Raw genomic sequence first — 72,089 nt, forward strand, 5'->3', positions numbered from 1 at the left:
AAGCACTTTGTATGTGTGTAGGAAGGCGATATGAACTACTATCTCTGGCACACAGTATAAGCATAATTAACAAAATATAAAAAGTTGTACCACACTGTCCCTCTCCGTAGGTGAGCAGAATCTTAACACTCTAACCACAAGTGTATTTTCCTGTTTATCTATGAAAATAGTGGGGCTTTATTTCAGTAATTAGAATAGTTGGCCTTTACAAATGTCTGCTTGTGTCTGTATATGTGGGGATGGATATATGTGTGTGTGTGTGTGTGTGTGTGTGTGTGTGTGTGTGTGTGTGTGTGCGCGCGCGAGTGTATACCTGTCCTTTTTTCCCTAAGTTAAGTCTTTCCGCTCCCGGGATTGGAATGACTCCTTACCCTCTCCCTTAAAACCCACATCCTTTCGTCTTTCCCTCTCCTTCCCTCTTTCCTGATGAAGCAACCGTGAGTGGCGAAAGCTTTAATTTTGTGTGTGTGTTTCTTTGTGTATCTATCAACATACCAAAGCTTCGTTTGGTAAGTTACATCATCTTTGTTTTTAGAATAGTTATAAGGATATAATTATATGAATATAACAAGATGACCAAATCTTATTTTTGAGATGATTTTAAATTGACCTTTAACATAAATAATCAGAAAAATTTGAATATTCCATTTAGTATTATAAAAACTGAGTAAACTTACTGGTAAGTTTTCTGTGTCGTTCATTTCTTAAAGGAAGGTTCTATGCAAAGCTCAGGAATATGAATACAAAATTGCTTCCACCAGAAGGTACATGTGTAAGTATATGTATGAGACTAGAGAACATTAAAAACATGAATCCCAATATTATAGATAGGAAAACAGTGACCTAAAATGTCTCAGAGAGAGAGAGAGAAAAATATATATATATTTCACGTGAAAATAGCAGCCTATGATGTTTCAGAATAAAAGAAAAATATTTGATGGGAAAATAGCAGCCTATTATGTTCCAGAGCAACAGAAAAGTAACTGACAGAAAGATCATGATTTGTGAGGTGCAGACAGAGTAGAAAACAGATCTGACACCATAATAATGGGCCCTGTAAAACTGTCTGGAGAGAGCTAAGTGCACCCGTCACATTGCCCATGGATGGAGGGTTAAGGTATTAATATTTCTGCTAAATTATTTATTAATGACTGCTAAGATTAAATTGTATGATTTCTGGAAACATCCCATCAAAACTGATCGAAGTTCAGAATATCTGTTACAAATTCTTTTAAATGTTCATAAATGTAAAATTCATATAAATTTTCATCAGGGTGATTACTCAAACATGGAAAAAAATTCCCAGAAAGTTTCAGGTGCAATGGGTAACAGGGTGTCAAGAAACTCCTGATAAATTAATAGAAATTAATGGTGAGTGGGAGCATGGTGTACAGGCAGCATTTCTCAATGTCTTTTCCTACCTCTCACCTGAGTTATAGTAAGACACTATTCTTTATTGCTAGCTTGTCAAAGGTTAAGCAATTAGTAATTTTTCTTCTACTCATTAGCAGTTAGTGCTACTGGGGATTAGCTTCCCCATTTGGGCTAATTCTGAGATGGGAAAGTAGGCGCAACTGTGGGCAAAGTTAGATCAGTCTTGGTTCATAATAAAGTACACTGCTGGCCACCGTAAATGCAACACCCTGAAGGAAGCATCCGAATCAAGTGAAATTTACACCATGAGTTTGCAGCGATGAGATATGCAACTGATTAGAATTTCAGCGCAGACGCACATCACGCGCGCCTGTGGCGCCACCTCATAGCGCCATTTAAGGCTTGGCGATTTCGATGAGTGTACGTTCGGCACGTGTGTTTACCTTGTGGTTGTTTCACAAGACGATCAGTTATGCCTCGTAGACAACAGCGAACATCTTTTGATCAAGTATCCGAGTTCGACAGAGGAAGGATAGTGGCTTACCGAGATTGTGGATTATCATACAGAGAAATCGCTAGTCGTGTTGGACGAAACCAAACAACTGTAAAGCGGATATGTGACCGTTGGATGCAGGAGAGTACGACGGACCGACGTGGTCGATCGCATTCACCTCGGTGCACCACTGCATGTGCTGATTGGCAAATTGTGCGCATGGCAGTGACGGATCGCTCAGTGACATCCCGAACCATGGCACAGCACATTGCGTCTGTAACGCATCATCCAGTGTCTGCGCGTACCATTCGACGCCGTTTACAGCAGAGTGGTCTGTCCGCAAGACGTCCATTGCTTCGTCTACCATTGATGCAGAACCACAGACGTCTCCATCACCAATGGTGTGATGACAGACGGATGTGGACGGCAGAATAGAATGACGTTGTCTTTACTGACGAGGCACGCTTCTGTCTGCAGCACCACGATGGTCGGATTCGAGTGTGGAGACACCGTGGAGAGAGGATGCTGGACAGCTGCATTATGCACCGCCACACTGGTCTTGCACCGGGTATTATGGTATGGGGCGGTATTGGATATTACTCTTGCATGCCTCTAGTACGCATTGCCGGTACTTTAAATAGCCGGCGCTACATATCGGAGGTGCTGGAGCCAGTTGTCCTTCCTTACCTTCAGGGCTCGGCCACAGCCATATTTCAACAGGATAATGTGCGACCATACGTGGCACGCATTGTCCAAAGGTTGTTCGTCAATAACCAGATTGAATTGCTTCCCTGGCCGGCTCGCTCTCCGGATCTTTCGCCGATAGAAAACATGTGGTCCATGGTTGCTCAACGAGTGACCCAGATTACATCCCCAGCTGCCACACCAGATGATCTTTGGCAACGTGTGGAAGCTACTTGGGCTGCTGTACCCCAGGAACACATCCAACGTCTCTTTGACTCAATGCCGAGACGTGTGGCAGCGGTGATCTCCAACAATGGCGGCTACTCTGGCTACTGATTCTGGCAGGAACCACATGTCACAGACGTCTGTAAACGTAATCATTTGATACTTGGTCAACATGTTATCTACAAAATAAATTTTGTTGTGCTACCTCTTGTCTTTCTTGGTGTTGCATTTACGGTGGCCAGCAGTGTATTTGCAAAATCATAATGACAGTACTATAAAAATGATAGATTTCTACTCTCCAGATATTAGAGATGTTGTGTCCCAGACAGGCATAACGAAAATACTGCCAAACATGTAACCTCTTGAGCCAAAGGGTCTTCTTCTGAAGTCAACACGCCCCCCCCCCCCCCCAATCCCCTCTCTCTCTCTCTCTCTCTCTCACACACACACACACACACACACACACACACGACCATTATGTCTGGCTGCAGAGGCAAACTTCGAATAACTGTGCATGATGGGAGATGAAATCTGGTTAATATGATTAAGGAGGGGGCTGTGGTGTCTTTCTTCACATACTTAGGCTGATCTCAGAACCTCTCCACTGAGTCTCTCTCTCTCTCTCTGCCTCTATCTGCCCTCAGACCTACCACTGCATGCACTCCTACCTTCTACATGCTTCATAAAGTCCATATGCCCCACCATCCATTGTTTCCAGTATTGTACGCACACTGAGAGAATCTCTGCTTCGTAGACCAACACCATCTGCCTATCATCTGCAGCCTTCCCTCCTACATAAAAGACACTGACCATTTCCCCCACTGACTCTCCATAGTTACCATTCCTTAACCACACGGTGCCTGGTTTATCACTACTGATGCCACCTCCCTTTATACTAACACCCCTAATGCCAATGGTATTCCTGCTATTGAACACTTCCTTTCCTAAGGCCCAAAGGATGCCAAACCTGCAACTTACTTCCTGGTCACAATAACGAAGTATATCCTAACTCATAATTACTTCACCTTTGAAGGCATCACCTACACACAAATCTGAGGTAGGGCAATGGACACCTGCATGGCACCCATCCCATGCCAAGCTATTCATGGGCCGTCTAGAGGAATCCTTCCTAACAGCCCAGAATCCCAAAACCTTGACCTGGTTCAGATTCACTGATGATATTATTGTAATTGGGATCCAGGGTGAGGGCATCCTACCTCACATTCCCCCAGACTCTCAACAAATTCTTCCCCATTTGCTTCACCTGGTTCTCCTCAACCCAACAGGCCACCTTCCTGTACGTTGATCTCCATCTCAGAGATGGCTACATCAGTAACTCCATCCATATCAAACCTACCAACCACCAGGAATACCACCATTTTGACAGCTCTTACCTATTCCCTTGCAAACATCCTAACCACTTATGCCTTTTTGCTTCTGTAGTGAGAAGCAGTCCCTCCCAAAATGAAACAACCATCTCGCTGAGGCCTTCACAGACCTAACAGTCTTGTACTGAAATAGATGTTCCATGACTTATCTCTACAGTCACCCATCACCACGCAACGTACCACCATCCAACCACAGAGGAGCATTCCCATCATAAATTGGTACCACACAGGACAGGAGTTACTGAACCACATTCTCCATCAGGGTTTTCACTATCTCTCGTTGTGCCCTGAAAGGAAGAGCATCCTATTCACTATCCTTGCCACCCCTCCCACAGTGCTGTTCCAATGGCAAACAAACCTATATAGCATCTTCTTGCATGCCTACTCCACCCCTGCTCCCATTCACTTGCCTCATGTTTCATATCTCTGTATTAGACCTACTTGCAAGACCTGTGCCATACATCATCCCGAGACCACCTACTCCAGTCCAGTCCAAACATCACATGTCCCAATTAAAGCAGGACTACCTGTGAAAGCAATCATATGATCAACAAGCTAAGCTGCAACTACTACGCTGCATTTTACATGGGAATGACAACTAACAAGCTGTCTGTCCGAATGAATGGACTCTGACCTACATACAGTTGGTCCACACAGTTGCTGAGCACACTAACCGACACAAAATTCTTCACTTCCGTAACTGCTTCACAGTCTGTACCATCTGGATTCTTACTACCAACACCAGTTTTTCTGAACTGAAAATGTAGGAACTCTCCCTGCAGATAAACCCTACACTCCTATCCCCCTAGACTCAACCTTCATCAGTCGCAGTCCTTCACCCACCTGTCCCTTTCCCTGTTCCCACTTGAGTACTACACAGCCTTCTCTTCCACCAATGCACCCATGTATTTTCCTTCTCGTTTTTTTTTACTTCTCTCTTTTTTGCGCACTCCCCCCCCCCCCCCCCCTCTGCCCCACAAATCATCTGTCTACCTCCTGACTGTGCCTTACTGCCCAACCCTCTTCACACCAGGCAGGTCCCTGTCTACTCCTAGAGCCAGTACTTGATTATGCCCATCCCTACCCTACTATGCTTTGATGTCCAAATACTTATAATCTAGGTTACATAAAGCTATTCAATCTGTACATTTTGCAAATGTTTCTTGGATGAAGATTTAGGTACCACACCAATATTTCAATGAAAATGGAAACATATTAATCAGATGTAATAACATCAATATGATGTCCCTAAGAAAACTGAAGGGAAGGTGGTGATGAATTTAGTGTGCGGGACAGTGAAGCCCTTCTTGATTTCATCCATGATGTGAGATGGACAGGAAATAGGGTTGATCCAAGGAATGGTAGAATGATGGTGGTCTGACCGACATTATGCCATGTCACACTGATGGCATGTGAATATACAACATAGTTGAACATAAAAGAGCAAAACTTTATTGATATGAATAACTTTAAAGGAATTTACTAGTTTATCAATGACAATTTGTGCAGAGTAATTTGTTTTCATTTATTTATTTATTTATCCATCCATAGACAATCAGGATTGTATGGATGTTGTCAAATGAGTATATACAATAGGTAAACAAATTTATAATTATCACAATTGGAATTCATGAATATTGTAACATAAAGATACAGTGCTAAATCATTTAATAACACAATTGATAATTTTTACATGTAGCTGTATACTGACATCTTCCAAGTAATCCTTGACAGTATAAAAACACTTTTCCAAGAGATATATTTTTAGCGATTTCCTGAAGATATCTATTTCGCTTATGTCTTTGATTTCTCATGGAAGATTTTTGTACAATTTCATTACATTGTGTAACATGCTATTTTGAGTTTTTGATTTGTTTTTCCTATAGAGGTGAAAGTGTTGCCTGTGTCTTGTTTCATGTGCATGTATGGAACTGTTTATTAGAAACTGGTCAATGTGTTTTTTATGTATATCACTGTCTGAAAAATGATATTCACAAAGAACTGTCAATATACCCAAAGATTTGAATAACTCTGTCCAATGGGATCTATTGCTACTTTTTGGTATGATTTGTACAGCCGTTTTTTGCAACTTAAATATTGTTTGTCTGTTCTGCTCATTTGCTCCCCCCAGAAGGATATGCCATAACTATTTATAGAGTCGACACATGCAAAAAATGCATTTCTAGTAGTTGAGCTACTACACATTGAATTCATTATCCTAAGTGCATAGCATTCTGAAGCTATTCGTTTTCCAAGTACTGCAGTCATGTGACTAGGGCCTCCCATCGGGTTGACTGTTTGCCGGGTGCAAGTCTTTCGATTTGACACCACTTCAGTGACTTCTGCATCAATGGGGATGACATGATGATGATTGAGAGTCAACATGCATTCCTAAAAATTTTGTTGTTGGTACACATTCTATGTGCTTGTCATTAACTTTCAGTGTGGTACTGTTTAGTTTTCTGTTTAAGTGGAAACTAATACTGTTGGTTTTTTTTTTTTTTACATTTAGGGTTAATTTATTAGCCTCTATCCACTGGCATACATGCTTAATTGTTCCCTCCACATGATACAGATTGAGAACTTTAGTTTAGCTACTCATTACTGTAGATCTGTTATGGAAAAAGGTGGTGTTGCAACATTTATAAGAAATAATATAGTGTATAAATCCCTAGATTTAAGCAAATACTGCGATGAACAACATTTTGAGGAGTGTGGCATTGAGTTAACAGCAGACAGTGCAACTGTTATTGTTCTGGTTGTTTACAGGGCACCTGCTGGAAATCTAAATGTATTTCTAAGACAAACTGAATCACCTCTGGCCCACCTATGTAGGAAAACTAAATCTCTCATTGTTATACGTGACTTCAATGTGGACCTTTTAACAGAAAATAGAGACAAGACAGATTTTGAACATTTAATGTACTGTTACAATTTAGTACCATTAGTGGACACTCCAACTAGAGTAACTGCCAGCTCTAGCACTTTAATAGATAATGTATTTGTAGATAAGGATGTTGTTGCTGTTGTGGTGAAGTCACCCATTGTTGTTGTGGTCTTCAGTCCTGAGACTGGTTTGATGCAGCTCTCCATGCTAATCTATCCTGTTCAAGCTCCTTCATCTCCCAGTACCTACTGCAGCCTACATCCTTCTGAATCTACTTAGTGTATTCATCTCTTGGTCTCCCTCGATGATTTATACCCTCCACACTGCCCTCCAATGCTAAATTTGTGATTCCTTGATGGCTCAGGACATGTCCTACCACCCGATCCCTTCTTCTAATCAAGTTGTGCCACAAACTTCTCCCCAATCCTATTCAATACCTCCTCATTAGTTAGGTGATCTACCCACCTAATCTTCAACATTCTTCTGTAGCACCACATTTTGAAAGCTTCTATTCTCTTCATGTCCAAACTATTTATCATCCATGTTTCACTTCCATACATGGCTACACTCAATACAAATACTTTCAGAAATGACTTCCTGACACTTAAATCTATACTCCATGTTAACAAGTTTCTCTTCTTCAGAAACGCTTTCCTTGCCATTGCCAGTCTACATTTTATATCCTCTCTACTTCGACCATCATCAGTTATTTTGCTCCCCAAATAGCAAAACTCCTTTACTACTTTAAGTGTCTCATTTCCTAATCTAATTCCCTCAGCATCACCCGACTTAATTCGAATACATTCCATTATCCTCGTTTTGCATTTGTTGATGTTCATCTTATATCCTCCTTTCAAGACACTGTCCATTCCGTTCAACTGCTCTTCCAAGTCCTTTGCTGTCTCTGACAGAGTTACAATGTCATCAGCGAACCTCAAAGTTTTTATTTCTTCTCCCTGGATTTTAATACCTACTCCGAATTTTTCATTTGTTTCCTTTACTGCTTGCTCAATATACAGATTGAATAACATCAGGGAGAGGCTACAACCCTGTCTCACTCCCTTCCCAACCACTGCTTCCCTTTCATGTCCCTTGACTCTTAACTGCCATCTGGTTTCTGTACAAATTGTAAATACAATTTCGCTCCCTGTATTTTACCCCTGCCACCTTTAGAATTTGAAAGAGAGTATTCCAGTCAACATTGTCAAAAGCTTTCTCTAAGTCTGCAAATGCTAGAAACGTAGGTTTGCCTTTCCTTAATCTTTCTTCTAAGATAAGTCGTAAGGTCAGTATTGCCTCACGTGTTCCAATATTTCTACGGAATCCAAACTGATCTTCCCCGAGGTCGGCTTCTACCAGTTTTTCCATTCATCTGTAAATAATTCGTGTTAGTATTTTGCAGCTGTGACTTATTAAACTGATTGTTGGGTAATTTTCACATCTGTCAACACCTGCTTTCTTTGGGATTTGAATTATTATATTCTTCTTGAAGTCTGAGGGAATTTCACCTGTCTCATACATCTTGCTCACCAGATGGTTGAGTTTTGTCAGGACTGGATCTCCCAAGGCAGTCAGTAGTTCTAATGGAATGTTGTCTACTCCCGGCGCCTTGTTTCGAGTCGGGTCTTTCAGTGATCTGTCAAACTCTTCACGCAGTATCGTATCTCCCATTTCATCTTCATCTACATCCTCTTCCATTTCCATAATATTGTCCTCAAGTACATAGCCCTTGCATAGACCCTTCATATACTCCTTCCACCTTTCTGCTTTCCCCTCTTTGCTTAGAACTGGGTTTCCATCTGAGTTCTTGATATTCATACAAGTGGCTCTCCTTTCTCCAAAGGTCTCTTTAATTTTCCTGTAGGCTGTATCTATCTTACCCCTAGTGAGATAAGCCTCTACACCCTTACATTTGTCCTGTAGCCATGCCTGCTTGGCCATTTTGCATTTCCTGTCGATCTCATTTTTGAGACGTTTGTATTCCTTTTTGCCTGCTTCATTTACTTCATTTTTATATTTTCTCCTTTCATCAATTAAATTCAATATTTCTTCTGTTACCCAAGGGTTTCTACTAGCCCTCGTCTTTTTACCTACTTAATCCTCTGCTGCCTTCACTACTTTATCCCTCAGAGCTACCCATTTGTCTTCTACTGTATTTCTTCCCCCACTCCTGTCAATTGTTCCCTTATACTGTCCCTGAAACTCTGTACAACCTCTGGTTTAGTCAGTTTATCCAGGTCACATCTCAAATTCCCACCTTTTTGCAATTTCTTCAGTTTTAATCTACAGTTCATAACCAATAGATTGTGGTCAGAGTCCACATCTGCCCCTGGAAATGTCCTACAATTTAAAACCTGGTTCCTAAATCTATGTCTTACCATTATATGATCTATCTGATACCTTTTAGTATCTCCAGGATTCTTCCATGTATACAACCTTCTTTCATGATTCTTGAACCAAGTGTTAGCTTTGATTAAGTTATGCTCTGTGCAAAATTCTACCAGACGGCTTCCTCTTTCATTTCTTAGCCCCAATCCATATTCACCTACTATGTTTCCTTCTCTCCCTTTTCCTACTGTCGAATTCCAGTCACCCATGACTATTAAATTTTCGTCTCCCTTGTCTACCTGAATAATTTCTTTTATCTTATCATACATTTCTTGAATTTCTTCGTTATCTGCAGAGATAGTTGGCATATAAACTTGTACTACTGTAGTAGGCTGGGCTTCGTGTCTATCTTGGCCACTATAATACATTCACTGTGCTGTTTGTAGTAGTGAGTAGTCCCCACCCGGAGATCCAAATGAGGGACTATTTTACCTCCGGAATATTTTACCCAAGAGGACGCCATCATCATTTAACCATACAGTAAAGCTGCATGCCCTCGGGAAAAATTACGGCTGTAGTTTCCCCTTGCATTCAGCCGTTCGCAGTACCACAACAGCAAGGCAGTTTTGGTTAGTGTTACAAGGCCAGATTAGTCAATCATCCCGACTGTTGCCCCTGCAACTACTGAAAAGGCTGCTGCCCCTCTTCAGGAACCACATGTTTGTCTGGCCTCTCAACAGATACCCCTCCGTTGTGGTTGCACCTACGGTACGGCTATCTGTATCGTTGAGGCATGCAAGCCTCCCCACCAACGGCAAGGTCCATGGTTCATGGGGGGAGGTAGATAAGGATATTTGCAATAATTTAACAATGAAAAATATTATAAATGGGCTCTCTGATCATGAAGGGCAATTCCTCACTCTAAACCAAATGAATGTACAAAGAAAAGAAAATTTCATTTGGAAAACATTTAGGATTATAAACAGACACACCACTGAAACCTTTAATCAGCAATTATGGCTTGTGAATGGTCTCCTGTATATGCTACAGTTGATGTTAATTCAAAATTTAATATATTTATCAATGAAGTTACAAGCCTTTTTGAAGAAGCATTTCCTAAAAAATCAGTGAGAGAAAACCTGTTCAAATCTGGAAACAAGCCTTGGATTACTAAAGGCATCAGAATCTCTTGTAAAACAAGAAGGGAACTATATGCTGAAGCCAGGAGTTCAAATGATAACAGTAGGATTACACACTATAAAATCTACAATAAAGTTCTGAATAAGACCATTCAGGTAGCAAAGAACATGTGCTTGAAGGCAGAAATTGACAACTCGAGCAATAAAGTAAAAACTATCTGGAAATTTGTAAAGAAAGAAATGGGGAAAAATGCAGTTTGTAGTGAAAATATCCAAATCAAAAGTGAGGGTAAACTTGTTAGCAATCCAAAACCAGTTGCAGACACATTCAACAACAATTTTTTAACAGTGACAGAAAAAATAGCTTTACAAGGGTCCATGAAGCAAGCCATCAATCTTTTGAAAGCTAGAGTACCTGGTTCAGTACAGCACATGAAGGTAAAAACAGTCACTGTTCAAGAAATTGAAAGAGTTATTAAATCCCTGAAAAGTAAAAACTCTGCTGGAATTGACAACATTTCTAACAAATTATTAAAATACTGCTCCAGCCATGTAAGTAAAGTCCTTTGCCACATTTTTGATGCGTCACTTAAGCAAGGAATAGTTCCTGAGAGGCTTAAGTATGCAGTTGTAAAACCACTGTATAAGAAGGGGGATAAGACGGATACTGCTAACTATAGGCCAATATCAGTACTGACAAGATTTTCAAAAGTTTTAGAGAAACTAATGCATGCCCGGATAGTTAAGCATCTCAGTGAACACAATAGCTTCAGCAAAAGTCAGTTTGGATTTCAGAAAGGTTTGTCAACAGAAGATGCAATATTTGCATTTACTGGCAAACTCTTGGAATCTATCAACAAAAAACTGAAAGTGATTGGCATATTTTGTGACCTAACAAAAGCATTTGACTGTGTAAATCACCAAATTCTTTTCTGCACATCTCGGTATAAGTGGCGCAGCAGGGAAATGGCTCGACTCATATCTGTCAAACAGAAAACAAAAAGTTGTAGTAGATAGTCAAGATGGTGTCCCAATATCTTCGGAATGGGGTACCATTACATGTGGAGTGCCGCAGGGCTCTGTTCTGGGACCCTTACTTTTTATTATATTTATAAATGATCTTCCTCTCTCTACAGAATATTGTAGATTCACCATTTTCGCGAATGACACTACACTACTTATTGATAATTCGGAAGATAAGCTTGAGGTAACGGCAAATAAGGTTTTAAATGAAACGGTGAACTGGTTCAACATTAATGGTCTTATTTTAAATTACTGTAAAACAAACTACATTCAGTTCCATAAAACATCCAAAGATGAGGAAATATTTGTAAAGGTAGGTGAACAGACAATAACCAGGGTAGATTCCTCAAAATATCTAGGCTTGCATATTGATAGCAAACTGAATTGGTCCAACCACATCATGAATCTGTGCAAAAGACTAAGTTCAGCAACATATGCATTGCGCATTGTTTCTTCTTATAGGAATATGGAAACCATGAAGTCAGCGTATTATGGTTACTTTCATGCAATTATGGCATTTGGAATTATGTTTTGGGGAAATCAGCCACTGGCGTGTACAGAAAAGAGCCATAAGGATCATGTGTGGAGTCCATCCTAGAGCCACATGCAGGAATCTTTTTAAGAAGCTTGAAATACTTACATCCACTGCGCAATATATATTCTCATTGATGTGCTGCATAAGGAAAGAAAAATCCATCTTTAAGCTGAATAGTGCATATCACAGTCACAATACTAGAAGGAAACATGATATCCACTATGAACAGCCAAATGCAAGTATGGTGCAGAAAGGAGTCCATTTCAGTGGCTGTAAGATTTTTAATGCCCTCCCTTCAAGAATTAAGTGTTTGGTAGATGATGATCTCCTGTTTAAAAAAACCTTAAGGCAGTTCCTATTGCAAGGATCATTTTATACATTAGAAGAGTTCCTGAACTACAGTGTTTAACATCTCTTGTATTGTAAGTTGCAAATGTATGCCCAAATTTGTATTTGTAATAACGAATATTTTTATTGTAAACATATATTTTGCAATATTTATTTCTCTGTAACACCTATTATTTTGTAATCTTTATCTCTCTCTAAAATGTATTTTTGTAGTGGGACCTAAGTTACTGTTTACTGTTTTTTGTTTCGTAATCTCTATCTATTTCTAAAATGTATTTTTTTTTTTTTTTTTTTTTTTTTTTTTTTGTAGTGGGACCTAAGTTACTGTTTTTGTTTTGTTTTATGTATTACCATAAATTCTGGCCAAAAGCTTGTAAAACTGACACGTTCCATATCCTGTGATACTGTCACAACATGGATCACTGGAACAAGAGATAAATAAATAAATAATAAATAAAACAAATAAAAACCAAACGATATAAAAATATGAGCTTATGTTATGAAGGACAAATGATTTCTTGCCCAACAGAAATTGCAGGGACCTTCAACAAATACTTTGCAAACATAAGTGAACAGTTGGTGAGTGGACTGGAAGAGCACAGCAAAATATCACCTCCATCATGCAATAGTGTGAGAAATGTGTCTACATCTTTGTTCCTTTCATCCACAAATACTGAAGAAATTTTATCAGTTATAAAAACCTTGAAAACAGGGTACTCATGTGGAATTGATGGAATACCAGATCCAATTATTAAAAAATGCTGTCTTGCCTTAGCTGAACCCTTGACACACTTGTGCAACAGCTCACTGGCATCAGGAACCTTCCCTTCATGCCTAAAAACATGAAACTGAAACCACTGATCAAAAAAGGAAATCCCGAATGTGTTTCAAATTATAGACCAATAGCCCTACTGCCTGTATTTTCAAAAATTTTAGAAAAAGTTTTTTATAACAGATTGATTTCCTAAATAAAAATGAAATTCTCTCTCCCTCACAGCATGGCTTCAGGAAAGGCTATTCAACTGAAAGTGCAATATTTGAATTTCTTAATGCAATCTATACTAAACTGGATGCAAGTGAGTTTGTGACAGGCATATGTCTTGATTTATCTACAGCTTTTGACTTCATTGACCATAATGCCCTACTGCAGAAGCTTCACCAATTAGGAATTACAGGTATATCCAATGAGTGGCTCAAGACATACCTATGTGCTCGCAAACAGGTGGTTGAAGTGCAATATACTGACCATAACAAAATCAGCTACTACTATTCAGGATATGAAAATCTGAAATATGGCGTCCCTCAAGGATCAGTATTAGGACCCATTCTGTTTCTCCTCTATGTCAATGATCTTATGTACAACAAGTATTGCTAAACTACCCTCCAATTTGCAGACGATACAAGCTTCCTTATTAGTGGTAAAACAGAAGAAAAACATAAAGACTCTGCTATCCAAACAATGAACACTGTAGAACAGTGGTTCAGCTACAACAAGCTAATTACAAACAAAGAAAAGACAGTAGCACTGCACTTCTATAATGCAAAAGGAAGACACCACCCAAACATAGAAATAGAACTTAGGGACAGAGTTCTTGAAAGTGTTAACAGCACTAAATTTCTGGGACTCTGACTCCAGAACAACACAAAATGGGAGGTACACATTGAATATTTGCAAAGAAAACTAAGCAAAACCTGTTACATGATACGGATCTTAAAAACTTGTTGCAGCAAAGCCAGCCTCTTAAATGTATACTACTCTTATGTGCATTCTGTAATTAAATATGGCACAATCCTCTGGGGCAATACAACAACAAATATTAAACTTTTCAGGATGCAAATGAGAATACTAAGAATTATTGAAGGGGTAAACAGTACGAAATCATGCAGACCCATATTCAAAAAACTGTCAGTTCTTCCTCTTCCTTTCATTTTTATCTATGAAACTTCAGTCAAACAATGTATTGATAGACACCCAGATATCTTATTAAAAAATGAAAATATGCATGCACACAATACAAGGCAAAAATCTGACCTTCATATGAAACAGGTGAGAACATCATTCTGCCAAAAAGGCCTACTACATACTGGGATAAAGATTTTCAATAATCTACTTAACCATATTAAATCAATAGGTAAACTCTGTAGTTTTAAGGCTGAAGTAAAGGCATATTTAATTGATCACTGCTTTTACAGTCAGGCAGAATATATAAAAGCCAAACAACAAAACTAAAGATGCATTATTAATATTATACTTTGTATATTGCCTGTAATGTTTGTTGTATGTATGAATCTTTGCTAAATTACTTCAATATCTAGTCCTCAGGATTGCAATACAAACTGTATTTTATCTTTTAAATACCTAACCATGTCCAGTATCCTTGTATATATTCTATACATATAGGATTTGAAGGACTAAATAAATAAAATAAATAAATAGTTATGAAATGCTGAATTGTTATGGTAGTTTTTCATTTAGCTAACGTGCTTGAGGGTTTCAGAGGATTTCCTTATCCCATTGGTTACCCAGTTGTTATTGTTGCATGATTTAGTGATTCTTAGAACTTTAGGAATCATTTCTTCAAATCTGTATTTAAAATTGAAATAAACTTTGAAAACTTCCCATTTATAGTAGTTCCTCTGTACACTTCCACCCATGTTTCACTGTTAATTAGTGAGGCAAATAGAGATCTTTTTGTCTCAGAGAAAACCCTACTGTACTTGTGTATTTTAGTGTTATTATTTAATTCTATGCCTAATTTTAATAACTGAATTGAATGTTCTGAGATACCAAGGTCATCTACGACAATGTCACACCTATCTTTCTCTATGTCTGTTAGCATATGGTCAGTACTTGATGCTAAATGTATGGTCATCCTAGTGACACGTGTAGCTTAATGGTAATACATCATAGGAGCACATAATGTTCAGAGAACTGTTGCCCCACATATCTGGGTCCATCATGTGAATGGATCTCCAAAAATGATGAGTTTGCTTTTGAGGCTACAGACCATATCTACTGCTTTGGTTAATTGAACTGGAAGACTCTTGAAGGTAGATGTATACAAGATGGCATCAGTTGTGGAAGTATTGAATATAGAAGTTCGCAAAAATAGTGTTATACAGTGTCAATCTTGCAAAAAGTGCACGAAACCTGTTAAAAGTGGCTTCATCTGTGTCCAGTGTAACCATAAATTTCATTTTCGTTGCAGAAAGGTTGATCCTTCCCTGAGAAGGGACGATAATTGTGCAACTATGTGGACTGTGCGGATTGTACACAAAATGCTGCATAATGATCAAGAAACGTGTACGTGTGATGCAGCAAGGAAGACCAACAGTATCAAAAAGGAAAACCTATCATATATTACGATTATTGGACTCTTACAGGACGAATTAAAAAAATTGTACGAGAAATATGAATTAAATCCACACAAGTCGGAGCAATGGCGTGGTAAAACAAAAACCAAAGATGTGAAAATCGGTGCTTCATCCTCCGAAAATGATCTGTTGTTAATTATTGCTAAGCTACGAGAGGACACAAAAATTCTGAGTGATGAAAACAGAAGACTCAAGCTTAAATTGGAAGAGAGTGGTCATCAGGTATGTCTTAATATCCCCAAACCTATGGAAGGTTTGCCAGAAAGTGAAGCTATGACTAAAACAGCTCACAATAGGCCTAGCAGTAATTAGGTAACTGTAAAATCAAAGGGGAGCGCTTACAAACATATTAACAATAAACATAGGCAGGACTTTGTGTTACCATTAAATAACAAATATAATTCGCTTCAAAACACAGATGACATAGAAACTGTATCAGCACACTCATCTGATAAGGTGGTGCAGGACTCTCAAAACTTGGGGACAGCCAACTAAGGTATAAGAAAAAACGTAAAATCAAGATTTATTCAGATAGTTACGCCAGAGGATTAGCAGCTATGTTAACGGAAAGCGGACCTCGTGTGATTGACAAGTTTGAAATAGAAGGTACGTTAAATCAGGAGCTGGTTTACGAGGTGTTTCAACATCAATCAAGAAAGAAAGCACAGTCCTCGCGGACAGAGACTTTGTATTGGTAATGGCCGGAGCAAACGACATCAGCAGAAACGAAAGGAAGATTGCTACTTCGACACTGAAGAAGACTCTCGGAATGTTAACCCACACCAACGTGATTGTTGTTAATGTGCCACATCGACACGATTTGCCCCAGTGGTCATGTGTGAATAAGGAAGTGGAGCAGACAAACAAGGAGTACAAATTTATCTGTAAGCACTTTAAGAATGTTTCCTTAACTAACACCAGTAGTTGTAGCAGAGAATGGCATACCAAGCATGGTCAACATTTCAGTTATCTAGGTAAACGTCTTTTAAGTGATACAATTATCGGAATAGTACTGGATAACCAACAGAAGGGAAAAAGACCAGTAATGTGTTTGGATTATGTTTCAACTGAGATGACAAAAAACTTGTATGCATAGACCACGTTGGGTGTTCTAGTAACATAAGGACACAACCTGGTCAACTTTCATGGAGTAACGGTAGGTCATGTCAACTAATAGAATATGCAAAGAAAGAAATGCCTAAAGTAGAGTTTAAAATATGCTACCGTATTATTCAGGGCATGGTAGATAAAAACTGAATTGTCAACAAATTTTCAAATGAAAACGTGATGGATATTCTATGTTTAAGTGAACATTGGTGTAAAGAGGATGAGCTTGGGTACAAAGTATTGGATGATTACACACTACATAGTTGCTATTGCAGAAAACAACACTTACGTGGTGGGGTAGCAATATATGCAAAAACACCTCTTGCACCAAACTTTGGCAGGATAGATCTCAGTACACTTTGTGATGAAATGCATTTTGAAATGTCAGGTCTAGTAATTGAGAGCCTTAAGCTAATGGTAGTAGTAGTGTACAGGCCACCGAGTGGTGACCCCCATATCTTTCTGGAGAAACTTGAGGAACTCTTAATGTACATATGTATACCGAAATGGAAAAAATACAATGTTGCCATTGGAGGGGATATCAATTCAAGTTTTGATGTCCTGCAGGACAGAAAAACTGTGACAGAGCTCAAAAATGTGCTTCGACAATTTAACCTGTACTATGTTAACTGCAAACCTACCAGAGGCTCATCCTGTCTAGACAATATATTTACAAATATTAAGAGAACTTGTATGTCCACTGATGTAATTAGTTTCCCTTTCTCAGACCATGATGTAGTATATCTTAGTCTTAATAATGTAACTTCAGACTGCACCAAACCAGAATCTAAAACTGTGATTACTAGACCAGTGAGCAGAGAGAGGGTGGGTAGGTTTAGACATGCCCTCACTTATTTCAGTTGGGACACATGCTTTATTAGGCTTCAACACTGTTCAGCTGATATTGTATTCACAAAGCTTTTGTCCGTCTTTTTAAATGTATTTGAAAATAACATCCCTCTGAAAAAATGTACAGTAAATATTAGTAGTAATTACAAGAAAAGGAAAATGAAGGAATGGTGTACTCCACAGTTAGGGCAACTGAAAAATACTGTTATGCTGTATTCTAGTCTGTACAAAACCAGTAAATCAGAACTGTATAAAGACCTGTATGCTAAAGCTAAATGCAAGTATAGGAAGGCAATAAATGAAGCCAAGAAACTGCATAACATAGTAAACATTGAAAAATCTAACAATAAATGCAAGAAGGCCTGGAGTGTAATAAACTCCATTTTACACACTAAACACAAAGACGAAATTGCCATTACCCCAGAAGAATTTAATAAATATTGCATTCAGTCCATTGAAGAAATTAGTAGTTCAATAATCAAACCACCTGAAAATGCACTTAGTATTATGGACAGCTGCTTTGAAAAGCTTCCCCAAAGCACCTTCACTTTCACAGAAGTGAGCCCAAATAATATCCTAAAAATAGTGAAAAATTTCAAAACTTCAGTTAGTGTTGATTACTATGATATGTCATGTAATTTGTTGAAAGATGTTATTGATTGTGTGATTTATCCTTTAACCTTTTGTGTTAACAAATGCCTAGTTGAAAGTAAGTTCCCCGACATACTAAAAATTTCTAGAGTTGTGCCCATATACAAAAAAGGGGAAAAGAACTGTCCCGCTAGTTACAGACCTATATCCATAACCCCAGTTTTTTCAAAAATTTTAGAAACCAACTATAATTAGTGATAAACAGTTTGGATTTAGGAAAGGTAAATCCACAACGGATGCAATGGACTCCCTCGTAAAATTAGTCCTAGATGTGTTCGGGGCTAGGGACTATGCCCAGGCTACATTTTGTGACCTGAGCAGAGCCTTTGACTGTGTAGGGCATGACACTGTGCTGAATAAGCTAGTTTACTATGGTTTTGATGACAACAGTATAAATATGTTCAGGTCTTTTCTAGAGAACAGTCAACAAGTTGTGTGCATTGGTAGGGAGAAATCAAATTTGGTTAATGTTAGGTACAGAGTGCCTCAAGGGTCGGTGCTTTGACCTTTACTGTTTATACTAATTATTAATGACCTGCCCTTATTCATAAATTCTCATACAATATTGTATGCTGATGACACAACTTTTCTACATAAAAGCTCTGATCTAGGTACACTGAAAACACTGACCGAAAATACCCTTGCTCAGTCCTCATTATGGTTCAAAGCTAATGGCTTCTTGATAAATGAAAATAAAACCCACACACTTTACTTTAGCCTCAAAGAGATTCCTAACTACCAGGAATTAGAAACTATTAAATTTTTAGGTGTTACTATTGACAATAAATTGACGTGGGAACCACACATTAAAAATATATTGGCTAGGCTTTCAAGAGTTATTTATCTAATTAGCAATTTAAAAAGACATGTTCCCAATGACTATGTGAGATCAGCATATTTTACATTCTTCCAAATCATCATCTCTTATGGAATTTTACTGTGGGGTAGTAGCTGTCATGTAAATGACATTTTACTTTTACAGAAGAAAGTAATAAGAATAATAACAGATTCTGATGAAACATAACATTGTAAACCTCTGTTTATTAAATTGCAGTGTCTTACAGTAGTGAACTTATTCATCTACAATGTTTTAATGTACATTAGAAACAATGTGTCTAATTTTGTGTTGAGAAGTGATTTTCATAGCCATAATACTAGAAACAGAACATCTGTAGACGTACCGTATCATAGATTATCAAAATCGCATAACTCTTACCTAGTTCTTGGACTAAGGATATTTAATAGACTAAGTGCTGACTTTAAAGAACTGCCTGTAAATATCTTTAAAGCTAAATTATACAAGCTACTAGTGAACAATTCGTTTTACACCATTGATGAATTCTTTGAAGATGAAAATACTGTATTCTAACGTGTACCTATTTTATGTAAACCAATTTACATCGATTAGTAGTTTATGTAGAAATATATGCTATTGACTTTGTCTATTGCTGTAATCAACTGCACGACAATAAAATTATTATTATTATTATCATCATCTTCTTTCCTTTCTCAGACCTTAGGTCTGGTTAAAAATGGAAAGTGACGCGGACCTTGATCAAGTGTGGCTTCCTTTTAACTGTACGGTATATGTTACATTACATTTAGGAACTTTCGGGTAATTGAATATGTATCAATAATTACAGATTTCTGTAGTTGTATATATAAGTTTGGCTGTAGCTGTATTGCATTGATGTACTGGTGGATATTGCGTGGTATGACTCCTGTAGTTGAAAATATAATTGGTATAATGTCAACTTTATCCTGATGCCACATGTCCTCGACTTCCTCAGCCAGTTGGATGTATTTTTCAATTTTTTCACCTGTTTTCTTCTGTATAGTTGCTGTATTGGGTATGGATATTTCAATTAGTTGTGTTAATTTCTTCTTTTTATTGGTGAGTATGATGTCAGGTTTGTTATGTGGTGTTGTTTTATCAGTTATAATGGCTCTGTTCCAGCATAATTTGTATTCATCATTCTCCAGTACATTTTGTGGTGCATACTTGCATGTGGGAACGTATTGTTTTATTAGTTTATGTTGTATGGCAAGTTGTTGGTGTATTACTTTTGCTACATTGTCATGTCTTCTGGGGTATTCTGTATTTGCTAGTATTGTACATCCACTTGTGATGTGATCTACTGTTTCTATTTGTTGTTTGCAAAGTCTGCATTTATCTGTTGTGGTATTGGGATCTTTAATAATATGCTTGCTGTAATATCTGGTGTTTATTGTTTGATCCTGTATTCCAACCATGAATCCTTCCGTCTCACTGTATATATTGCCTTTTCTTAGCCAAATGTTGGATGCGTCTTGATCGATGTGTGGCTGTGTTAGATGATATGGGTGCTTGCCATGTAGTGTTTTCTTTTTCCAATTTACTTTCTTCGTATCTGTTGACGTTATGTGATCTAAAGGGTTGTAGAAGTGGTTATGAAATTGCAGTGGTGTAGCCGATGTATTTATATGACTGATTGCTTTGTGTATTTTGCTAGTTTCTGCTCGTTCTATAAAGAATTTTCTTAAATTGTCTACCTGTCCATAATGCAGGTTTTTTATGTCGATAAATTCCCTTCCTCCTTCCTTTCTGCTAAATGTGAATCTTTCTGTTGCTGAATGTATGTGATGTATTCTATGTTTGTGGCATTGTGATCGTGTAAGTGTATTGAGTGCTTCTAGGTCTGTGTTACTCCATTTCAATACGCCAAATGAGTAGGTCAATATTGGTATAGCATAAGTATTTATAGCTTTTGTCTTGTTTCTTGCTGTCAATTCTGTTTACAGTATTTTTGTTAGTCTTTATCTATATTTTTCGTTTAGTTCTTCTTTAATATTTGTATTATCAATTCCTATTTTTGTCTGTATCCTAGATATTTATAGGCATCTGTTTTTTCCATCGCTTCTATGCAGTCGCTGTGGTTATCCAATATGTAATCTTGTTTAGTGTGTTTTCCCTTGACTATGCTATTTTTCTTACATTTGTCTGTTCCAAAAGCCATTTTTATATCATTGCTGAATACTTCTGTCATCTTTAGAAATTGGTTGAGTTGTTGATTTGATGCTGCCAGTAGTTTTAGATCATCCATGTATAGCAAATGTGTGATTTTGTGTGGGTATGTTCCAGTAATATGATATCCATAATTTGTATTATTTAGCATGTTGGATAGTGGGTTCAGAGCAAGGCAGAACCAGAAAGGACTTAATGAGTCTCCTTGGTATATTCCACACTTAATCTGTACTGGCTGTGATGTGATATTATTTGAATTTGTTTGGATATTAAGTGTGGTTTTCCAATTTTTCATTACTATGTTTAGGAACTGTATCAATTTAGGATCTACTTTGTATATTTCCAATATTTGTAGTAACCATGAATGGGGTACACTATCAAAAGCTTTTTGGTAATCAATGTATGCGTAGTGTAGCAACCTTTGTTTAGTTTTAGCTTGATATGTCACCTCTGCATCTATTATCAGTTGCTCTTTACATCCTCATGCTCCTTTGCAGCAGCCTTTTTGTTCTTCATTTATAATTTTGTTCTGTGTTTTATGTGTCATTAATTTCTGTGTAATGACTGAAGTTAATATTTTGTATATTGTTGGTAGGCATGTTATGGGGTGATATTTTGCTGGGTTTGCTGTGTCTGCTTGCTCTTTAGATTTCAGATAAGTTATTCCTTGTGTAAGTGTATCAGGGAATGTGTATGGGTCTGCAATGTAACTGTTAAATAATTTAGTTAGATGTGGATGTGGATGTGTTGAGGTGAACTTCTTTAGCCAGAAATTTTGATATTTTATCTTTTCCAGGGGCTTTCCAATTGTGCGTAGAATTAATTGCTTGGGTGACTTCATGTTGCAAAATTATCACTTCAGGCATTTGTGGTATCGTCTTGTATGTGTCTGTTTCTACTTGTATCCACTGTGCATGTCTGTTATGTTGTATTGGGTTTGACCATATGCTGCTCCAGAAGTGTTCCATGTCTGTTATGTTTGGTGGGTTGTCTATTTTAATGTGTGTGTTATCTATTGTCTGGTAAAATTTCTTTTGGTTTGTGTTGAATGTTTGGTTTTGTTTCCTTCTACTTTCACTTTTTTTTATCTTCTAAGTCGTTTGGCCAATGCTTGTAATTTCTGCTTCTTTTCATCTAACTGCTCTATCGCTTCTTGTTGTGAGATGTTACCTAACCTTTTTCGTTTTTTGTCTGATATTTCATTTCTTATAAATTGTGTTAGCTGTCCGATGTCTTTTCTCAGTTTTTCTATTCTGATCTGTAGCCTGTGTTGCCATGCTGGTTTTGTGGGTTTCTTCTGTGTGTTGGTTGGTTCTGATCTCTGCCTAGTGTGTATATTTAGTGTAGTGAGTGCTCCTATATAAACCAGTAGCTGTAACTCTTCCATAGTTGTATTTTCATTTATTTTGTTGTGTATGATTGTGTTGATAGTTGTTATTGTTGTTTCGACTTGTGGGTTATTTGGTGGTCTATGCAAGAATGGTCTAATGTCTGTACTTGTGTCTTTGTATTCTATATATGTCAGCTGAAATTTTTCTTCTATATCTAACATGTGTGTCACTTCGCGTTCTATTTGTGCTTGTTCTGGTGGCTGTCTTAAGATTTCGTTTTCCTCTGATTGTTTAATTGATGTGTGTTGTTCTTTGTTTGTTTGCTCTGGGATGTTTGTGTCCATTACTGTATTTTCTTCTTCTTCTTCTTCTGATTGCACATTATTTTGTTCCAGTATTTGTTGTACTTGTTGTTTGATGTTTTCTAATTCTGACTGGGGTATCCTGTTATTTTTGATTATTACACGGATCTGATCAGCTAGTCTTTGTTCTGTTAAAAATTTTAATTCTGGGTATCTGGTAATAAATTGTGTGTATACTCATGATATGTATCCAGTTGTGTTCATTCCTAAGTTTGTTGCTTGGTAATAACAGAACATGAGGTGTCGGTTAACTTCATCTGACCATCTCATCCACTGTCTTTGTTTTCCTTCTAGGGTGGTTGCAGGAAGCATATCCTGCAAAACACCTCTATTTGGATTTAAATCATTTTCCGAGTGGCTAGCAGTGTCGTTTCCACTGTGGGCGGGCACAGGGTTCAAGCGCCATCCCCGAACATGACAGCGCTTGTCCGAGGCTTCATTAGTTCTGTCCTGAACCAACTAATCACACTAAAAGGGGGATTAGCCCTATTAGTGATTTGTTCTTTTTGTTGCCTTTTACGACTGGCAGAACATACCGAAGGCCTATTCTTTTCCCGAGCCTCTACGGGGTTTATTATATTATTATTATTATTATTATTATCACTTTGTAGTGAATGTGTCCATGTCACCACTGGGAGCACGATAAATACACAGTACAGTTCGTCTTTGGAATAATCTAGGTTTTCTTATCTCTAAAGCTTCACTTAATGCCAAAACATCATTTCTTATTTTATATATAATCCCCTCCTTCACATATATGCATGATCCACCACATTTCAAAGTGCTTCTACTGTAATGACAGGCTTGACTGCATGAATTTAGTGCTACATTTGTTAATTCTGAATTATTACACCAACGTTCTGTTATGCAAACAAGTGAGCTGTCAATAGACACTTCTAATTGTTGCACTTTGTTTCTTATGCATTGCATAGTTTGGTGGAAGATTGAGAAGCACTGAGCACTGCTTACCGTGAAAACTTTATGTTTCTCGTGCCTTGGTCTAAACATGCATTTGGTGATGAGGTGTTACAGTTATCCTACTGATTGATGCACTGACCACTGTTTGTTCTGTTGGACCCTCACATTTTCTTGCTGTTTTTGCTGAAAAGGATTCTGGCACTGCCTCTTTTTGTTCAAATGATGATCCTGGTTGCACTGATACTGTGGCTGTGACTGACTTTCTTGTTATGCAGCTGTTATGGTGATTTCATATTTCCTTTCCTTGACTGTGCACTTCATTGGACATTTTGTTACTGATTTTGGTTCATCTGTGTTTGCTGTTTTATTACAGAACCAAGTATTTATTTGATAGCGGTGTCAGCAGAGCTGCACTTACTGTTTGTTTTCATGCTTTAGTCGGCACTAGCATAGAAAGGCCATTTGCAGCAACATCTTGTGCTACGTGATGATTTTACTCTAATCCTTGCTATTTAATTTCTAGTTCTTGAAATTTCTTCTGGAGTTCATGGTATTACATGGTTATAGTCACTAAATTGTATGTAAGAACCATTATTATCGTTTCTTTTGATTTTAGTGTGATAAATATTTGGTTTTTCAAGGGACTCATAAAGCATTGATGGCATATCCAGTCATGATCAACTTTTATATACACTCCTGGAAATGGAAAAAAGAACACATTGACACCGGTGTGTCAGACCCACCATACTTGCTCCGGACACTGCGAGAGGGCTGTACAAGCAATGATCACACGCACGGCACAGCGAACACACCAGGAACCGCGGTGTTGGCCGTCGAATGGCGCTAGCTGCGCAGCATTTGTGCACCGCCGCCGTCAGTGTCAGCCAGTTTCCCTTGGCATACGGAGCTCCATCGCAGTCTTTAACACTGGTAGCATGCCGCGACAGCATGGACGTGAACCGTATGTGCAGTTGATGGACTTTGAGCGAGGGCGTATAGTGGGCATGCGGGAGGCCGGGTGGACGTACCGCCGAATTGCTCAACACGTGGGGCGTGAGGTCTCCACATTACATCGATGTTGTTGCCAGTGGTCGGCGGAAGGTGCACGTGCCCGTCGACCTGGGACCGGACCGCAGCGACGCACGGATGCACGCCAAGACCGTAGGATCCTACGCAGTGCCGTAGGGGACCGCACCGCCACTTCCCAGCAAATTAGGGACACTGTTGCACCTGGGGTATCGGCGAGGACCATTCGCAACCGTCTCCATGAAGCTGGGCTACGGTCCCGCACACCGTTAGGCCGTCTTCCGCTCACGCCCCAACATCGTGCAGCCCGCCTCCAGTGGTGTCGCGACAGGCGTGAATGGAGGGACAAATGGAGACGTGTCGTCTTCAGCGATGAGAGTCGCTTCTGCCTTGGTGCCAATGATGATCGTATGCGTGTTTGGCGCCGTGCAGGTGAGCGCCACAATCAGGACTGCATACGACCGAGGCACACAGGGCCAACACCCGGCATCATGGTGTTGGGAGCGATCTCCTACACTGGCCGTACACCACTGGTGATCGTCGAGGGGACACTGAATAGTGCACCACGGTACATCCAAACCGTCATCGAACCCATCGTTCTACCATTCCTAGACCGGCAAGGGAACTTGCTGTTCCAACAGGACAATTCACGTCCGCATGTATCCCGTGCCACCCAACGTGCTCTAGAAGGTGTAAGTCAACTACCCCGGCCAGCAAGATCTCCGGATCTGTCCCCCATTGAGCATGTTTGGGACTGGATGAAGCGTCGTCTCACGCGGTCTGCACGTCCAGCACGAACGCTGGTCCAACTGAGGCGCCAGGTGGAAATGGCATGGCAAGCCGTTCCACAGGACTACATCCAGCATCTCTATGATCGTCTCCATGGGAGAATAGCAGCCTGCATTGCTGCGAAAGGTGGATATACACTGTACTAGTGCCGACATTGTGCATGCTCTGTTGCCTGTGTCTATGTGCCTGTGGTTCTGTCAGTGTGATCATGTGATGTATCTGACCCCAGGAATGTGTCAATAAAGTTTCCCCTTCCTGGGACAATGAATTCATGGTGTTCTTATTTCAATTTCCAGGAGTGTACTTCAGATTCACTTTTACACATTTATCATGGTACCACAACTTGCACTCAATACACCCTGGGTAACTCACATAACCTTTTTTAAACAAACTTTTCACACATCACTATCACATTTTATAGTAACTGAGACATCATTACATGAGGAGGTTTCACCTGACACCATACTGATCAATAATTTTAAATTATCAGCTGTGCTGAATTTGTTGGATTTGGGAGAAGTTTAATTACAAGGTTAATTATTATGCAATCGTAAATGTTCCTTAGATTATCATTAGACCATCACTTGAAACCCTAGTTTCAGTGGCAAACTGGTTAATGCCAATACAGCACAGTCACAGAATGTCTGTGGTACATTTCACAAATACTTCAAATAAAACAGCATCCTTATACCCATTAGCTTTGCTTCAGTGGCAACGCTGCAGACTTTATGGGCCAATTGTCATACCACATTCATGAGTGATCATTTGTCATTTGATACACTATGTGCACACTGAATGTGTTCACTTCTTCAAAACACTGTACGCACATATGTTCATGATTCTATGCCCATTTTATTGTCAAAATATCAACAACATTTTTTCTTGATGTTTATTGTTCCACATATTTATATAAACCCCTCTCATAAAAGTTCCATAAATCATGACAACTATAGTAATTGAACAGCACCACCTCATATTTTCATGAATTCATTTAATTAAGCTGATATGTGGAGCAAGTAGCTTAGTCTCAGACAATGGAAAATAAATTATGCCAAACACCCAAGTTCAATATTCAGAAATCAAGCATGTATCTCTGAAGAAGGATGAAACTTAAGAGTCTAGAAGACATCCCACCAAATTGTATGACATATCCTACCTGTATGAATGTTGGTGCAGCTTTAGTCACAAGCTAGACCAACTTCTAAATGAATGACTATCATGTCATCTCGTAGAACTGAGTGAACTGCTGGTGGACCACATCTTCCCAACACGATATTTCGACGTTGTAACTCGGCGTCCTCATCAGGTGTTCCCTGAGACTGGTTGACGAGCTGACCTTGTCCCATATTTACGCCTGGGTGGTGTGTGGCGCTCCCTATGCCATCCGCACCCACTGTGGCCATTTCTGGCGGTGGTATCAGTCTCTAGGCATTCCATCTTCGGTCCGCAACTGTTGTGGATCTCTTCTGAAGTAGTGGACATCCCAAGGTGTTCCCTATTGGGTCCGCACCCGATAGGCGTAATCTTATCACTATCATGCCTCTGTTGAAGTTCCTTATGCTGTTGGCGACCGCAACGAGTTTCTCTCCAAGGAGCCTGCTGCTGCCTGGTATCATGTATGCCATTCTGTTACTTACACCCTTGGACGTCTGTAGTTCATTCCTGTCGGAGGGAACTTTCTTCCATTGTTTCTGTAGTAGTTCCAAAGCAGGATTCCATGCAGTACTAAGCTGATATCCTGCTTCCCGGTTGATAAAGTTCTCCGCCATCTTGTTTCCTTAAGATGAGAGCGGGATTTACTGTCATACTGCTGAAGACTGACTATGACCAAAAGATCTGCCAACTTTTGGAGAAGGTTGTCAAACAACTAAAAGCTAAGGCACCAGTACCACCCAGACTGTATGGATGAGCCAATATCCATATACAGGGTGTTCCAACTCCGCCAGATCGTCAGTAATATTTGCCCAGCCACCTACACCACAACCTCCTACCTTAAGAAAATGATGTCACCATATGTGTGAAAGTGTGTCCACCACATCCGCAACTCCTTGGACTTTCTGGAACGTCTCAACAACCTACGGATCTTGGACACAGACATCATGGTCAGTTTTGATGTGGTGTCTCTATTCACCAGGGTACCACTTCAGGACACACTCAATATAATTAGTGGGATATTTGATGGAGCATTGCTGGATCTTTTCAAGCATATTTTGACATTGACGTACTTCCTTTGTGAAGTCCAGTTCTATGAGGAGACTGAAGGAGTGGCCAGGGTAGCTCCCTATCTTCAGTAGTGGCGAATCTGTTTATGGAGAAATTCGAGGATGAGGTACTTACAACTGCTGCCTAACAGCTGATGTGTTTCTTCAGATACGTTGATGACACATTCATCATCTGGCCACATGGCAAGAGAAGACTAGACGTGTTCCTGGACCATCTGAACACAAGACACCCCAACATCAAGTTCACTATGGAACTAGAGAGTGATGGTCAGCTCTCATTCCTCGATGTCCTGGTAAAGAGGAAGGCAGATGGCACCTTACGCCACAGCGTGTACAGGAAACCAACACACACTGACTTATATCTACAGGCTGACGGCTGCCATCACCCAGCACAGAAGCAAGGAGTGCTGAGAACACTCGTACACCAAGACAAAACACTTTCTGACTCAGGCAGCCTGACAGAAGAATTAGAACATCTACAGATTGTTCACAGACAACGGATACTCCACCAGGGACATCCGCAAAGCCCTCCAACCCACTATACGGCCTGAGGCAACAGGAGAGGAGCAGGAAGAAGAGACCAGGAAAGTAGCCTTTCTACCATATGCTGGACCTATATCTGCCAAGATCAGCAGAATCTTGAAGAAACAAAGTATCAAGAGTGTGTTCTGCCCACCTATAAAGATAAGGACGCTCCTTGGAACTGTCAAGAATGATTTGGGGTTAAGGAAACCTGGTGTCTACCATACACCCTACGAAAGTGGGATGCCTTACATTGGTCAGACTACCAGAATAATTGAAATAAGATGTAAAAAACACAAGAGACACACCATGCTATGACAGGTAACTAAATCTGCAATAGCAGAACATTGCCTGGACCTCGAGCACACCACGGATTATGACAAAACCAGGATCCTGCCTCAGTGCCCCCACTTCTGGGCTAGTTGCATTAATGAATCGATTGAAATCAAGATGGCAGAGAACTTGATCCACCGGGAAACAGGATATCAGCTTCGTACTGCGTGGAATCCTGCTTTGGAGCTACTACAGAAACAACGGAAGAAAGTTCCCTCCTACAGTAATGAAGTACAGACATCCAAGGGCATAAAGAACAGAACAGATTTGGGTATCACGGTGATGTCAACCTCGTCCTGTCTGTCCCCAGATCGGTCTGCCGCTGTGGTTTCCCCAGTTGCTGCCCGCAGTGGGGCTGAGCCCCCGCCTGTGGTTGATTGGGAGATCGTTCCAAGGCGTGGCAGGCAGTGAAAGACGTCCCTGAAGGTTGATCAGAAAACCTCCCCGGTGCACCTGACAAACAGGTTTCAGGCACTGTCTCTGGCTCAGCCTGTTGCAGCTGCCTGCCCTGTTTCAGAGGATGATTCTCAGTCTTCAAGGTCCGGGCAATCACAGAGGGTGGGCTTATTGGTAGTTGGGAGCTCCAATGTTAGGCACGTAATGGGGACCATTAGGGATATGCGGCTAAGGAGGGGAAGAAATGCAGTGTGCACTCTGTGTGCATTCCGAGTGGAGTCATTCCTGATGTGGAAAGGGTCCTTCCGGATGCCATGAAGAGCACAGGGTGCAGCCAGCTGCAGGTGGTGGCACATGTCAGCACTAATGATGTGTGTCGCTTTGGATCTGAGGAAATTCTCTCTGGATTCCAGCGGCTATCTGATTTGGTGAAGGCTGCCGGTCTTGCTTACGAGATGAAGGCAGAGCTCACCATCTGCAGCATTGTTGACAGAACCGACTGCGGACCTTTGGTGCAGAGCCGGGTGGAGGGTCTGAATCAGAGGCTCAGACGGTTTTTTGACCGTGTTGGCTGTAGATTCCTTAACTTGCACCATAGGGTGGTGGGGTTTCGGGTTCCGCTGAATAGGTCAGGAGTTCACTACACTCAGCTGGCGGCTACACAGGTAGCGGAGGCTGTGTGGCATGGACTGGACAGTTTTTTAGGTTAGAAGGCCTCGGGAAACTACGGGGTGGGCTGCAATCTCAAAGGGTGCATGGCAAATACAGGACGTGCTTGGATCAAGGAACAGTCGGAATTGTAGTTTTAAATTGTTGTAGTTGTGCTGGGAAAGTCCCTGAGCTTCAATAGAAAGCACAGAAGCTGAAATCGTTATAGGTACAGAAAGCTGGCTAAAGCATGAAATAAGTTCTGCAGAAATTTTTGCGAAGTCTCAGACGGTGTTCAGGAAAGATAGAGATAGATTAGGCAGAATTGGTGGTAGAGTGTATGTGTCTGTCAGTAGTGGTTTAGCTTGTAGTGAAGTCGAAGTAGATACTCCGTGTGAATTAGTATGGGTGGAGGTTATACTTAACAGCCGAACTAAGTTAATAACTGGCTACTTCTACCGAACCCCAGGCTCCGATGATATAGTTGCTGAACAGTTCAGAGAAAATTTGAGTCTCGTAACAAATAAATACCCCACTCATACGTTTATAGTTGGTGGGGACTTCAACCTTCCCTCGTTATGTTGGCAAAAGTACTTGTTCAAAACCAGTGGTAGGCAGAAAACATCTTTCGAGATTGTCCTAAATGCTTTCTCCGAAAATTATTTCGAGCAGTTAGTCCACGAACCCACGCGAATTGTAAATGGTTGCAAAAACACACTTGACCTCTTAGCCACAAACAATCCAGAGCTGATAGAGAGCATCATGACTGATACAGGGATTAGGGATCACAAGGTCGTTGTAGCTAGGCTCAATACCGTTTCTTCCAAATCCACCAGAAACAAACACAAAATAATTTTATTTATAAAAGCGGATAAAGTGTCACTAGAAGCCTTCCTAAGAGACAATCTCCATTCCTTCCGAACTGACTATGCAAATATAGACGAGATGTGGCTCAAATTCAAAGATATAGTAGCAACAGCAATTGAGAGATTCATACCTCATAAATTGGTAAGAGATGGAACTGATCCCCCGTGGTACACAAAACAGGTCCAAATGCTGTTGCAGAGGTAACGGAAAAAGCATGCGAAGTTCAGAAGAATGCGAAATCCCAAAGATTGGCTAAAATTTACAGACGCTCGAATTTGGCACGGACTTCAATGCGAGATGCCTTTAATAGGTTCCACAACGAATCATTGTCTCGAAATTTGGTAGAAAATCCGAAGAAATTCTGGTCTTATGTAAAGTACACAAGTGGCAAGACGCAGTCAATACTTTCGCTGCGCGGTGCCGATGGTACTGTTACCGACGACTGTGCCACTAAAGCGGAGTTATCGAACGCAGTTTTCCGAAATTCCTTCACCAGGGAAGACAAATGGAATATTCCAGAATTTGAAACATGAACAGCTGCTAGCATGAGTTTCTTAGAAGTAGATACCTTAGGGGTTGCGAAGCAACTCAAATCGTTTGATACGGGCAAGTCTTCAGGTCCAGATTCTATACCGATTAGGTTCCTTTCGGATTACGCTGATACAATAGCTCCCCATTTAGCAATCATATACAACCGCTCGCTCACCGATAGATCTGTGCCTACAGATTGGAAATTGCGCAGGTCGCACCAGTGTTTAATAAGGGTAGTAGGAGTAATCCATCGAACTACAGACCTATATCATTGACGTCGGTTTGCAGTAGGGTTTTGGAGCATATACTGTATTCAAACATTATTAATCACCTCGAAGGGAATGATCTATTGATACGTAATCAGCATGGTTTCAGAAAACATCGTTCTTGTGCAACGCAGCTAGCTCTTTATTCGCATGAAGTAATGGCTGCTATCGACAGGGGATCTCAGGTTGATTCCGTATTTCTGGATTTCCGGAAAGCTTTTGACACTGTTCCTCACAAGCGACTTCTAATCAAGCTGCGGGCCTATGGGGTATCGTCTCAGTTGTGTGACTGGATTCGTGATTTCCTGTCAGGAAGGTCGCAGTTCGTAGTAATAGACGGCAAATCATCGAGTAAAACTGAAGTGATATCAGGTGTTCCCCAGGGAAGCGTCCTGGGACCTCTGCTGTTCCTGATCTATATAAATGAACTGGGTGAGATCTGAGCAGTTCTCTTAGGTTGTTCGCAGATGATGCTGTAATTTGCCGTCTAGTAAGGTCATCCGAAGACCAGTATCAGTTGCAAATCGATTTAGAAAAGATTGCTGTATGGTGCGGCAGGTGGCAGTTGATGCTAAATAACGAAAAGTGTGAGGTGACCCACATGAGTTCCAAAAGAAATCCGTTGGAATTCGATTACTCGATACATAGTACAATTCTCAAGGCTGTCAATTCAACTAAGTACCTGGGTGTTAAAATTACGAACAACTTCAGTTGGAAAGACCACATAGATAATATTGTGGGGAAGGCGAGCCAAAGGTTGCGTTTCATTGGCAGGACACTTAGAAGATGCAACAAGTCCACTAAAGAGACAGCTTACACTACACTCGTTCGTCCTCTGACAGAATAATGCTGCACGGTGTGGGATCCTTACCAGGTGGGATTGACAGAGGACATCAAAAGGGTGCAAAAAAGGGCAGCTCGTTTTGTATTATCACATAATAGGGGAGAGAGTGTGGTAGATATGATACGCGAGTTGGGATGGAAGTCATTAAAGCAAAGACGTTCTTCATCGCGGCGAGATCTATTTACGAAATTTCAGTCACCAACTTTCTCTTCTGAATGCGAAAATATTTTGTTGAGCCCAACCTACATAGGTAGGAATGATCATCAAAATAAAATAAGAGAATCAGAGCTCGAACAGAAAGGTTTAGGAGTTTCTTTTTCCCGCGCGCTGTTTGGGAGTGGAACGGTAGAGAGATAGTATGATTGTGGTTTTATGAACCCTCTGCCAAGCACTTAAATGTGAATTGCAGAGTAGTCATGTAGATGTAGATGTAGATGGACAGAACGGCATACTTGATACCAGGCGGCATCAAGCTCCTTGGAGGATGGCCATCATAATACACTCCTGGAAATGGAAAAAAGAACACATTGACACCGGTGTGTCAGACCCACCATACTTGCTCCGGACACTGCGAGAGGGCTGTACAAGCAATGATCACACGCACGGCACAGCGGACACACCAGGAACCGCGGTGTTGGCCGTCGAATGGCGCTAGCTGCGCAGCATTTGTGCACCGCCGCCGTCAGTGTCAGCCAGTTTGCCGTGGCATACGGAGCTCCATCGCAGTCTTTAACACTGGTAGCATGCCGCGACAGCGTGGACATGAACCGTATGTGCAGTTGACGGACTTTGAGCGAGGGCGTATAGTGGGCATGCGGGAGGCCGGGTGGACGTACCGCCGAATTGCTCAACACGTGGGGTGTGAGGTCTCCACAGTACATCGATGTTGTCGCCAGTGGTCGGCGGAAGGTGCACGTGCCCGTCGACCTGGGACCGGACAGCAGCGACGCACGGATGCACGCCAAGACCGTAGGATCCTACGCAGTGCCGTAGGGGACCGCACCGCCACTTCCCAGCAAATTAGGGACACTGTTGCTCCTGGGGTATCGGCGAGGACCATTCGCAACCGTCTCCATGAAGCTGGGCTACGGTCCCGCACACCGTTAGGCCGTCTTCCGCTCACGCCCCAACATCGTGCAGCCCGCCTCCAGTGGTGTCGCGACAGGCGTGAATGGAGGGACGAATGGAGACGTGTCGTCTTCAGCGATGAGAGTCGCTTCTGCCTTGGTGCCAATGATGGTCGTATGCGTGTTTGGTGCCGTGCAGGTGAGCGCCACAATCAGGACTGCATACGACCGAGGCACACAGGGCCAACACCCGGCATCATGGTGTGGGGAGCGATCTCCTACACTGGCCGTACACCACTGGTGATCGTCGAGGGGACACTGAATAGTGCACGGTACATCGAACCCATCGTTCTACCATTCCTAGACCGGCAAGGGAACTTGCTGTTCCAACAGGACAATGCACGTCCGCATGTATCCCGTGCCACCCAATGTGCTCTAGAAGGTGTAAGTCAACTACCCTGGCCAGCAAGATCTCCGGATCTGTCCCCCATTGAGCATGTTTGGGACTGGATGAAGCGTCGTCTCACGCGGTCTGCACGTCCAGCACGAACGCTGGTCCAACTGAGGCGCCAGGTGGAAATGGCATGGCAAGCCGTTCCACAGGACTACATCCAGCATCTCTACGATCATCTCCATGGGAGAATAGCAGCCTGCATTGCTGCGAAAGGTGGATATACACTGTACTAGTGCCGACATTGTGCATGCTCTGTTGCCTGTGTCTATGTGCCTGTGGTTCTGTCAGTGTGATCATGTGATGTATCTGACCCCAGGAATGTGTCAATAAAGTTTCCCCTTCCTGGGACAATGAATTCACGGTGTTCTTATTTCAATTTCCAGGAGTGTATGCAGCTCCAACATCAGCTGGATGCCACAGGAAGCACACTACACAGGTGCATACCGGGTCCAGAAGGCCAGGAGAATGGCTTGGCCATGAGAGAAACTCGCCACTGTCGTGGACAGCATAAGGTACTTCAACAGAGCCATGATAGTGCTAGGATCGTGCCTAACGGGTGCGGACCCAGAAGGAAATGCTTTGAGATGTCTGCTACTTCAGAAGAGAGCCGCAATGGGCGCAATCCAAAGATGGAGCGCCTAGAGGCTGATACCACCACCAAAAATGGCCACAGTGGGTGCAGGCGGCATAGGAGCGCCACACTCCACCCAGGCATAAATATGGGACAAGGTCAACTCGTCAGCCAGTCTCACGGAACTCCTGATGAAGACGTCAAGTTACGACGTCGAAATATCGGGTTGGGAAGACACGGACCACCGGCAGTACACCTGATTCTACGAGATGACAACAAATCGCCGGGAAAGTCTTAGAAATTATAATTACTATCATCATTGAAATATACTTCGCATTAGAGTCACTTGTTACATTCATTAATCTGGTTTATATTTTTATATTTCCATAAGGCTTTTGGCATCATTTCTCACAAGTGAGTCCTAATCAAATTTCTTGCCTATGGTGAATTGTCTAGTTGTGTGAATGGATTCAGGATTTCCTGTCAAATGTTCCAATGTGTGTGAAATCGTATGGGACTTAACTGCTAAGGTCATCAGTCCCTATGATTACACACTACTTAACCTAAATTATCCTAAGGACAAACACACACACCCATGCCTGAGGGGGGACTCGAACCCCCGCCGGGACCAGCTGCACAGTGTATGACGGCAGCGCTTTAGACCGCTCAGCTAATCCTGTGCAGCCTTTCCTATCAGAAAGCTCATAGTTGACTGTAATCAATGGAAAGTCATCAAGTACAATAGAATCAACATGTAGCATTCCCCAAGGAAGTTTTGTATGCCCTCTGCTCTTTCTGATCTCCATAGACAATTTAGGAGATGATCTGAGAAACCCTCTTAGATTGTTTGCAAAATATGCTGCCATTTAATGCCTTGTAAAGTTATCAGATGATCAAAACAAAATGCAAAATGGTTTCAACATGATATCTGTATGGTGCAAAGAGTGCCAACTAACTGTAAATAGTGAAAAGTATGAAGTCATCCACATGAGTACTAAACGGATTCTGCTAAAATTTGTTTAAATGATAAATCACACAAATCTAAAGGTTGTCAATTCAACTATGTACTTAGTGATTACAACTAGATATAGTTTAGATTGGAATGATCACATAGATAATGTTGTGGGGAAAGCAAACCAAAGACTGTGATTTATTGGCAGAACACTTAAAATATGCAACAGATGTACTAAAGAGACCGCTCACACTACACACTTCCATTCACTTCTTGAGAATTGGTGTGCAGTGAGGGTTCTACAGCAGATGCAACTGATGGAGGACATCAAAAAAATTCAAAGAAGTCATTTTGGATTATCACAAAATGGGGGAGAGAGTGCCATGCGATATGATACACGAGTCCTAATCAAATTTCTTGCCTATGGTGAATTGTCTAGTTGTGTTAATGGATTCAGGATTTCCTGTCAAATGTTCAAATGTGTGTGAAATCGTATGGGACTTAACTGCTAAGGTCATCAGTCCCTATGATTACACACTACTTAACCTAAATTAAAATAAAGGCATTTTTTGTCACAGTGGAGGCTTCACATGGAATTTCAATCACCAACTTTCTCCTCAGAGTGTGAAAATATTTTGTTGGCACCAACCTATATAGGGAGAAATAATCATCACAGTAAAATAAGAGAAAACAGAGCTTGTATGGAAAGACTAAAATTTTCATTTTTCCTGACTGCTGTTTGATAGTGAAACATTGAAGAAATACCTTGAAGGTGGTTTGATGAACACACTGCCAGACAATTAATCATGAATTACAGAGTAATCATCTAGATGTAGATGTACCAAATAGTGATCTGGAGACTGTCAGCTCAGAATCATTCACGCTACATAGACAGAGAAGTTCATCTTACACTATGTTGTAATAATATGCATCATTTTTAAACAGACCTTATTACTATGAAAAATGACTGTATGTATTCTCAGGACATGACTAAATATAATTCAAGTATCATTCATGAGCTTCTGTATATTTCACAGGGTAATACTTATCTTCTACAGACAACAATACATAAACCCACGTCATATAGTCACAAAACCAAATATATATCTTAAGCCTAAATTAAAAATGTCATGCTGTAAAAATAAAAAAAATCCTATTTTATGCATTATGCTAATGCAAATATTCTGCTCAATCATTCCAATTGATCCTGTATTCTTTCAATGATGTTCCACATGTTGTAAAATTAAAAGAATCCAATTTTATGCATTACACTAATGCAATATTATGCTCAGCCATTCCAACTGATCCTGTGTTCCTACAATGATGCACACTAATTCCACTACAAATAACATTTCCATAAATCTTGAAGAGGGTAAAATCCTTTAATTCAATGATGACTTGAGCTCCCTAATAAATATGCACCACGATGTGAAATTCTTAGAATGGAAAAAATGTCCCATATACAGTGGCTGCCACATTTTGTTCCTTTTGTTCAAAAGGTGGGTGGCTTCTTAATAATATTTTCTTCACCACTAGATACCTTACTATTTTTACCACTTCCTTGTCACACTTGTGCTTTCTTCTGAATGCTTTGTGTCTGAAACTGATCAAAGCTTTCTGAACCTTTTCTCCCATTAATCTCTGTCATTGGCAACCTGTGGGATCTGGTCCATCCATATCATTCTTTCCCCTCATGTGAAACATTAGCTCTGCTGTTGTGTAGTGTGTTGACAAATGAAGCAGATGATTCACTATCTCTTCAAATGGTTTCATGTAGTCAATCAGTAGCATTGGCTGGTCATGACAATATGTCCTTATGAACCTCTTATGTTCTCTAAGCATCCTTCCAATTTCATTATCTAGTGCTTCCCACTGTGACCATGTGGTAAGATAGAAACTGTTTTACAAGGTCATATGTATTTCCTTAGATTATTCCAGGTTTTTCTTCAATTGTATCCCCACACTGATTCCGTGCTACTGCTATCTTTCCTTGCTGGTGAGGTTCCCTGGCTCTTCTACTTTCTGTTATACTTGTAATGTGACTTCAACTTCTTTGTTCAACAGGATTAGAAATGCTCTTATCCTCTCTTGTTCCTTAACAATAGAATTTGATCTGAAAACCTGGGCACTACTGTCTGTAGCTACCATCCTTCCACAGTAGCTCCACTTTAGCTCCTTCACTGTCAGTGAGAAAGAAAACCTTACTGGTAGAGAAGTCAATATTGTGTCCTCACAGATAAAATAAAGGCTCAGAATACAGTCAACAATCAAGTCTACAGCTACTAGAAGGATGCATGGTTTTGCTACATTTTATAGTTTTACTGACATCTCAGTCATTCGAACATTTCTGGATCACATGCGAGTGCCTTCAATAATCTTGCAGTTCTGAACAGCAATGCCATGAAACTTGGTTTTTGTGGACACTTTACTGAAAGAACTTCTTGAAATCACATTGACAAATGCTCCTATGTCTACATCAATAGTTACTGGAACATCCTCAACCATAGTAGCATGCCATATTAAGTTATTTTTCCAAATATTGGCACAAGCTTCCAATTTGAAAAGATTAGGCTCTGAGTAAAACCTTTCCTCCATAGTATTAACTGTACACCACTGGACCCTGATTGGGCAAGAAATGCGTTTTCAAAATCTTCATACGCTGAGGGGTCAAAAGTCATTTCATACCACCTAATATTGTGTTGAACATCCTTTTGCTCGAATGATGGATGGAGAGGGTTGTATAGGTGCACGACAGCAAGGTCTTCAGTGCCCGCTCAGTAACAGATTGAGACGGGTGTCAAGAAAAAACTCAGAACAGTAAGATAAAACAGAACCAAAAACACAGGTAACAAGCTTGGAAAAATATGGGCCTACCTACACAGAAGCGTGGAATGAAGCATGCCGCCAGCACTAAAATATGGACAACATAGGAAGTAAGTGGTAGAGGGAGTTAAGACAATATAGCAGATGGAAGTGGCTGGCTGACTGCAAGGAGTAGTGCACCATCTCAACACGGCATGGACTCAACAAGTCATAGTAAGTCCTATGCAGAAATATTGAGAGGTACTGACTCTATGACCATTCATAAATGCAAAAGTGTTGCCAGCGCAGGATTTTGTACATGAACTGATCTCTTGATTATGTACCATAAATGTTTGATAGGATTCATGTCGGACACTCTGGGTGATCAGATTATTCACTCAAATTGTTCAAAATGTTCTTCAAACCAACTGCAAATAATTGTGGCTCAGTGACATGGGGTACTGTCATCCACAAAAAGTCTATTGTTGTTTAGGGATGAAGTTCATGATTGACTGCAAATGGTCTACAAGTAGCTGAACACAACCATTTCCTGTCAATCGTTGGTCCAGTTGGACTAGAGAGTCCAGTCCATTCCATGTAAACACAGTAAACACCATTATGGAACCACCACCAGCCTACAAAGTGTCTTGTTCACAATTGGGGTCCATGACTTCATGCGGTATGTGCCATACCTGAAACCTATGTCAGCTCTAATTACCTCAGATTGGGACTCATATGACCAGACTTCAGTTTTCTGGTCATCTAGAGTACAGCTGATATGTTCAAAAGCCCAAGAGAGGTGCTGCAGGAAATGTTGTGCTGTTAGCAGAGGCACTCATATTGGTAGTCAGCTGCCACAGCCCATTAACAACAAATTTCACAGCACTGTCCTAACAGATATAATTGTCATATATCCCACATTGATTTCAGTGATTATTTTATGTGACGTAATTGTCTATTTGCAATGACACCTCTGCATAAATGCTGCTGCTCTCAGTCTTTAAGTGAAGATCATTGGCCACTGTATTTTCCGAGGTGAGAGGTAATGCCTGAAAGTTGATATTCTCAGCACACTCTTCAATCGTGGATCTCAGAATATAGAATTCTCTAATGACTTCTGAAATGGAATGTCTCATACATCTAATTCCAACTACCATTCCCCATTTAGTGTCTGTTAATTCCTGTCTTGTGTCCATAATCACATCAGACACCTTTTCACGCCAATCATGTGAATACAAATGACAGCTCTGCCAAAGCCTTGTCCTTTTATACCTTGTGTATGTGATGCTGCTGCCATCTATATATGTTCATATCTCTATCCCATGACTTTTATAACCTTAGTGTAGGTTTCACATGAATCATTTATTTTAGTTACCCATAGGGCTCCATCACCATTTATATATTCGTTTACATAACTTATCTTTTGTGCCTTGTTGCATGATCATGGCAACACACCTGCAAAGTAAGAAATGAATACCACAAAATATACCATCTTCTTATCTGATGAAAATATTTAAAATTTTCTATTCTTAAGCATCTTCTATTATTACTGTTGTGGGTAGTGTTGTTGCCAGCAGCATCTCATGTGTAGAAAGTGAAATATTTTGAACTGGTTGATTTGCATTCAGATTGTTTTTTCCTCATTCACGCATTGTGGGACTTGATCTTCCTTAGACTTTGCCTAAGCATCTATCTCTATTGAGACTTGCTCCTGTCCATGGTCAGCTGTTCTTGTATAATTTTTTTCTTACTGTAATGACTAATTCATCACTCAGTCTAAAAGTCAGCCTACCGTGTCACCTAGGGATTCCTGCCTACCATGGTTCTCATTCACTTCTGTTGGTAGCTTCTCCATAGATCCAGGAATTCTAATTCCTTCACTCTGCCTTCCTGTTTCTCCACTGATTCATAATTTGAGTGCTCACGAAAGCCATATCTTGCCTAATGCGTCTTGCTTCCCCACAACTAGTCATCCCTTTTTGCTTTGTGACTTATGCTGCAACCTGAGTGGCCATGTCAGTTCGTTCTGCAGCTAGAATTCACAACTGCAGCAGAGTTTAATTTTAGGGATCTTGAGTTTGTGGTTTACATGCCACTGCTTTCCACTACCTCTACCTCAACATTGACTAAGTCCACCGACTCCATATTATACTGAGCATAAGTTTTGACCGTAACACATAAACAAATTTGGATGAGAACCTTGTGCCTACTATAAAATTACAACACAGTTTATCCATAATGCATATACACACACAATATCATCACATAGATAAGGATGCTACAATGATAATTGCTGTTAAAAAAGAGATCAGAAATACAGTTTTCTATGACACATATTGTGAAGAATACTACTCTGAAACTGGAGAACAATCCCAGAAAGACATGATCTGTACCAGCTCTCTACCCTAGAAGATTACCTAAAACCCTACAGCTTGGTAAGGGGACAATGTAGTCAAGGAAGCAGGAGTTATATGCTCTGATTTTACTTGCTGCTGTATTGTGAAGTTCTTCTGTAAAGGACATGGACTCAGCACTGATTGCACCTGACCTCCAACCATAGAATTTTCAATACTTACAACAAAAATGGTTAACAACAGAATACAATAATACAATACAAAGTGATGTGTCCTCAAGACCTTTTTAAAGGGGCCCATTAGAATTTAGTTGATGCTGTAAGGGTCTACGGGTTGTACACAGCCGTACAGTATGTAACACGCACTCGCCAGCTGGCCTAACTGGAATACTGACAATTTGCTTGGTCAGTACACACAGTGTCCGGCTGGAGTGCAAGGCAGTGAGTAGACCACTGGCTGCAGTGTGCAGTATTAACTAGCACGTCCTCGGGCACGAATATGTCTCTTTTCTTAGCTCAACATGGACCCTTTGAATATGACCATAATTAACCACTGTTAGGATGTCAGACACAGTGATGATGGTTACGCAGGGTGTGCGTGTTTTATAATCTGCCTTTGTTAATAAAACTGCTTAAACTTACTTCTCAGTGTTTGCGTATTGCCGCCGTACCTCAAAAACCCACAGCTTACAAATATTGACAAAATATTCATGTAATCATCATCCGGGGCAACAACACATAACCCCCTTATAGATGTGGTGTCAGCATGGGGATAATTATGGAAAATCTACAGTTCTGAAGAGGTGCAGCACAACATGAACTTCGAGCAACAGCAGCCTGAACATCTTTCGACTACTCATGGACATCCATGAACTGGAATTCAGGTTGGCCTACTCCAGTTTGGCTAGAATACAAAAGGCAGTGATGGATTTTTATTTTACATTTGAGTGACTCATTGGCGTTAAACTAGACAAAAGGTTGCAATCCAGTCAGAGTAACATTGTCAATCTACAAACTGTTATTAATGAACTGCAATAAGAGATTCAACAGTTAAAAGCAGAAAGAAGCAAGAGTAACATTACAAAAGACTTGGTAAATGATAGTTCATGCAGTACAGGTACAACTACAATAAAGAATTTTTCATTATTGCCATCAGTACCAGAGAAACCTGAAGATGATGTGAAAGTGCTTTTTTGTAAACTTGAAGGTGCCACGCTGTTAGGATCATGGACAGATTCCGATAAGCTACTGGTTGCCAAATTAAGAATTCAGGAAGCAGCACTAGATTTCATTATTGTGGAGTCTACCTGCATGAAAACAGAAGATTACAATGACTTTAGAATGATTGTTGTTCCGAGATTTAAATGTAAAAACGCAGTCAGATTTTACAGAGAGCAGCTTTACATATGACGAGACGAATCTATCAAGCAGTTTGCTGACAAAATTCAGAACATCAACTCTCAAATGTACGAGTTAGTAGAAGACAAAAATGAAGATCACATACAGTTGTTCGAAGCCAACCAGAGAGCCTTGGACACATTCACTCATGGGTTGCACGGAGGAAGTAAGCAAAGCTGTTACATTGGCACAATGTAAAACGTTTCAGGAAGTATTAGAATCAGCTGTTGGTTTCGTTGATGCACTAAGATGATCAAACGAGATGCAGAAACAAGAACACAGAGTTTTCAACACAACAGTACAATGCTACAGATGCAATAAGCTGGGTCACAAGCATAAGGATTGTAAAGAGAATCGAATCTGCTATCATTGTGGGATGCAGCGTCATGTTTTGAGAGATTCTTGCAACAAGAAGAAAGGTAATGCAAACAACAGACAATCTGCCAGATCTTTAAACGAGTATGTGGACATACATGCCACCACTTCATCCACCCCTTGCCAGAGACAGTGATTTCTGTTAGTTCCAGCGAAAATCAGACCAAACATGATTTCGTGATAGGTGCTGTATACCATGAGAGAAACATCAAACTACTTATTGACACAGGAGCACAGACATCATTAATGTGGTCTTGCATAGATAAACAGGATAAATTGAACCACCACTATTAAAAGTGTGAGGGTTAAATGGAGGAAAGCTATGTAACTATGGAGAAGTTGATGTAGAATTAATTCTTGGCCATCGCAAAGATAAAGGTGAAAATAAAGATAAAGATAAATACACAGCAAGGGTGCAAGTAATTTCAAATAATGTAATGCGTTACGACTGTGTAATTGGATTTGATTTCTTGTCCACTAATGAGGCAGAGATATTTGCCACACAAATTAAGATGAGACTCGACTGTAGCAACTACATTGCTTCCAGACAATTAAACAAAGCAGAATGTAATTAAACTACTATTGAGAAGCAGCTTTGAGCTTTGGTTTTTGGTATAACACATAACAGATGTTTCTTAATAGGAAGAGAATTTATAGTTATTACAGATCATCCCACACTTAAATGGTTATTGAGCTTAAAGGATCCAAGTTCCAGATTAACAAGATGGGCTTTAAGACTGAGTAAGTACCAATTTAAGGTTATTCACTGACCTGGTAAACAACATGTGAATGCTGATGCAGTGAGTTGCAAAGTCAATGTTTGTCTTACAATAAGTCGAGAAGACAAGTTAAAGGCAGCTCAAGAAGAAGATCCACAATACAAATTATCAAAAAATGATCAACATTTTGTCAAAATAGATGGATTATTGTAAACAATCACTAGTAAAGGAAATTGGCTAGTTATTCCAGAAAGCATGAAAGAGCAAATCATTAGAGAGCAACATGATTCTTGAGAGTAACATGATTCTTTATTAATAGGACATTGCGGTAAAAAAGCAACAAACATTAAAATAGCTCAAATGTTTTGGTGGCCAAGCCACAAAGTTGACATTTTCGAGTTTGTGTCACAATGTGATTCCTGTAACAGATGGAATAATGTAGGAAAAAGTAGAGCACCATTGCAAGAACTGCCAGAAACAAGTGAACCATTTGAATGAGTAGGACCAGATGTCATAGGACCATTGCCTAAGACTAAAGATGGAAACAAATACATATTGACAATGTTGGATCATTTCTTTAGATACCTTCTCATAATACAAATATCTGATCAGAGTGCTGAGACTATAGCTAAAGTTTTTGTAAAAGAATGGGTTCTTAAGTTTGGATGACCATTAAGTATAATTAGTGATCAAGGAACGAATTTTATGGGTGAATTACTTAAACAGACTTGTAAGCCCATGCAAATAACTCAGTTAAGGACTACACCAGCACAGGACAAAATGGAAGAATCAAGCGAGTCCACAGAACAATTATTAAAATGGTTAGCCATTATGTGAGCAGCAAACATGACAATTGGAATGTCTGTTTACCATACTTGGTAAGTAGTTACAATGCCAAAATGCACAGCTCAACTGGCCAAGTCCATATGAGATCATCTATGGAAGAAGAATGCATTCACCCTTGGACTTTGCACAATCAACTATCGGAATCAGCAATGAACACATAAGGGATCTAGCATGCAAGCTAAAGGAAGCATGGAGGGGAGACAAACAGCAAAATTATCAGTCCTTTCTTCAGCAAGCAAGACAACACGACCACCAAGCAGCAATGCCACAGTATTGAAATGGAGATCTTGTGTATCTGAGTGACGTGCTGTTGAAGAAGAGACAAGTCAAAAAGTTTAAGAAGTTTTGGAAAGGACCATATCTGATCTTGGAGGTGTTGTCACCAGCCACTCTTAAGCTTCAACTGACCTTTTGTTTGATTGTAGTACATGTAAATCGTGTAAAGTCATTTCTGGGTAGTTTTCCTGTAGTATCGCAAGATGACAAGGACCGACCAAGAGGCCGACCTGCTGTTCTCAAACCCAGGAAGCAAGAACAGCGAGCTCGCAGTCCAGACTTCGAGGCCAAGGCATCGCCACATTCCGAGCGATCCTGTTCCAGACACCCCTACAATCTGCGTAAATGAGTGTAGTGTCTGAGAGTGCAATGTGAGTGTTTATTTTAGCCATGTGCTTATGTGAAATTTAAGTATTGAAGCTATTGCACAAGTGCAGAGTGAAACTAAACCTTTTATTCCACAGGTTACCACAAGAAACTCATTTAATTTATGTTCATTGTTAACTCTGATATATAGAACTAATTAACCATGTTCATTAGATTCATTAGATTCACTTAGATCTAAACATTCTTTTGTTAAGGATTACTGATAGTTTATCAAATGCTAGAATTGATGCCCTTAACTTGAGAAAAGCCTTTGAAAGTAGTTCAAATGATTGTTTGAACAGTGTACTACTATTTTTACAGATCCTACTATCAACTGAGCAAAAGCCAGATGCAACCTATACTATGATTTACCCAGTTAACTCTTACAATTTATATGCTTACAATACGTTAACCACCACACACTCTTTAGTGATTGAAGATGAATCAACTGTTATTAATTCTACACCCATTGCTAGATCAAAACATAATTTTGAAATGTATAAGATTTATAATTACCCTGTGAAATGGAGACAGACAGATACTCATGTATGTAAAGTACATACTGAATGATTATCTACTGATCAGCAAGGATCGAAGATATTTTGTGTCCCTAAATGAAAAAGATTTGCATATGTGTAAACATAGTCATACGTTAATTTCCCTGAATCAACAGTATTCGTAAATAGTAGAGTGTACAGCTGTGAGAAAGAATTGTTTATGAATCATCCTCCAAGAAATGATTGCCCTAGAATTTTAATGCATCTTTATCATCCATTTCTTAAACGATGTTCTGAAGCTATAATTTTCTCATTTAACTCCACCCTTGACGTCACATTTACATGTAAAAATTATGATACACCTGCACTACCCTTTACACTCAAACTGAATAATAGTGTATTAATCTTGAATGAACTGTGATTTATCATGTTAACTATTTGATATGCCTAGTGTATAGCCAACTACATTTCATGCAACTGGACATTTGCCACTAACGAGAAGGTTATCTGTTTATTACAATGATTCATACATATTAACATATGGAAAGCATTCCTTGTCATGTTTTTCTGAAGACAATAATTTAATTAAGGACATCCACGAAAATGTAATTTCTTCCAATAATGAGTTAAGCTTCATTGAAGCAGGGAATAGATTAAGTCCTTTGATTTTTCCAGTAATGTGAATACATACTTGATTGTCACTATGGTGTTTCTTTTGCTTTTATTAATTTATCTTTTGTCAGCAGCATGTCATGTATGAAGTTGTTAACCTGAAGGCATGCCTCTCTGTACCAAACGTTACTGTGTCTGCAAATGAAATATATGTTGCAATGCCTTCTGATGCCACAAATGGTGAAATAGATTCATAATGCCCAAGAGGTCATTTTGAGCCAGCTATGGTTGCTTTTTTTCTCTGGGGAGAAAGATGTAAGGGTCTACAGGTTGTACACAGCCGTACAGTACGTAACACGCGCTCGCCAGTGAGCCTATCTGGAATGCTGACAATTTGCTTGGTCAGTACACGAGGCATCTGGCTGGAGTGTGAGGCAGGGATTGTGCCACCGCCTGCCATCTGCAGCACCCCGTATTAACTAGCACAGCCTCGGGTGCGAATATGTCTCCCTTTCTTAGCTCAACATGGAGCCTTTCGATACGACCGCAATTAGCCGCTGTTGGGATGTCAGACACAGTGATGATGGGTACACACAGTGTGCATGTTTTATAATCCTTCTTTGTTAAGAAAACTGTTTAAACTTACTTCTCGGTGTTCGTGTATTGCCAAACCTCAAGGACTTGCCACTAACAAATCCTGACAAAATATTCGTGTAATCATCATTCGAGGCAACAACACAAACAACACCCTTATAATGCAATTTAAAAGATGAAGATTTAATTATTGCTATTATTATTTATGATGTTGATGATTTTGATTTGTAGATTCATCTGATTGTTTACTAATATTAGAAACATTATGAGACTACATTATGTGGTAGGTAAAATGTTGGCTGCAAATTTCTTACCTTATGTGAAAAAATTCCAGTCTTACATAAACCAGAATTTCACATGTAATGCCACGAATAGCTCTGTCATTGACTAATGGCCACAGCTGCAATCCTGCATTTTAGAGAGTTAAATGAAAATTTTCTCCAACAGGGCTTGATAAAAAGTGTAGGTTCTTGTTGCTGGTCCACTTTGCAATGACCCCTGTGACCTGCAAATTCATCTACATGTGAACATGGGTGAAGATAATAGTAATTAGATGTAGTTGAAATAAAGATCTCATCTTGAGTTTTATCCTCGAGAAAGTACAATAATGTTGTACCCTTGCCTATTGATATTGTGAGTAATATTACTACTGTGCACAAATCAGACAATTTAGAATAATTATAACTTGTTTTGCATCACATTAAAAAGGAAGTAATTATCTTTTTGTCTACCTCACAAGATGATTAATGATTGAGAGTAAATTCTTTTCTTTGTCCCCAGAGCCTAGGCATAAAATGACGGGTGCCTTGTCTGCTCCAAGGCAGTATACATACCTGGAGCAAAGAGTGTGCATGTTAGACAAAATATAAAAAGATATACTGCACCAGCAAGAAATGGTCATATGTATATTCAGGAACACATGTAAATGAAAAATTCAGCTAATTTATGATTATATTCTAATTAAAATTTTAGGAGAGATTTCCTAAAACAGCACATACTGTGGAGAATCTGCCAGAGAAAACTGGGTAACAAGGATAACAGAATGCTTAGAACATTCAAGTACCTCGGCTCTAGCAAAGATAATGAGAGGGTCTTCTTACAGTTTTTCCTCAAATACAAAAGGACATATAGGAAACTGCTGCAAGATGCAAAAAGAATTCAAATTAGTAAGGCCATACAGATGTTCAACAATAAGAGCAAAGCAATAACAAATATATTAAAACAAGAAACTGGTAGCACAAATCCAAAACAGACAAATACAAAAATCAGAAATATAGGTGGTTAAATAAATAAGCCTAAGGATCTGGATGACTTTATAGACAGTTACTTTAGCAATGTAGGAATCAAACTGCAAGAAAAGTTACCTAACATGATATACAGATACAAATAACTATGTGCCTCACATAATGCTGCTGCTGCTGAAATGGGAGAGGAAATCACTCAGACCGTGCATTAATTTAAGAATAAATTGTCCACATTTCTAAATGATGTTCCTGTGTGTCTACTAATTGACTGTATTAGCAGCGTAAAGGCATCTCTCAAAGGTATCATACAAAAGTCATTCCCACCAGGTTGCTTCCCTGATTACCTAAAGAAAGCAAAAGTTCTTCCCGTCCACAAAAAATGTGATAAGGAAAATGTAGAGAACTACAACCCCACTGACTTCATTTTCAAAAATAATAGTCAATATTATGAAAAACTGACCGATGGATTATTTAAATAAAGATCAACTTCTGTGGAAAGGATGGTTTGGTTTAGATCTTACCTATCAAACAGGGCGCAGCAGTACAGATCTCTGAAGTTTCAGATGGCTGAAAATATATGGTATTGAGATAATTTACATAGGAAGTACAATAGGCACATTCTCACACATAAAAGAGATAATTGCTCACTAAGTTAACAGTTATTGACAGCACTGTTGATTCAAGAAACTATTGACAGAAAAGATCACAATGTCACAAAACGCCCATTGCAGGGAGAACACTTATTCACGGTATAGGGTTTGTTGCAAGAGCAACCACTGAAAAACACTTAAAATAGTCCATCGCTCAGGTGAGAACTGCACTCACTGCCACATCGTGTCACACAAGCAAGCACTAGTTTCAGAACAAGATCTGTCACTTGTGTGACAACTAACACCACAGCATATCACATCACACAAGTAACCACCTTTTACACTACATAATCCATCATTTAGATGATCATTGAAATCACAATGCATTCCATCACACAAGTGACCACTAAAATCACCAAACCGTTGAAGAACACACAATGAATGGTCACATTCTGTCTTGTGTGTGTGAGTATACATTATACGCAGGTCGGTCGAGTGAACCTGCAGCAGCAGGGATCCATCTGAAACCTCTGCTCCATAATTGTGCTGGACCCCCTCAAACTGGGCACACAGTGGGATAAAAATTCTTTTGATATAGCCTAGACACGAAACTTGCAGCCTCTGTTGTTTGGGTCCTGTACTATATTTCCGTGTAGGCTGGCCACTCGCTTACTGACACTGCTACAATGTCATCAATGCTGTAAGCTCACAGCCTGACTAACTGTATTTCCAGTGCTACCTTTTGGCCTCTGCTATAAGTGCATGACTTGGCTAGATTGTAGTACTGTGCCTGGTCAAACTGTGAAGTTGCTGGTTGCAGTCGCTACCCCAAACAGGGAAGTAGCAGAATGTTTGGGCAAATTGACCTGGTTAACACACTTGTTGCCCAGAGTTTTATAGGACCAGTGGTTGTGCTAACTGGGGAGGTGGTGGCAATGACATCTGAGGGGTGTGCAAAGAGATGGGCTCAGATGGGGGAGTCAATGGCAGCATCCGATTCCACCCATCTGCTTTGATCCATGACGTACGGGTTTTGTGGTAAGTGACATCATTACAGCGCAGAGTTTATGAGCTGGTTGTGTTTGTAGAGTCATCCTGTTGTGTTTGATGGTGCCATCTGTGTGTGCACGTGTGTGTGTGTGTGTGTGTTTGGGATGGTCGACCTACTATGCAGCACCGAAATATGTTGGTGGTAAGTAATTGTTTTTTTGGCTCTGTCTTTCTCGAGTTGTAATTTTTTGTGTATTTATTGTCTATTTAATGTGTTTTAATTTATATAGGGATGTTTGACTTATGAATTTTTAAGATGTTGTTGTTTTTCTTTTGTTTTTTGTAGTTGTAGATGTTGGTTTTTTCGTATCAGTAGTTATGGTTGTCCTATATAGGTCAACGGAAATGACTGATTCCAATTTTCGTAGTTTTATATGTAGGTATTGGTTTTTTGGTATCATCAGCTGTGGTTGACCTATATAGGTCAAGGGAAGTGTCCAATTCCCGTAGATTTCCATTTTTTTTCCTTTTGTTTTTGTGATCATGGTGTGTCTTTTTTTTAATACTATATTTAACTGTTCATTCTGTCCATTACATGCTGAACATTTATAAGGCTTTTTTAAAAATACAGGTTTGAGTTTGTAATTTTAATTTCTAACCATTACCTTTCACACATTAAGATAAAGAGTTTCTGTTGAATAGAAGAAGATGCGAAGGAGAATCTTTTTAAGTTTGTTTTCAAATTTAATTTTGCTGTCAGACATGTTATATTACTGGGCAAGTAATCAAAAATTTTTTTTGCAGCACTATGCACCTCTTTTTGTGCTGAAGACAACATACAAGAATAAATGTCTTTTTCATTCTAGTATTGTAATTATGTATATCAATGTTCCTTTTGAATTGTAGTGAATTACCTACAACAAACTTCATGAGAGAAGAAATTCGTATACTGTGAAGCAGTAGTCAGAATGCCCAACTCTTTAAACAGTTTACAAGATGTTTGTGGGTGAGCACCACATATTATTCTTACAGCATATTTCTGAGCAAAGAAGACTTTCTTTCTTAAACATGAATTACCCCATAATTTTATATAATATTATTGAAAGAAAACAGACAAAATGTGTTACCTTACTGATTAGTCTTGCCACAAGATTTGCTATGATTCTAAGTGTAAAAGTGGCTGAACTAAGTAGTTTTAGGAATTTCAAATTGTGCTTTTTTCAGTTTAAGTACTCATCAATATGGACACCTATTTATTACTTCCTTGCTGTTTATTACACTTATCACTGGTGTAGTACACCTAGATACGCAGAACTGAATATGTGACGTCTTTTTAAAATGAAAGGTGGGACAATTTGCAGAAAACGAGTCAATCATACTTTTAAAAAAATTGTTAACCATTTTTTCAGTTTCTGTATGTGTGATGTGGTTGATTACAATAAGGGAGTACATGTACAAGAAAAAAATTCCAGAACTTTTTCCATATCTCCCAGTTAAAAATACACTATTCCCAGGGTGAAAATACACTATAACTCTGGTAAAAGTACATTTTTTCCCCATGCCAGTATACATTGGCTCAGAGTTGTAAATCTTGTCATTCCTTTGAATGCTGAATGTGTTATACAGTGGCAAAGAATTTCCCGGCACTTTGGAAAATGAAACCCAGCAAAAAAACAATGCATTTTGGAAAGATCTTTAATGCACAGCAACATTTATAGCGTGTGGCACCGATGAAATCGACACCAACATCGATTTGCATTCGTCTTTGGACTGTAAGCTTATCTTTGACTGTTCCGCCATGTTCAGTTCATTTCTTTGTGATCCTTGTATGTGTTAAGGTTAATAAATGAACTATTGCTAAATGGGTGTGATTATTAGTGCAACCTACCCAGTAATCCTCCTCACTGGTAAACCCGAGGTGTAACGTCTTCCGTTTTCGCCGTTTTACTGTGTCCGCAAGCTCCGCGTCGGTTATTTTCATGTGTATTAAACCGACACAGCATTTGAACAATGACTTCGGCCCAGCACCTAACATCAGATTTTGTGATCGACATGCATCATGTTGTGGGTAATGTACACCCGCCAGGACTGCAACACAATGCCTCTCACTTCATGATTCCACTGATTTTGCCGGATGTTTTCGAGCCTGCAACAACAAGTAGGGTTAGGAGTGTGCATGACTCCAGCTATCAAACGCATTTGTTCCCGCCACATGTGCCCTCCCTCATCAGCTGTGCAGTTACCTCTTACGGATCTCCATGCAGTGTGGGACCAATGCCTTTGTCGGACAACCTCCTACTGCCAGGACAACGATTTTCCACGCCGCATTCCGTGCAGTACCATGCGGATACCTTCCACGTGGCTGGAACTGCTTCGTTCACAGGTCTACTTCTTCAGCAACCGAACATGCCCTCGCCTGCCTTGGTTCAACATCAGCACATGCCTTCCTACTTCGATGCCTCAGCCTGCAACAGGAACAATAATGTGTTATCTGTGCCTGACTTCCACCTCCATCCCACTGCTACGTCTCAGTGTTTTGTTCCACGACATTCACCTTATCCACACACCATTTTGAGTGGAGTGACTATGAACAGTGAACATTCACACATTCCCTCCCACGCTCGACGTCATTTCCCACACTGTGCTTCTGGACAGCCCGCACCTACACAGCCTCCCTACAACACAGGTGGTCCCTGCTCTGATCATACGTCTAGCTTTCTGCGGACCAACATGCGTTCACAAACTTTGAACTTTTTCTGTCGCCCCCGCACCGGATCCAGTCGAGCTTCTGCTACCATTCTCGGCACATCTCGGTGCCTCTGTGTCGGTCTTCTGTGATGCATCAATCCGAATACACCCAAAATGTGATGAGCTTCCGCAACTGAAAACAACACATTATGGTGTCTCACCCGCGTTGGTCTTCCGCGTCACAACGGATCGTGCTCAACCACAATGTGTCGCCTCACGCTGCCAACCGCACAGCCATCGTTGCCACATCTCCTGGAGGCACACTCTCCTGGAATACTACAGCAACAACAGCTCAATTCAGGCAGTGTCCCAACAAACTCAACTCAACCTGTTCTTCCGAACATTCTACAACACTTACCGACGCTGGCGCCATTTAATCCTGACAGAGCAACACCATGGTTCAAAATAGTGTAGAAAGTGTTCGAGCGTTACATACTCGACGAGTCAACCAGGTTTCTGTGCCTCATCACGCACCTGCATGACCAGGAGGACTTGATTGCTGACCTGGTCGACGCCCCAGACTCGTCTACCCGGTACACTCTAGCCAAAAAGACAGTTCTACGTTGGCTTGCACGCTCAACTGAGGCAGAAATACAGCAAGTGCTCCACGTTGAGCAGCTAGGCAATGACAAACCTTCCCAGCTCTGGAGACGGCTATGTGGCCTGGTCAGCGCCGATCTATTCACTGACAGAGCTCTCCTCGACATCTGGTCAGATAAACTATCTCCTCACATCCGCTTTGCTCTGGCTCAAAGGCCTCCTGAACCTGTCGAGCAAAGAATGACAATTGCTGACAAGCTACACGAAGCATCACTACTCTATTTCGCCAGCCACTGCCTACCTGACACGTCTCAGGTTCAGGCTCATCGCACAGCTTCCGGACGCGGCCGGGGCCGTACTGTGCCTACTGCTCCACTCGCTCTGGGAAGCAGTAAACAAGCAACTGGGATGTCACCGGCTCCATCCGTGGTCACGCCACTCCTGCAACCAAACCTGCTGTGACCACCAAACCTCGGCCACCACCACTGGCAATGAACTTTCCGCAGAAAATGCAACCACACTACCCGTACTGTTACTTCCGCACACGGTTTGGTGAGGCGGCACGGAACTGCAGACCACCCTGCTGCTTCCCATATGCTAGTCGCAGGTAGGTTCGGGTGCCGCCTCCTGCACACAACATGACAGCCACCCCCCTGTGCTCCATTCTGTCTGGGAACAACTGGATAATCGAGGACGACTTTACATTAAAGACATTTCGTCGGGATACCTTTTCCTAGTGGACACAGGCAATGAATGTTTCGCTGCTGCCTACGTCCTTAGCATTGTCGAACAGCCGCCCTCATCATACTGCATTCACTGCAAGCCATGAATTCGACTAAACTACAATGCTCAGGTTCAACTTCCCACGTCGTCTCACTCTCTGCAAACTGCAAACTCGAGTGGACTTTTTTAGTGCACAAAACTGACAAACCTATACTAGGGATTGACTTCTTGCGACACCACAAACTTTCACCGAACCTAGTGTGAAACACCGTGTTTCATTATCTGTCAAAGACTCACTTCCCCTGTGCTCTGTTGAGCAACGCCCCCCCCCCCCCCCCCCCCCGACGCATCAGTCTGGGCTCATCTCATCCATAAATGCTTGTCTCTGTCGACGACGTTACAAGAAAGAAACCACGCACAAGTGCCTTGTCGAGCTTCAACATGTCACTCGCCTACGCAAGGAAAACTTTGAGCTCTCCCTCCGGCTCCACAAAACACAGCTCCAGCTCTCCGATGCAGCAAAGGAATTACAAACACTACAGCAAGGGCAAAGCAAGGTCAGTAAGTGTGCCGAATAAGCTTGCAATCCCAGCAATCGAGCCTTCATGTGTTTACCTCCCACTACCCCTCGCAACTGTGCTATCAAGATTGCCATAATGTGTACTGACCGTTCCGCAGGGCCACACCCTCCTAACACGGCAGTGTATGACACTCAGCCGACACAAGTGCACATGTGCAACGAGCGTACATGTTCCCGAACTGACGGCTCCTACGACAACCCTCACGGGCAGCACCTCAAACTATGCAACTTTGGCTCCTGTGTGCTGCCATGCGAACATAAACCGTGCACTCGTGCCAAGCGTTTCGCCCAAGACCGTGCTGCCACAGGCCGTGCCCTCAGGCAATGGACTCACTAACAGCTCACGAGCTCTACCAAGCTCTCCCGACCACGGTGCCACTGCTTCGGGCCAGTGGCCATCTTGCCGCCTCAGGTCCCATCAGACCTGCTGAGTGGCTCCGAACACCACGACCACGCCTTGCCTGCCCCGCCTGCCGCACATTTTAAACAAACCACCACCTGCACCGCCGGCAACATTTTCATCGTCACCAATGGCACGGTTCACAAGCTTCGCTTCATGCCAGGTCCCTCGATCTCCAGTAAACCACATCAACTTTGTCCCAAGCACCTCTCCGAACTTACAAATCAGATTTCTGAACTACTAAGCTCCAGCGTCATTGAACTCACTGCCAGTAGTTAGTCTACGCCCATACAAATGACACCCAAGAAAGATGGGTCGTGGTGCATGTGCGGAGACTACCATCGACTAAATGCACGAACAATTATGGACACTTACCCCGTACCCAACATTGCTGACTTTACCAGTTCCCTCGCAGGTGCGACCACATTCTCTGTCATTGATTGCAAACGGGCCTACCACCAGATCCCCATGGCACCTGAAGACATCGAGAAGACAGCCATCACCACCCTGATTGGGTCATTTCAGTTTTGATTCATGCCCTTCCGTCTGAAAGATGCAACCCAGGCCTGGCAACGCTTCATCAATGAAGTGCTATTCGATCTAAAATTCTGCTTTCCATATCTTGATGACATTCTCGTGTTCAGCTCCTCTGTTGAGGACAACATTTGACATGTGCAAACTGTTATGAACACTCTCGCAGTTCAGGCATAGAGACCAACCAGGACAAATTACAGCTACATCAACCTGCTGTCACTTTTCTTGGTTTTCGGGTCTCTGCCGATGGCATTTCAACCCCCCACCCCCTGACAAAGTACAAACAATACTAAAGCTACCCAGACCTTCGTCATTCGAAGAGCTCCGGCGCTTTCTGGGGATGGTTAATTATAATCGCCGACATCTACCTCGGGCTGCAGAGATTCAGGCTCCACTGACGGACGCCTTGGCAGGCACCAACACTTCTGGATCTTGGCCCATTCCATGGACCCCTGCTATGACTGACTCTTTCACTGCCCTCAAAAATCTTCTTGCCAAGGCCTGCACCATCGTGCATCCTCATCCCAATGCACAGCTTTTCATCACCACAGAAGTGAGCGATACTGCCATCAGCACTGTCCTTAGCCAGACAATCGACGGCCAAACTTTGCCTCTTCAGTTCTTCTTGCACAAGCTCACCAATGCACAACAGAAACATTCCGCGTTTGACAGGGAGTTACTCATGGTCTACAAAGCGATTAAGCATTTTAATACTGACGTTGAGGGACGCTCTTTCTATGTTCTAATGGACCACAAACCCCTGGCTGCAGCCATTACAAACCTGCCAGCTGACCTGCCTCCTCACCACTTCAGATACGTGGACTTCATATCTCAGTTCACCACTGATGTCAGACACATAAAGGGTGCTGACAATATCATTGTTGATTTCCTTTCAAGAGTCAATGCCGTCCATTCGCTGTTAGACCTCTCTGAACTGCGTAGCCTCCAACCCGCCGCCAAGGAAACACAAAACCTGATTTCAGACTCTACCTCTTCACTACACTTCGTCCGCACCACCTACCCTGGCATTTCTGGTGAGATCTGGTACGACGACAGTACAGGCACGTTACACCCTCTCATCCCAACCACACTCCATCGAGCTGTCTTCAACGCATTGCATAATTTAGCCCACCCCAGTGTTCATGTATCCGCCCACCTCGTAGCGCAGCGCTTTGTATGGAGAAATGTCAACAAGGACTGCCAGCAATGGGCACGCTCCTACGTTGCATGCCAACGCTGCAAAGTACACAAGTACACTTCACCCCCATCGGCGCCTTTTCGATTCCTCCTGGGCGTTTCCAGAATATTCATATTGACATTGTCGGCCTTTCTCTGCCTCTAATGCCTTTTGTTACGTTCTCTCATCTATCAACCAAACAACTCGCTGGGTCGAGGCTGTCCCCCTCCCCAGTATTACAGCAGAAACTGTTGCTCGAGCTTTTGTTGAGTCATGGATATCGCCAAAGAGATATATAAACTACATAGAGTGGCTATCTGTGAGGTAACAGCGCTCCCAGCAGCAGCGAAAAGCAACACCAGCCGCCATTTTTTGAAACGGCTACATGTCAGTGTATTTACATTTGGTGTATAGTACTGGCATTAGAAAATCACTGTTTTCTGGTTGTAATTTGTTTTAAAAGTCTTATTGACCGATCGCGAATCATGCCCAGTGTATGTGCACTAATAGAAGTGATAAAACAACTGGAACATCATATTTCAGTTGAGTATCTAAATGCGTGTTGTACTTAGCATCTTGTGCATCATTTTCGTGTTTAAGCTGTATACAAAATGTAAATAAGCTACTGTATACACGTCTCTTTATTTTTAGATTTCGTCTGAAGAAGAAAAAGCTGTTAAGTAGGTGTGTAGCCGATATGAGGCGAGATAAGTGGCAGCCAACTCAATGTAGCTACATATGCTCATTTCACTTTGAAGATAGATACATGTATAGTACAAATGAGAAAAGGCGACTTCTGGCAAATGCAGTACCGACAATATTTACGTTTCCTGACCATCTGCAGAAATCAACTATAGTATAGAGACAACCAAGGAAACGGCTTGTCAGTGAAGAATCGGCTACATTATCAAATGAACCAGGTAAAATAGTTTTCCTGTTATTTATTTGTTACATGGGTTATGTGTGAATTTTACTATTAATCAATGTATGTTTATAGAAAAATAAAGCTTAATGATAATACTTCATTTTTGTAGGTGAAAGAGTGAATCAGCATGATCATACAGATCATTCTTATTGTTTGCCTAGCACCAAAAAATTGAAACAGAATTATGAGGCATTACAGAAAAGGACCGAGAAGCTGAGGAAGCAAGCGAAACATTCAAGGCAAAGTGTTTCAAGAAAGAAGAAAATTTGTGACATATAAAACAATGGTTGTAGGCCTAAATAAGAGACTTCAAGACTGAGCTTCTGAAGTGATAGGATGTGACAAAAATAGTGATATTCTGAAGCACTTTTTGCAATGCAAAACAAATGTTCAATTTATGAATATCCTAAAGAAATAAGACAGTTTGTCCTTACACTCGATTTTTACTCCTCCAAAGCTTATAATTATTTGAGGAAGTTTGTTAAATTACCCCATCCTCGAACACTCCGCAGGTGGGCAACTGCAGTAAATGGCAGTCCTGGATTTACAGAAGAAAGCTTAAAAAAATTAGCAGATGAGGTTCAACGTAGTTCAGGACCTATTTTAGCTGCCCTTATGTTCGATGAGGTGGCTCTTAAAAAAAGACTTAATATGGGATGGTAATAAGGTCAGGGATTACGCTAACTTAGGGCAAGGATGTGAGGAAAGTGATGATAGCCAAATAGCAAAAGAGGCACAAGTGTATATGATCACTGGGATTAATAGAAGTTGGAAAATTCCTGTTGGCTATTGTTTTCTTAATGGTTTAACAGCAAGTGTGAAACTTAATTTACTACAGCAGTACCTCCATAAATTGGAGGAAACTGATGGAAAACACGTTTCATTGCAATAAAATGCATCAAAAATAGTTTTTATACTGCTCCAAAGGGTGTATTCAAATTTTTAACAGTGGCAGGGACTGTCAAACCTTAATATGGAAGAAGAACTTCCTTCTGTAGCTGTGTGTGGAATTGTTCAGAATGTTGGGTGACAGGCAGAATTTATTTACTCGATTTTGACCATCTAATGGTGCCAGCTGAATTTGGAGAAGAGTCACATTACTCTTTTCTAGCCAGGATGCTGTTAAAATAGTATTTTAATTGTAGGGTACACCATTTGTGCAAAAACCAGGCAATGGAAGAAAGAGGGAAACATATTCGGCAAATATATACAAACTTATATTGTTTAAGGGACAATGAAAGCTCTGGTGCTGTCAATTGATCGGTTTTTGACCTAATCTATATGGCACTGCAGCGAAATGAATTGCAACATTTCAAAATAAACTTCCAATTAATCGATGTCAGAAATGTGTTTCATTTCTTTTAGCCTTCATCACTATATATTTTACAGTAGAGAAATCAGATTGTCAGTGCAGATTGGCTTTTTTTTACGCCATGCGTAGTAAACAATAACGACATTCAGTATTAGCAGACGACGTGTAGGCTGCACCTTGACGTTACATGACATGGCGGCTCAGTTTTCAAGTTGCTTCAAAGATGGTGGTGCCATAGCCAGTCTATGTTGTTTATATAGGTCGTTGGGTATCGCGTTTCAGATGTCCAGCTATCATCAAGACTGACCAGGGCAGACAATTTGAGTCTGCCCTGTTCAATGGGATTTGTAACATTTGCGGCATCCGGCGCATACGTACCACAACATATCACCCGTAAAGTAACGGACTAGTCGAGCGCTGGCACCACACTTCCAAGGCAGCTCTACGATGCCATGACTCTCTATGGACGGAGGCCCTTCCCCTTGTGCTACTCGAATTCGTGCAATTTATAAGGAAGACCTCAAAGGCACAATAGCCGAGTTCGTATATGGCTAGAACATTGTTCTCCCTGGTCAACTTGTGAGCCCTTCTGCTTTTATCCCTCAGTCGGACTCACCTTCCTTCGTGGACCAAGTCAGATGCCATTTCATCAACCTTCATATCCCTCCACCCACCAGCCATTCCTGCCCTAAGGTTCATGTCTGGAAATCTCTGGACAACTGCGTGTACGTTATGCTCTGAGGCGACACTGTCCGTGCTCCCCTCCAACCTCCGTATACCAGCCCATATCGGGTTCTCCGGCACTCAGCCAACACCTATGACATCCAGATGAAAGATTCAGTTGTTACAGTCTCTCTCAACAGTCTTAAGCCTGCTCATGTTGAGCCTTCTTCTACCCCCCTTCAGGCCACGACCACGCCACTCACTGCCATGGCTCACGACGCTGCGATCGCTCCCTCCACGTCAGACTTACACACTCCGTCAAGTGACTTCCAGCTCCAATCGTCGAGCTCTCCTCTGACCTCGCCCTCTACTCTGGTCTCACCCACTCCATCGAGTGAGCACATGTTCCCCACGTCGAGCTTACCTATGATCATGCCCTTTGGTGGTCCCTTTGACCTCTCCACCGTTGCCTGCCTCGCTCTGTTGAGGTTTCTCACGCCCCCCCCCCCCCCCCTTCTTGAACGTGGCCTTGCTCAAGGTGTTTGTGCCTGTTCCCCCAGACATAACTCATGACATCTCAATAATACTGCACGATTATTCACTGTTTGTCATGTGTTTCTCTTCATCCAGTGCTCATGACACAACCTTCGCCATTCCCTGCCGCCTGGTCTCACGCACTCCGTCAAGTGACCACATGCTCCCCACATCAAGCTTACCTACGATCACGCCCTTCGCCGATCCCTTCGACCTATCCACCGTCGCCTGCCTCGCTCTGTCGAGGTTTCTCACGTGCCCCGTCTTGAATGTGGCCTCGCTCGAGGTGTTTGTGCCTGTTGCTCTGGACATAACCCACAACATCTCAATAATACTGTGCGATTATTCACTGTTCATCATATGTTTCTCTTCATCCAGTGCTCACGACACAACCTCCGCCACTCCCTGCCACCTGGTGAAATGTGTTTCCCTCCCACCTGACGTCGACCTGGACATGCTTTGTGTGTTCACCATGCCCACCAGAGACATCGTCGTCATCGCTCCTTTCCACCTGCAAACTGCTGGCCTACCTGTTCTTGTATGTGTTAAGGTTAATAAATGAACTATTACTATTATTGGTGCAACCTACCCGATAATCCTTCTCAAGTGTATGTGTTTGCATTATGGAAGTATAATGGAACTCCTGCAGATGCAGCATGCTAACTACTGAAACACTGAAATCAAGTTTGGGATGTGTTTTTGTCAGACAGTCATAGTTCATGTCACATGATCTGGCAAGCCTTTGACAGCAGATATTCAGAACACAGGAAACGTGATGTACTCCCCCAATAGTGACATTACTGTTAAGTAGCGCAGACACACAAATAGGAAAAGTTGATTATTTAAATTAATGTATATACAGCTTAGCTGCAAGGAAAGTTAAGCTTTGACATGTAATATTAGTCCTCAAAAATGTTTTGCTGTTTTTCTTTTCTGATCTTATGATTATGCAGGATCCTAAGAACACAGCTTAAATTGTGGGACTGAAAATTTCTGACAAGCCTTACTATAAATTTTATATGGGTTACCTACCTGAACACATGTTCTGCTGAGCATTTTGACTTTTGCATAGAAAAGCCAGCTATGTATGTAATTGCTCAAGAACTCACTTCTCCCATTTTCCTTTTTAGGACAATTAAACTTTTTGCCAGTGTTATTGCATAATTTATAATCTACAAAAGAACTAAAATAAGCATGAAGAACTAACCTTGAAATTTGGTGTTTTTCAACTTGCTTTACCCTTTAAGATATACCATACCACAAATATGGCAGTAAAATACTAAATAACAGCATAAATGTCTGGTGTTCATTGTTAATTTGTGAATGAGTGTCTAAGGCTCTGTGATTTAAGAAATGCATTGCACATTCTCACACATAACATAATTCATCTTGTATAAAAAGAAATATATTTTGAAAGTAATACTGCTCCAACTACCATTCATTATATTTTCCCACAACCTGTAACAAATTTAAGCAGTTGTAATATCACACTGATTCAAACAAGGGCCATCAGAAAGGCATGTTCCAAGCCAGTTGTTGTTATGAATTACTGTTTAGTCTTTGACATATTTTGCTGCTGGCAGAAACTTGTGTGTGCACTGTGTATTTTTTTTTTCCTCTCTTTGTAAATGATGCTTTTTCTTTGTAATTAAAGTTTTATTTTGGAGTTATTCTCTCATTTATGTTTTTTGCTGAAATATTGTTCTGCAGCAGTGGCCTAAAGTAAAACTCTTTGTTAGAGATATCTACACTCCTGGAAATTGAAATAAGAACACCGTGAATTCATTGTCCCAGGAAGCGGAAACTTTATTGACACATTCCTGGGGTCAGATACATCACATGATCACACTGACAGAACCACAGGCACATAGACACAGGCAACAGAGCATGCACAATGTCGGCACTAGTACAGTGTATATCCACCTTTCGCAGCAATGGAGGCTGCTATTCTCCCATGGAGACGATCGTAGAGATGCTGCATGTAGTCCTGTGGAATGGCTTGCCATGCCATTTCCACCTGGCGCCTCAGTTGGATCAGCGTTCGTGCTGGACGTGCAGACCGCGTGAGACGACGCTTCATCCAGTCCCAAACATGCTCAATGGGGGACAGATCCGGAGATCTTGCTGGCCAGTGTAGTTGACTTACACCTTCTAGAGCACGTTGGGTGGCACGGGATACATGCGGACGTGCATTGTCCTGTTGGAACAGCAAGTTCCCTTGCCGGTCTAGGAATGGTAGAACGATGGGTTCGATGACGGTTTGGATGTACTGTGCACTATTCAGTGTCCCCTCGACGATCATCAGTGGTGTACGGCCAGTGTAGGAGATCGCTCCCCACACCATGATGCTGGGTGTTGGCCCTGTGTGCCTCGGTCGTATGCAGTCCTGATTGTGGCGCTCACCTGCACGGCGCCAAACACGCATACGACCATCATTGGCACCAAGGCAGAAGCGACTCTCATCGCTGAAGACGACACGTCTCCATTCGTCCCTCCATTCACGCCTGTCGCGACACCACTGGAGGCGGGCTGCACGATGTTGGGGCGTGAGCGGAAGACGGCCTAACGGTGTGCGGGACCGTAGCCCAGCTTCATGGAGACAGTTGCGAATGGTCCTCGCCGATACCCCAGGAGCAACAGTGTCCCTAATTTGCTGGGAAGTGGCGGTGCGGTCCCCTACGGCACTGCGTAGGATCCTACGGTCTTGGCGTGCATCCGTGCGTCGCTGCGGTCCGGTCCCAGGTCGACGGGCACGTGCACCTTCCGCCGACCACTGGCGACAACATCGATGTACTGTGGAGACCTCACGCCCCACGTGTTGAGCAATTCGGCGGTACGTCCACCCGGCCTCCCGCATGCCCACTATACGCCCTCGCTCAAAGTCCGTCAACTGCACATACGGTTCACGTCCACGCTGTCGCGGCATGCTACCAGTGTTAAAGACTTCGATGGAGCTCCGTATGCCACGGCAAACTGGCTGACACTGACGGCGGCGGTGCACAAATGCTGCGCAGCTAGCGCCATTCGACGGCCAACACCGCGGTTCCTGGTGTGTCCGCTGTGCCGTGCGTGTGATCATTGCTTGTACAGCCCTCTCGCAGTGTCCGGAGCAAGTATGGTGGGTCTGACACACCGGTGTCAATGTGTTCTTTTTTCCATTTCCAGGAGTGTATTACTGCCAATCGAAATTACAAACATTTAACTGAAAACTAATAAAATTAAAAACTCCCAGAAGTCTAAAAAATTCCTGAGTTTTACCCATTTGCCCTATGGTGTGTAAAACCTGCAATACTACTGTTATCTGCTTGTTGTATATTTGCTGGCATATTGTTTCGACTTACAAGAAATATTTGATTTTCCTGACAGAATTATGTCCCTAGACTACATTGGCTATATGTATCATCAATACCATAAAATGTCCGTTTATATCAGAAAATACTGTGATTCACACAGTAGATTCCATACATAGGTCACAGAAAACAGATAATATCAACCAGAACTCTTATATGAAGATGACATCTGTTCTTACGCGAGTAATGGGTATAATGGCAGGGGCACTATGAATGTAGTGTGTGCACAATAAGCTGAGAATGTGGGTCTCACGGGAAACATGCTGACAATAAATCCCTGCAGTCGCACTATCCTCTGTGCCCTCGGTGGCTCAGAGGGATAGAGCGTCTGCAGTGTAAACAGGATATTCTGGGCTCAAGTCCTGGTTTTGGCACACACTTTCGCCTGTCCCTGTTGATGTATATCAATGCCTATCAGCAGCTAATGGTATTGATTTAATTGTAATTTCAGAACTATTTTATTATTTAATGCTTATTAAATTTGGCTAGTGAACATGTAAATGGCATTCTCAGTAGAAAAACTCTTCTGAATCCCAAACTGTCATTTGGAGAGGATTTTGTTGTGAAGGTAAGACACTATTAGAGAATACATAACCTTCTCAGAAGTCAGCAGTTCAGTGTTGCTGCAGTGAAGAAGAAAGCGCCAGTATGAAGTTAAGGTAGGGGAAGTAAAAAGTCATGAAGCACATCATTAATGCATCTTTACTTCATTTATGCAGAATTTTGGAGATAAAATGATATTCAATGTGATTCAAACAGGCCAAAGGGTGTGTTGAAGGCTGTCTTTGGACTGTTTCCTGTGGTGACTGGTACTTGAATGAATGGTACCTGAATGAATGAGTTCATTCCGTGAAGAATACTGAAGTGCAGCTTAGGTCAATGGTTGCAGTAGCAAAGTTGTAGAATAGCATACATGTCTGGGATGGTGCTTGCATTAGGAGTGCAATATTTGCCCCAAATTTGTCAAGATGTACCCTTTCTCAGTGTGAGGTGGAGAAGAGAGGAATACAGTTGAGCTGCTGTAAGTTGATACCTGACAGTTACAGTGAGCTAGGTATGGCATCTTCACTGGCCTCTCTCAACCAATATCATAACGCCATTTTGTAAACATCTCTGTGGCAACACCTCAGTAGTTGGCTGCTGTTGTCACCTACAGCTGTTAGTGCTTCACAGGTGAAAGATGGCAACAGAGCTGTCAGGGACCTTCTTATGCTGTCTCTACTATAGGTTCTGTTCAGATGGCAAATAAGGCCATTCCAATGCATAAACTCGAATTCGGCTTTAGCAGCAACAAGTTGCTCCAGTGTTAGGTGTCATGGCATGCTGAAAATTGGAGGTCCAGGTGTGATGTGAATATGATGCACTGTGTTGTGTCATATTTCTCTTGGTGCTCCAGGTGGGAGTGCGATGGCTGGATGATGGAAAAGAAGATCCTGCTACTGCAGCATAGATGAGCTTCAGCACAAAGTTTTGGACAATGCTACAGTACCCACCGTTGTGCCAGTGCAGTCCTTGTCAATGAGATGAGAGACAGGAATGCTAGTGAGCAGCTGAAAATGTGTTAAGAAATCAGCACCAACGACTATTTCTGCGACAATTGTTGTTGTGGACTGGCAAGACAGCTAATCCATTAGGACAGGAAGCCGAAAGGCACGCGTTTAAGCTCACGCAGGCTGGCGTGAGGTCTGGAACAGGACAAGGTCTTCAGATTAACATAAAAGGTACATAGCTTCTGGAATACTTAACTTTAATCCATAATTGGTGAACATCACTCTTGACGGTACATGTTTTACAATCTCAATATTAACTGGTAATGGCGCCTTGCTAGGTCGTAGCAAATGACGTAGCTGAAGGCTATGCTAAATATCGTCTCGGCAAATGAGAGCGTAATTTGTCAGTGAACCATCGCTAGCAAAGTCGGCTGTACAACTGGGCTGAGTGCTAGGAAGTCTCTCTAGACCTGCCGTGTGGCGGCGCTCGGTCTGCAATCACTGATAGTGGCAACACACGGGTCCGACGTATACTACCGGACCGCGGCCGATTTAAAGGCTACCACCTAGCAAGTGTGGTGTCTCGCGGTGACACCACATTCCTCCCCCGCAAATCGGCGTACGGTTGTGTTATAAGGCTTCCGCCTGCCGTGGGGAGGACCCCATGTTGACGTATGCGACGAGGTGGGGAGCCTAAGAACAGGCGAGGCTGTGGCCCCCGCACCCTGCCATTCGGTCTGAGGGGAGCTAGGAAACGCCTGAAAACCTACTCTAGGGTGCACGCCAACATGCGGTGTATGTGCCCGTAGAGAGACAGGAGGGGCCGAAGGGTCGACCTCCATCGAGCCGGGGCACCCGACGTCCACTGCGGGCGTCGCCAGCGGGAGAACAGGCGGCGGCGGCGGCGCGTCGCCATGGGGCAAAATGGAAGGCAGCGTCGGTAAGATCTGGGGCTGAGGCGAGCCAGTAGATGGGTCCCCAGGGCGCTGACCGAATGGCACCGTCACTGAAAGCAGACGGGGAGCGGCAAAACCTGTGCGACGACAGAGGTGCAGCTGATTGAGATGCCGACGCACCTCACCAGAGGGCCCCAAAACCAGATACATAGCGCGGTCGAGGCAGCGAAGAATGCGCCCTACGAGCCAACACCGTGAACCTCAATAGTTACGATAGTAGTCAACGTCGCTCGGAGCAAATGTAGGTGTCTGCCGCTGCACAGGAACCTGATGCAGCGGATGTAGCAAAGACATCAAGGTTCGATGAGGACGACCATGGAGAAACTCAGCCGGCGAGCGACCATGTCGGGGCTGAGAGCGATACGAGGACAAAAAGAGCAATAACGCGTCCTCCCGAGAATGCGACTTTTTGAACTTCAACATCTGTGACTTGAAAGTCCTGACCAATCGTTCAGCGGCACTGTTTGACTGAGGCGAAAACGGCGCGGATGTCAGATTTTGAATACCATTGGCCTTGCAGAATGACTGAAATTCTGCGGACATGAATTGTGGGCCATTGTTGGAAACAATAGTCTGCGGAACACCTTCAATGCAAAAGATAGCAGATAACGCTTGGATGGTGGCAGATGACATCGTGGAAGACATCCGGACAACAAAAGGAAAATTACTGAATGAATCTACCACAACCAACCATCGAGCATTCCAGAATGGACCAGCAAAATCGATGTGTAAGCGTTGCCAAGGGGAAGTGGCTTTTGGCCATGCAAAGAATTTCCGCGAAGGTGCGGATTGTTGTTCGGCACACACCATGCAAGAAGAGCACAAATTCGTAATCGCAGCATCGATTCCAAACCAAGTACAGTGCTGACGAGCAAGTTGTTTCATTCTCACTATACCCCAATGTCCTTGGTGGAGAAGCCATAAGACAGAGGACTGTAACGAACGTGGGACCACGACCCTGGACTGATCATTATCAGAACGCAACAGCAAAACACCACGTAGAACAAAAGTCTCTCCTTGTGAGCAAAAAATCGGCGAACCAACGGATCCTCGATCCATGACTTTGACAAGGGCCATTGCGTAGCAACAAAACGCAGAACGGTAGCAAGGACAGGGTCAGCAGCTGTGGCTGTAGCTACACGATGAAAATCAATCGGAAACGATTCGACCACGTCATCAGTTTCCGCTTCAATGAACATGCAGGCAAGTTTGGAAGAATCGGATGCTCTATCCTCAGCAACAGGCAAACGGGACAACGCATCGGCGTTTCCGTGCTGAGCAGTGGACCGATACAAGATATCGTAGCGGTACTGCGAGTGGAAAATAGACCAGTGAATGAATTGCTGTGCTGTACGCGGAGGTACAGGCTTGTTCGGATGAAAAAGCGATGTCAAAGGTTTGTGGTCCGTGATGATAGTAAAGTTACGACCATACAAGAAATCATGAAACTTTGTAACACCAAATACGAGAGCCAAAGCTTCTTTCTCGATCTGTGAATAATTCCTTTGCGCAGACGAAAGCAATTTGGACGCAAAGGCAATAGGGCGATCATGCGATCCACTTTTGTGCGCAAGCACAGCACCTATCCCGAAATCCGATGCATCTACCATCAACAAAAGGGGTTTCTGGGGATCGAATGGCGTAAGGCAAGTATTTGAAAGCAACGCCGATTTCAACTGGCGAAAGGCGCGTTCGCATTCCGTCGTCCAGACGAACGGAACACCTTTACGGCGTAAGCGATGAAGCGGAGCTGAAATGGAAGAGGCATTGCGCAGAAAGCGATGATAATAATTTATTTTACCCAGTACACTCTGTAGCTGCTTCACATTCTGTGGTGAAGGCAAGTCCTGTATGGCACGGAGGTGCTCGGGTCTGGGATGTATGCCTTGGGCATTGAGTACATGTCCCAGATAGGGTAAGTCACGAGCAAAAAACACACATTTGTCCTTCCGCAAGCGAAGACCATTTTGTCGCAAGACCTGAAATAACGTTCTGAGATTGGCTAAATGTTCTTTTTCCGTCTTTCCGGAGATCACAATATCGTCCAGATAGTTTGCTGCAGTAGGGACCGACGCACAAACAGTTTGCAGATATTGCTGAAACAATGCAGGGGCGGATGCACACCCGAATGGCAGTCTTTTGAATCGATACAAACCAAGATGCGTGTTAACCAGCAAAATGCGCTGGGATTCATCGTCCACCAGCATTTGCAAGTATGCATTTGCTAGGTCCAACTTCGAAAAATATTTACCCGGGCACAGTTTGTCAAAAAGATCTTCCGGGTGGGGTAAAGGAAAAGTTGCAATCACTAGTTGTGGATTCACTGTAGCTTTGAAGTCCACATAAAGTCTCAATTTTCCGGAAGGTTTTGGCAAAATTACTAAGGGTGAAGCCCAGAGAGAAGCCTGCACACGTTCAATTACACCTTGTGATTCCAAATCGTTTAATGTTCTTGCGACCTCATCACGCAATGCGTGGGGAACATTGCGTGCTCGGAAAAATTTCGGTTGCACGTTTACTTTCAGTTCCAAATGTGCTTTATAATTCTTAGTGCAAGCAAGGCCCGTTGCAAAAATGTCTGCAAACTCTTCACATAGGCAAGAAACACCGTCTGAAGGCACAGTCTGGTTCAATGATAGGACCTGATTGACTATAGACAAGGTAAACAACTGAAATAAATCTAAACTAAACAAGTTCACTGCACAAGAAGAACGAAGGGCGTAAAATGACACAAGTTTTGTTTGTCCTTTGTATGTTGCAAGAAGGCTGCACTGTCCTAACACAGGGATTGCTTGTCCTGAATAACTACTTAACTTAACACTTGCGGCACGCAGCGGAGGTATGCCCAGCTGTTTGTACATGTCATGATTGATAAGTGAATCTGCAGCTCCGGTATCGAGCTGGAACGGTATCACTTTGCCATTAATGTCCAAATCTACAAAAAGTTTATTGTCCTGCCGACGACAAGAGCGACTGTCTCGTGCTACGTGAACCGACACTGGTACAGAATCACTTGCGATGTTACGGGATTTCCGGCGATGTCGACGCACACTATTTGTGGGACGAACAGAGTCACTTTTAGAGAGAGTGGCACTGGGTGGAGTGGAATGAACTACATGAATTTGCATGGGCGAAGGTTCACGAGCCTGAGTATTCTTGGTTCGATTCCGATTCCGGCGCGAAGCAAAGGGCCTGGAATGGTTGTGAGTGTTCGATCTGAGCTTTTTCTGGCAAACACTCTGAACATGTACTTTTTTATTACAGAAAAAGCAAATAGCTAGGCGTGACGGGCAATTGTCACGCGAATGTCTAGTAGCACACCTCAGGCATGATTTTAGCACTGCAATTGCTGGCTTGTGTGGCACACGTGGCGGAGAGCTTGGCGGCAGCTGCGCGGACAGGTGCGAGGGCTGTTTACTGTTCCGTGTAGCGCGCCCGGCGGGCTGGTTAACGTGACACACGGCCGGTGAAGTTTCAAATGATTCCTGAGCAAAGTCAAGTGTGTCCTGTCGATCCAATATGTCCATCACTTGTTGAAGGGAGGGATTGACTAGTTTCAAAATCTGTTCCCTTATACGAACATCAGAAACGTTCTGTGCAATTGCATCACGTACCATAGTATCTGAATAAGGGAGTCCACATTGACACTCAAAAGCACAATCCCTAGTAAGGCCTTGCAAAGTTGCAACCCACTCCCTATTATTTTGACCTGCCGTACGTTTTGTACGAAAGAAAGTATACCTTTTTGCAACTACATTGACTGATTCTTTGAAATATGCATCTAATGCAGACAAAATTTCGTCGTAGGACAGAGTTGCTACGTCGTGTCGGGGAAATAATTTCACTATCACACGGTACGTCTCGACACCTACGGATGCTAACAAAAAAGGCTGCCGCTCGTTACCTTGAATTCTGTAGGCAGCGAGATGGAATTCAAATTGGCGTGACCACTCCGTCCAGCTTTCCAGTGCAGCATCAAAAGGACGAAAAGTTGGTGCAACAGCGTGTTGTGGCTGCGGTAGCGGTGGAGCAGCAGCTGCCGCATCGTTTTGCATTGCACGTAGACCTTGGACGAGCTGCCCAAGGCCATCCAGGAAGGCCTGCATCTGCTGATTCTGTAAGCGATAAAATTTGGATAGTACATCGGGAGATTGTGGCGAAGCCATTACACAAGTAAATCAGGGCAGTATAGGTACGAACGCGATTTGGGCGCGTCGCCAACTGTTGTGGACTGGCAAGACAGCCAATCCACTAGGACAGGAAGCCGAAAGGCACGCGTTTAAGCTCACACAGGCTGGCGTGAGGTCTGGAACAGGACAAGGTCTTCAGACTAGCAAAAAAGGTACGTAGCTTCTGGAATACTTAACTTTAATCCATAATTGGTGAACATTCTTCTTGACGGTACATGTTTTACAGTCTCAATATTAACTGGTAATGGCGCCTTGCTAGGTCGTAGCAAATGACGTTGCTGAAGGCTATGCTAAATATCGTCTCGGCAAATGAGAGCGTAATTTGTCAGTGAACCATCACTAGCAAAGTCGGCTGTACAACTGGGCTGAGTGCTAGGAAGTCTCTCTAGACCTGCCGTGTGGCCTGCCGGACCGCGGCCAATTTAAAGGCTACCAACTAGCAAGTGTGGTGTCTGGCGGTGACACCACAATTGTGATGGTGAATTTACAGCTGAAGGAAAATTGCAATCCTAGATCCAAATAGAAAGAATAGGCACCACGAGTGGTGACAGGTGAGTTGTTGGGAGCTGACTGCTAAAATAGTGTTGGTCAACACCCAATTAGCATGGTGTGTGTGGGTTGTCATGCAAGTCAGACCATATGTCTATAAGAAAACAAGGCTCAGATTTTCTGTCCGAGATGAAAAAGCACTTTGAGGCAGTGTGACAACTGTATGTCCTCATTTGCAGATGCTGCTGGCATTTGGGTGGTTGCACAGTGGGCAATACTGGGAAGTTTGCTTGCCAAAGGTGGAGTGATTCCAGCACATAGTGGGTTGGTCTTTGGAAGGACAACATTCATGAGTGTGCTGGTGAGGATGAGGTGATGTGGGAACAGCAGCTGGCTATGCATAACCTGCAGACACTTGAGCTGTGAGGGCTTCAATCTGGCCCATAACCAGCTGGAATTACTGGCTGACCAGGTGGGTTTTGAAGTACTGTAGCCCACTGTGCAGAAAGGTGGCGTAGTTATCACGTCAGAGGCAGCAGTGCTTTTGTTGGTAGTGGCAACACAAGCTGCATGAGAACATGGGGCTGCAGTTAGGGCCACAGCTACAGTGTCAGTGCAGGACGCTAATTCTTACAGTGCATGTGTCTGCTCAGTTGCAAGGCTGGCACGTGCCTGCCGAGGCAGCCAGATAGGCAAAAGCACATGGAGCAGCTCATCTGGAACTTTTCTATTGTTTGACTGCAACAGAATTTTGTACAGGCATGTTTTTAGAGTCATTCAAACAACATTGGAGGGTGAGTACTGAAAAATACTGAATTTGGAACATAAGTGACACCCTAACTAACACATCCCATTGCTCAAGTTACCAGTATTTATGCTACCACCGAAGCCACAACAGGCCCCATCACACAAGTGGCCACTGAAATTATGACACCAACACAAGACATATCAAAAACCAGTGCATTCTGCCTTGTGTATCTGTGATTAAGCATTATATGGAGGTAAAGTGACGTTACAGCAATGGGATCCCATCTGAAACCTCTGAATCATACACTTAAATTGGGTGTACAGTTGGATGAAAATATTGTTGCTAAAAATTGGGCCCAAAATTTTCAGCCTCTACCATTGGGCATCAAGTGTTATATTTTTATGTGGACTGGTGCATCCTCATACTAGCAGTGTTGCACACTGGGCAATGCTTGCTGCTTGACTAACCAGTGCCATGTCGGGCCAGTGCTGTAAGTTCACAATTTGCCCATTAGATAGTGTGGCTGTCAGTTGAAGTCACTACAAGGTGAAATATCTTTCACGTACAGTATAATTGAACATTGGAGCCCCTCAAGGGGATGTGTTAGGCGCAGTACTGTTTCTCATTTATGATGCTAGTTTGAAAACTCCAGAGTCATCACCACATATCAGTGCTAGCGCAATGATGTTCCCACATAATAATAGGTCACCCTTTATGGGTAATCACATGATGTGTGAGTGCCCTGGGTAGAGGTCCATGGTACAGATGTCGTTCTTAGCCCAGTAAATGGACAAAAAAAAAAAAAAAAGGTCGCTTAGAGGAAAGAAATGATGCAGTCACAAATTTTTGTACAGTGCTACAAGAGAGTGTCACAAACAACATACTAAAACTCCTGAGCAGTGTAGTTAAGGGTGGGGGAGGGGGGGGGGGAGGGGAGTTGTTGAAAGTTTGCTTTCTCATGTTTTCCCAAATAAATAAAAAAAAATATGGGTGCTAGGGAAAACATTTCCCAGTAAAAAATCAAACTACATTAAATTTCCTACAGAAAATTTCCTATTCATTTTGTTCTCTAGGCCAAGTAATTCCTGCACTGAAAAGTATGGAAAAACCGCATACTGTCAAAAATATTGATTTAACAGCCTACAATTAATGTTTACTTTTAATGGTGTGGGTTGAAAACATAGGTATTAAATGTGTGTACCACATCTAAGTGCCATAGAGCTCTGTTAATGGATGAATTGTGTTCCGTGGATGTAACAGGGTGAAAGCAGAATATCTGGAGTAGAAGCACAAAGGGAAGGTAGGTTGTAAGTTTTGGTTCGGGGACTTCCTCCCTTCAAAAATTTGCAAACTGAATGTTGAGCAGGTTAATCCCCATTGTATCTACCCCACTATGTCACAAGAAGCAACTGCAGGATGTTCCATGAAATTATGCTGATCCTCCACAGTGGGCCTTATCAGCCACTTTTGACACAATACACAGACATATACGGGGGTTGTTTATTGTACACTAAATGCATTAACACTACATGAAATGCAAATATGAGTTACTAGTAACA

Source organism: Schistocerca nitens, unplaced genomic scaffold, assembly GCF_023898315.1.
Source record: "Schistocerca nitens isolate TAMUIC-IGC-003100 unplaced genomic scaffold, iqSchNite1.1 HiC_scaffold_528, whole genome shotgun sequence".
In the NCBI taxonomy this organism is placed as follows: Eukaryota; Metazoa; Arthropoda; class Insecta; order Orthoptera; family Acrididae; genus Schistocerca; species Schistocerca nitens.